This window comes from Macaca thibetana, chromosome 3, assembly GCF_024542745.1.
Source record: "Macaca thibetana thibetana isolate TM-01 chromosome 3, ASM2454274v1, whole genome shotgun sequence".
In the NCBI taxonomy this organism is placed as follows: domain Eukaryota; kingdom Metazoa; phylum Chordata; class Mammalia; order Primates; family Cercopithecidae; genus Macaca; species Macaca thibetana.
Genome location: NC_065580.1, coordinates 123571635 through 123643723, shown reverse-complemented (window position 1 = coordinate 123643723; position 72089 = coordinate 123571635).

The window sequence follows — 72089 nt, the reverse complement described above, 5'->3', positions numbered from 1 at the left end:
ATAAAAAGATCATTCCACACTCTTCATCTCATGTGGATCATATTAGCCAACATGTTTTTATCAAAACTTCCATTATTATATAATTATTGACATTATTAGCCCAAAGAAACAGAATTTGAAATTGAAAATAATAGTACCAAATGTATGTATTCAAATAATATCATTTACTCAGGTATAGCAAACAGAGGATGAGATTAAAGATCCACGACAAAATAAAGTAAAGAAAACAGAATTAAGAAATCCTGATATACATAAAGTTAGTGTCTTTTCAAGTTTCTAAGAGATTTCAGTCTCAAAAGCCTGCAAATGCAAAGCAACATTGTAAAGATTGCAGCGATGTGGGATCTCTCAAAGATACCCAGCTGTATTAGGGTTCTCCTGCGAAACAGGAAGATACACACATATAAAATGCGATTTGGCTCACCTGATTATGGAGGCCCAGAAGTCCCACAGTCTGCTTTTTGCAAGCTTGGGAGAAGCAGCAAAACAGAAGTGTAATTCAGTTTTAGTCTAAAGACCTGAGAACAGAAGTAAGGTTTATTAGTGTAAGTCATGGAGTCCAAAAGCCAGAGAACAAGGAACACTGATGTCAGAGGGCAGGGGAAGATGAATGTCTCAGCTCAAAAAGAGAGAGCAAAACTTGCCCCTCCTTTATATGTTTGTTCTATTCTGGCTCTTAATAGATTAGTTAATGTTTACCATCATTGGTGAAGGCAATCTTCTTCACTCCGTCTTCAAATACAAACGCTGATATCTTCCAGAATCACCCTCACAGATACATCCAGAGGTAATGTTTTACCTACTCTCTGGATATCCCTTAGCCCAGTCAAGTGGACACATACAATTAGCCATCAGTGCCATCTATGGGACCAGAAGAGAAATCAATACAGAAAGATCAGTGTGAGGCCATCAGCTGCAATAAGGAGGGATAAAAGTCATATGCCAAATTGTCCCGGTCCCCAAACTATGACCAATGACTCCCTTCTCTCAAGCTGATAATCTACGATATTAGAGAATGTGGTCATGAATAAAAATTTATTTGTAACATTTTGAAATGAAGCTAATGTAAGAAAATGGCAAAAGGATATGATGCACTATTAACTCGGACAGAATTATAAGTTATTTTACACTCCAAACTAGTAGCTTCTTCCTCTGTTAATCACATTTTACCTACTGGACACTGACATAATCCAGGAATTCTTAATCCACATTCCAAATCTTTTAGTAATGACTTTCAAGTAGCAGGATTCCTCATGGTTTAATACTAAAATAATGACTTATTAAATTAGTAATTTATATACATCATTAAATTAAATTATATATTAAACAGATTATTTGGTCATCAATCCAAGAGAATATTAATGAACTTGGTTAACCATGAGCTCATCCATTAAAGAGGAACACTAGGGCCATTTTCAGACAATTCCAGTCATGCACAGTACATTACATTCTCATGTCCTTAACCAGGGCCATAGAAAAACCAAGAAAAAATATTATTGGATAATTTACTTCTTCTCTACTCCTTTTTTCTTTTGAGACTTTGTTTTCTGTGCTCAATGTAATGGAGTTTATTAAAGCTCTGTTCCAATTTAGACGGAATGCTTATTCTTCCATCCAAATTTTGAGACATTTTCTCCATGGGGATTCATATGTAAGCATCCATTCACCTGCAGCAGTCAAAGAAAACAAAAGAGAAGATGACATTTCTTGTCTCACCTCCACCAGTCTCTAGGGGTCTGAGAATCCTACCAGGGAGCAGGCCAGGGAGCCAAGATTGCCTGTTTATTCGGTCCCGTTCAGCGGCATTTTGTCCTGCAGCAAACAGATTTCTCCCCTCCTTATAAAATATCCTTCCACAAGGGGCAGTTTATTCAGATCTGCTGTGGGATGTATCCAGAACCTAAAGATAAGCATTGTTAATGAAGTCAGCTACATTCTAGTTGCAAAGAGTCTCTTACCTATAATCTTCATGCTGAGCACGAGAGATAGAGAGAATGCACTTTCAACTACAGGCTGTCAATGAGCAGCTGAATTCACCAACACCACAATTACTCCTCCTCCAGATTTTTGGCAACATCACTTCACAAATATTCCTATGATTTACTATAACTTTAGTTGGAGTTTTTATTAGTATTCTTATTATTTGAGGACAAAACACCCTATGTGACACAGAGCAGTTTTAATTCCATGCTCTCATAGGCTTTTCTTGTCCTGACCTTGGGAAAGACATAATCTGTCTCTTAGCCCACAGAAAGCTCCATCTCTGTGGCAGCTAGAATTTCAAATGACCCCAAGGTTACCACCCACTAGAGGAGACACCTGTGTAATACCTGCCCCTTGAGTGTGAGCAGGTCCACTGAGCAGGATTTTTCTAGGCACCCCTTTCATTAGATTATGTTACATAAGACTCTGTTGTAGTAAAGAGCAGTAAACTATCCAGTTGACTTTCAAGAAGTGAGTCTTGTCAGAGGTCCCTGTGGCTAGAATCTGTGAATAGCTTTTAAATTATGAGAGTGATCCCCAGATACAAACTAGGAAGAAAACAGAAATCTCAGTCTTACCACTGCAAGGAAATGAATTCTGCCAACAGCCCAAATAAGCTTGGAAGCAGACCCTGAGTTTCAGATAAGGTTGCAGTGCTCATCAGCATCTTAATTTTAGCCTGGTGAGAAACTGAGCAGAGGACCCAACTAACCTGTGCCTGAACTCCTGACCCTCAGAAACTATGGGAAATACATGTGTATTGCTTTTTTTTGTTGTTTGTTTGTATGTATGTATGTATGTATGTATGTATGTATGTATGTATGTATTTTGAGATGGAGTTTCACTCTTTTTGCCCAGGCTGGAGTGGAATGGCTTGATCTTGGCTCTACCACAACCTCTGCCGCCTGTTTTCAAGAGATTCTCCTGCCTTGGCCTCCCAAGTAGCTGGGATTACAGGCTTGCACCACATATGAGTATTGTTTTAAGCCACTGCATCTGTAGTGATTTGTTCTCCAGCAATAGAAAAGCAACACAATCTTCCTGCAACCTCTACTACACTACCTATTGTAAATTCTGGAGGAATATTACCAGTATCTATAAAAGTGTAATATGCACTGTGAATTAGTATTTTTGCAAAAATCAGCATAACATATATGTCTAAAGTTTGCATAAATCTCAAACACTTAAATAATTAGACTTGAGTTCTAATCAATGATAATTTGGTACAAAATACTGCAATCTAGGTAACATTTATTTTCAAACTTGATGTTTTATATGTATTTTATTTCCTTAGCAGTTGCCTATCCAGTTCCAGCTATCTTAAATGTGTTATGTGGTTTCTACTGCTTTACAATTCAACTCATAATATCCTAATTCAAGTAGAGAATAACAAAATCAGCAGTATGTATTCTTTTGAAATTCCTGAGCAAATTTAGATGACAGGTGTAGAAATTGCATGACTAATTCAGAGGATATGAGATTGAAAAGCCGTATACTAGGTGGCACGTACGATATTTCCATCTCATTCAATTCACAGAGCGTAGCCCTCAGAATCACCTTTTATTAGCAAAATGTTTGAGGACTGATATAAATTTGAACAAGTGGCAAAGCAATTTGTCATAGATCAAAATACCTTTCCTTCTTTGTTACCGCAAGCATTTAAAGCCTTCTTGCATGTTTATGTTCATTAATTTCACTCCATGGGCATACTGTAGCATGATAAAACACTGGGAAACAAAATACTGTATTGATAAGTACTTTAAAATGCTTACAAGCTTCGAAATGAATTATTTGTCTAAATAAGTTTATCTGATTACAAAAGGAAATAAATATTCATTGTGGTTAATGTGGAAAATACAGATAAACAAAATAAAACATCAGGAGTACTTCCAGAACTCAGTTTTAAACATTCTTAGTAATATGGAACGTATCTGCAGAACATTTGAAAATAAATAATTGTTAGGTTAAAAATAAAGACATTTATACTACAAACAAACAATTCAAAAATAAAATTAAGAAGTCATCTTATTCACAATGATAACGAAACAAAGAATATGCTTAAAAATAAGCTTCATCAAAGAGGTGAAAGATTTGTATAATGAAAACTACAAAACTTTAATAAAAGAAATTAATGGAAAGATAGCTTGTGTTTGTGAATTGGGAGATTTAATATCTTTAACATGTTCATACTAGGCAAAGTGATCTACAGATTCAGTGCAATCCCTATCAAAATTCAAATGGCATTCTGCTATGGTCTGAATGCTTCTGCACCTTCAAAATGCATATGTTGAAATTCTACCCGCAAAGTCTACGGTATTACGAGGTTAGGCTTTTGAGGTAATTAGTCATGAGAACAGAGCCCTCTTGATTGGGATTAGTGCTGTTATAAAGGAGACCCAAGAGAGATACTTACTCCTTTCTGCCATGGAAGGTTAGAGAGAGAAGGTGGCTGTCTATGAGGAAATGTGCTCTCAGCAGACACCAAATCTGCCAGCACCTATTTGACTTCCAGCCTCCAGAACTGTGAGAAATAATTTCTGCTTTTTATAAGACTCCCAGCCTATGCTCCTTTGTTATAATAGCCAGAATAAATAAAAACACAACCTTTACAACAATAAAATAACCTTAACATTTATATGATACCACAAAAGACCCCAAATAGGGAAAACAGTCTTGAGAAAGAAGAACAAAGGCATAACACTTCCTGATTGTAAATTATAGTGTAATGCTACAGTAACCAAAAGAGTGTGGCCATGGCAAAAAAGTATGCGTACAGACAAACAGAATAGAACAGAAAGTTCAGATGTAAATCCATGCATATACACTTCAAAAAGGTGCAAAAACACACAATGGGGAGAGGTAGTCTCTTCAGCAAATGGTACTGGGAAAGCTGGTGTTGTGTTTTCTTCAAATTTGCTCATGAGGTCTCTCACTGGAGAACTTCTAGGAACCCTAGCCCAGACAGACTCCAGGGATTTGGTTCTGGATGTTAATAGTGTACCCATCCTGGGCACTTCTTTATGCTGGTGAGTGACATAATGCCTTTTTGTTCAACCCATGACCTAGTAACTCTCTGAGAGAAAAGCTGTTTATACTATCGGACAGCATCATGGCTCTTGTCTCCTCTGTGTCCAGCTTATTCCTACCAAGATAATCACTCTCTAGGAAAGCCCTGGCCAGGAAGAGAGTTTGGTTCGGGTGTGTGGGTCAGGTGAGACACAAAAGAGACCTCGCAGGTCAAAACACAAAAATCACAGAAGCAATTTTAATATTTAGAGATTCTGGAGAAAAGAAGGCAGCACACTTTGTGGGGCCAACTGTCCCAAGGGTGACCGAAACCTGCTTCTGGAATGAGAAACTCCAACTTATATTCAAAATTGATGCTGAGTCAACACAAAATTATAGGAATTCACGACAACTGGATAAGCACATGCAACAAAACAAAACAAGAAACCCACCAAAACAATAACTATCTTACAACAATGTATAAAACCAAACTCAAAATAGATGAAAAATTTAAACATAAGACTTAAAACTGCAAAACTCTTGAAAGAAAACATACAGAGAAAGCTCCATAACATTGGATTTGTCAATTATTTCTTAGATACGACAATAAAAGCACAAATGACAAAAGAAAAATTACACAAGCAGAAAAGCTTCTCCATAGCAAAGGAAACAATCAACACAGTAAAAAGGCAGCCTATAGAATGAAGGAAATACCTGAAAAACCGTACATACCATAATGATGATCCTTATACATGGTTTGAAAAAAAATGGGCAAGAGACTTCAATAGACATTTCTCCAAAGAAGACATTTAAATGGCCAACAGGTACTTAAAAAAATGTTCAATATCGCTGATCAGGGAAATGCAAATCAAAATCATACTATTAGTATGACAATTACCAAAGAGACAGAAGTGTTGGTGAGCATGTGGAGAAATTAAAATCTATGTACACTATTTGTAGAAATGTAAAAAAGTGCAGCTACTATGAAAAACAGTACAGAGTTTTCTTAAAGAATTAAAAAGCAAATCACTATGTGACCCAGCAATCTCACTTCTGGATATATATTTTAAAAGTTGAAATCAGCATCTCAAAAGATATTTTCACAGTCATGTTCATTGCAGCATTATTCACAATAGCCAAGATATAGAAACAACCTATGTGTTTGTTGACAGATGAAGGGATTACGAAAAAAACAACTATGGTATATAAATATAAGCGAGTATTATTTAACCTAAAAAATAAGACATTCTGCCCTATGTGACAACACGGATGAACTGGAGGACATAATGTGAAGTGAAATTAACCAGTCACTGAAGAACAAATACTTCATCATTCCATTTATATGAGTTATCTTTTATTATTATTATTATTATACTTTAAGTTCTAGGGTACATATGCACAACGTGCAGGTTTGTTACATATGTATACATGTGCCATGTTGGTGTGCTGCACCCACTAACTCGTCATTTACGTTAGGTATATCCTGTAATGCTATCCCTCCCCCCAACCCCCTCCCCACAATAGGCCCTGGTGTGTGATGTACCCCTTTCTGTGTCCAAGTGATCTCATTGTTCAATTCCCACCTATGAGTGAGAACATGCGGTGTTTGGTTTTCTGTTCTTGTGATAGCTTGCTGAGAATGATGGTTTCCAGCTGCATCCATGTCCCTACAAAGGACACGAACTCATCCTTTTTTATGGCTGCATAGTATTCCATGGTGTATATGTGCCACATTTTCCTAATGCAGTCTGTCACTGATGAACCTTTGCGTTCGTTCCAAGTCTTTGCTATTGTGAATAGTGCTGCAATAAACATACGTGTGCATGTATCTTTATAGGAGCATGATTTATAATCCTTTGTGTATATACCAAGTAATGGGATGGCTGGGTCAAATGGTATTTCTAGGTCTAGTTCCTTGAGGAATCACCACGCTGTTTTCCACAATGGTTGAACTAGTTTACATCCCACCATCAGTGTAAAAGTGTTCCTATTTCTCCACATCCTCTCCAGCACCTGTTGTTTCCTGATTTTTTTAATGACTGCCATGCTAACTGGTGTGAGATGGTATCTCATTGTGGTTTTTATTTGTATTTCTCTGAGGGCGAGTGATGATGAGCATTTTTTCGTGTGTCTGTTGGCTGTATGAATGTCTTCTTCTGAGACGTGTCTGTTCATACCCTTTGCCCACTTTTTGATGGGTTTGTTTTTTTCTTGTAAATTTGTTTGAGTTCTTTGTAGGTTCTGGATATTAGCCCTTTGTCAGATGAGTAGATTGCAAAAATTTTCTCCCATTCTGTAGGTTGCCTGTTCACTCTGATGGTAGTTTCTTTTGCTGTGCAGAAGCTCTTTAATTTAATTAGATCCCATTTGTCAATTTTGGCTTTTGCTGCTGTTGCTTTTGGTGTTTTAGACATGAAGTCTTTGCCCATGCCTATGTCCTGAATGGTACTACCTAAGTTTTCCTCTAGGATTTTTATGGTATTAGGTCTAACATTTAAGTCTCTAATCCATCTTGAATTAATTTTCGTATAAGGAGTAAGGAAAGGATCCAGTTTTAGCTTTCTACTTATGGCTAGCCAATTTTCCCAGCACCATTTATTAAATAAGGAATCCTTTCCCCATTTCTTGTTTTTCTCAGGTTTGTTGAAGATCAGATGGCTGTAGATGTGTGGTATTATTTCTGAGGGCTCTGTTCTGTTCCATTGGTCTATCTCTCTGTTTTGGTACCAGTACCATGCTGTTTGGTTACTGTAGCATTGTAGTATAGTTTCAAGTCAGGTAGCATGATGCCTCCAGCTTCATTCTTTTGGGTTAGGATTGTCTTGGCAATGCAGGATCTTTTTTGGTTCCATATGAACTTTAAAGCAGTTTTTTCCAATTCTGTGAAGAAAGTCATTGGTAGCTTAATGGGGATGGCATTGAATCTATAAATTACCTTGGGCAGTATGGCCATTTTCACAATATTGATTCTTCCTATCCATGAGCATGGTATGTTCTTCCATTTGTTTGTGTCCTCTTTTATTTCACTGAGGAGTGGTTTGTAGTTCTCCTTGAAGAGGTCCTTCACATCCCTTGTAAGTTGGATTCCTAGGTATTTTATTCTCTTTGAAGCTATTGTGAATGGTAGTTCATTCATGATTTGGCTCTCTGTTTGTCTGTTACTAGAGTATAAGAATGCTTGCGATTTTTGCACATTGATTTTGTATCCTGAGACTTTGCTGAAGTTGCTTATCAGCTTAAGGAGATTTGGGGCTGAGATGATGGGGTTTTCTAATTATACAATCATGTCATCTGCAAACAGGGACAATTTGACTTCTTCTTTTCCTAACTGAATATCTTTTATTTCTTTCTCTTGCCTGATTGCCCTAGCCAGAACTTCCAACATTATGTTGAATAGGAGTGGTGAGAGAGGGCATCCCTGTCTTGTGCCAGTTTTCAAAAGGAATGCTTCCAGTTTTTGCCCATTCAGTATGATATTGGCTGTGGGTTCATCATAAATAGCTCTTATTATTTTGAGATAAGTTCCATCAATACGGTTTTTAGCATGAAGGGCTGTTGAATTTTGTCAGAGGCCTTTTCTGCATCTATTGAGGTAATCATGTGGTTTTTGTCTTTGATTCTGTTTATGTGCTGGATTACGTTTATTGTTTTGCATATGTTGAACCAGCCTTGCATCACAGGGATGAGGTCCACTTGATCATGGTGGATAAGCTTTTGGATGTGCTGCTGGATTCGGTTTGCCAGTATTTTATTGAGGATTTTTGCATCAATGTTCATCAGGGATATTGGTCTAAAATTCTCTTTTTTTGTTGTGTCTCTGCCAGACTTTGGTATCAGGATGATGTTGGCCTCATAAAATGAGTTAGGGAGGATTCCCTCTTTTTCTATTGATTGGAATAGTTTCAGAAGGAATGGTACCAGCTCCTCCTTATACTTCTGGTAGAACTCGGCTGTGAATCCATCTAGTCTTGGACTTTTTTTGGTTGGTAGGCTATTAATTATTGCCTCAATTTCAGAACCTACTATTGGTCTATTCAGGGATTCAACTTCTTCCTGGTTTAGTCTTGGGAGAGTGTAAGTATCCAGGAAATTATCCATTTCTTCTAGGTTTTCTAGTTTATTTGCATAGAGGTGTTTATAGTATTTTCTGATGGTAGTTTGTATTTCTGTGGGTCAGTGGTGATATTCCCTTTATCATTTTTTATTGCATCTATTTGATTCTTCTCTCTTTTCTTCTTTATTAGTCTTGCTAGCGGTCTATCAATTTTGTTGATCTTTTCAAAAAACCAGCTCCTGGATTCATTGATTTTTTGGAGGGTTTTTTGTGTCTCTATCTCCTTCAGTTCTGCTCTGATCTTAGTTATTTCTTGCCTTCTGCTAGCTTTTGAATGTGTTTGCTCTTGCTTCTCTAGTTCTTTTAATTGTGATGTTAGGGTGTAAATTTTAGATTTTTCCTGCTTTCTCTTATGGGCATTTAGTGCTATAAATTTCCTTCTACACACTGCTTTAAATGTGTCCCAGAGATTCTGGTATGCTGTATCTTTGTTCTCATTGGTTTCAAAGAACATCTTTATTTCTGCCTTCATTTTGTTATGTACCCAGTAATCATTCAGGAGTAGGTTGTTCAGTTTCCATGTAGTTGAGCGGTTTTGATTGAGTTTCTTAGTCTTGAGTTCCAGTTTGATTGCACTGTGGTCTGAGAGACAGTTTGTTATAATTTCTGTTCTGTTACATTTGCTGAGGAGTGCTTTACTTCCAACTATGTGGCCAATTTTGGAATAAGTGCAATGTGGTGCTGAGATGAATGTATATTCTGTTGATTTGGGGTGGAGAGTTCTGTAGATGTCTATTAGGTCTGCTTGCTGCAGAGTTGAGTTCAATTCCTGGATATCCTTGTTAACTTTCTGTCTCGTTGATCTGTCTAATGTTGACAGTTGGGTGTTGAAGTCTCCCATTATTATTGTCTGGGAGTCTAAGTATCTTTGTAAGTCTCAAAGGACTTGCTTTATAAATCTTGGTGCTCCTGTATTGGGTGCATATATATTTAGGATAGTTAGCTCTTCCTGTTGAATTGATCCCTTTAGCATTATGCAATGGCCTTCTTTGTCCCTTCTTATATTTGATGGTTTAAAGTCTGTTTTATCAGAGACTAGGATTGCAACCCCTGCTTTTTTTTTGTTTTCTATTTGCTTGAGAGATCTTCCTCCATCCCTTTATTTTGAGCCTATGTGTGTCTCTGCATGTGAGATGGGTTTCCTGAATATAGCAAACTGATGGGTCTGGACTCTTTATCCAATTTGCCAGTCTGTGTCTTTTAATTGGACCATTTAGTCCATTTACATTTAAGGTTAATATTGTTATGTGTGAACTTGATCCTGTCATTATGATATTAGCTGGTTATTTTGCTCGTTAGTTGATGCAGTTTCTCCCTGGCATCGATGGACTTTACATTTTGGCACGTTTTTGCAATGGCCGGTACCGGTTGTTCCTTTGTATGTTTAGTGCTTCCTTCAGGATCTCTTGTAGAGCAGGACTGGTGGTGACAAAATCTCTAAGCATTTGCTTATCTGTAAAGGATTTTATTTCTCTTTCACTTATGAAACTTAGTTTGGCTGGATATGAAATTCTGGGTTGAAAATTCTTTTCTTTAAGAATGTTGAATATTGCCCCCCACTCTCTTCTGGCTTGGAGAATTTCTGCCGAGAGATCTGCTGTTAGTCTGATGGACTTCCCTTTGTGGGTAACCCGACCTTTCTCTCTGGCTGCCCTTAACAATTTTTCCTTCATTTCACCTTTGTTGAATCTGACAATTATGTGTCTTGGAGTTGCTCTTCTGGAGGAGTATCTTTGTGGTGTTCTCTGCATTTCCTGAATTTGAATGTTGGCCTGCCTTCCTAGATTGGGGAAGTTCTCCTGGATGATATCCTGCAGAGTGTTTTCCAACTTGGTTCCATTTTCCCTGTCACTTTCTGGCACACCAATAAGACGTAGATTTGGTCTTTTCACATAATCCCATATTTCTTGGAGGCTTTGTTCATTTCTTTTTACTCTTTTTTCTCTACACTTCTCTTCACACTTCATTTCATTCATTTGATCTGCAATCACTGATAATCTTTCTTCTAGTTGATTGAGTCAGTTACTGAAGCTCGTGCATTTGTCACGTAGTTCTCGTGTCATAGTTTTCATCTCTATCAGTTTTTTTTAAGGTCTTCTCTGCATTGATTATTTCATGTATCCATTCATCCCTTCTTTTTTCAAGGTTTTTAGTTTCTTTGCGCTGGTTACATAGTTCCTCCTTTAGCTCTGAGAAGTTTGATCGACTGAAGCCTCTTCTCTCAACTCGTCAAAGTCATTCTCCGTCCAGCTTTGTTCTGTTGCTGGCGATGAGCTGTGTTCCTTTGGAGGGGGAGATGCACTCTGATTTTTTGAATTTCCAGCTTTTCTGCACTGCTTTTTCCCCATCTTTGTGGCTTTATCTGCCTTTGGTCTTTGATGATGGTGATATACAGATGGGTTTTGGTGTGGGTGTCCTTTCTGTTTGTTAGTTTTCCTTCTAACAGTCAGGACTCTCAGCTGCAGGTCTGTTGGAGTTTGCTTGTGGTCCACTCCAGACCCTGTTTGCCTGGGTTTCAGCAGTGGAGGCTGCAGAAGATAGAATATTGCTGAACAGTGAGTGTTGCTGTCTGATTCTTGCTCTGGAAGTTTAGTCTCAGGGGTGTACTCAGCCATGCGAGGTGTGAGGTGTTGGTCTGCACCTATTGAGGGATGTCTCCCAGTTAGGCTACTCAGGGATCAGGAACCCACTTGAGCAGGCAGTCTGTCTGTTCTCAGCCTCAATGCTGGGAGAACCACTGCTGTCTTCAAAGCTGTCAGCAGGGACTTTTACATCTGCAGAGGTTTCTGCTGCTTTTTGTTTAGCTATGCCCTGTCCCCAGAGATGGAGTCTACAGGGGCAGTCTACAAGGCAGGCCTCCTTGAGCTGTGGTGGATCCACCCAATTCGAGCTTCTTGGCGGCTTTGTTTACCTACTTAAGCCTCAGCAATGGTGGGTGCCCCTCCCCCAGCCTTGCTGCCACCTTGCAGTTAGATCTCAGACTGCTGTGCTAGCAATGAGGGAGGCTCTGTGCACGTGGGACCCTCCGGGCCAGGTGTGGGATATAATCGATATAATCTCCTGGCATGCTGTTTGCTAAGACCCTTGGTAAAGTGCAGTATTAGGGTGGGGGTTACCCGATTTTCCAGGTGTTGTGTGTCTCAATTTCCCTTGGCTAGGAAAAGGAATTCCCTTTCCCCTTGCACTTCCCAGGTGAGGCGATGCCTCACCCTGCTTCAGCTCTCGCTGGTCAGGCCACACCCATGGACCAGCATTGACTGTCCAACATCCCCCAGTGAGATGAACCTGGTACCTCAGTTGAAAATGCAGAAATCTCCCGTCTTTTGTGTTGCTCATGTTGGGAGCTGGAGGCTGGAGCTGTTCCTATTCAGCCATCTTGAGTGCCCCCACATGAGTTATCTTTAAAAACAAAAAAACCAAAAAGAACAATTGTTTACATTTATGTATCTTTGATAATGATAAAATTGAACTTTTTAATATAGAATGACCAGCATTATTGTCCCTTAATGTATTTAATGGCAAATATGTTAAAATGTTTTACTTCTTTCCAGGAGGTACTGATTATTAAATGTGTTAGAATATTTACTTTTTTTTCTTTTTACCTTTGTAGTTGTTTTAAGTGTTTGCATTTGTGTCAGTGTATGATTTGACATTTAGAAGTTTTAAATATGGTCTTGTACTTAGAAAAACTTTCTCCATCACTAAGAATATTTTTAAAATCCTTGCATTCCTAGAAAAGTAATCAACACATAGAAACACTTAAAAGTTCTTCACTTTTCTTTAACCAGTAAATTCCATTAATAAACATTTGCAGGAGATTTTGATGAGGGTTCAACTTGCCTTGGTGTTCCTAAGAAAGGGGAAATAAATACTATTCCACTTTTAATTCTTTTCTTCACCACAATAAAGTTCAATGTTTTTAACCTTTAAATCTTTGATTAATTTGTATTTGAACTCATACATTTTTGAAGTAATAAAGTGAGTATTTTTTTCTTGAAAATATATATTTTTATGTTTTGTTTGTTTAAGAGAAGTTTGGATTATGAATACCCTTCATTTTCAGATTCACTAAGTATTTTGGAAGGTCTAATAAACTTATTTTCTATTTATGTTTAATGTATGCTTTCTTAATATTTCACTTGGATTCTCAATAAATATTTAGGCAAGGGGTATCAAAACAATGCCAAATGACTATGTTTCAAATCAAAGAACTGTTAAGAAGACATGTATCCCCACGTTTCCCCATTTTCTACAGAGTAGGGGTCCAGTAGGTTACTTAGAATCATGTTTGTAAGAAACTTTAAAAAGAATGGTGCGTGGGTTCTCTGATTCATTGTTGCATTTAAAATGTTGTTTATTTTATTGTTCATAGTATAATACCTTTCCAAATTTATTTACTCGATATCACCTATCTAGTCCTTAACACAGTTTCTAAGGTATAAAAGGCATTCTATAAATATTTTTAGAAACACTGATTTTTTTTTTAGAAATTTGTGAAGCTTACTAATTTTACAAAATGTCCATTTGCTAAGAAACATATTTGGGAATAAAAGGCTATTGGATTGCTACTCAGCTCTTATGTAAGCCTGGAAACCTGAAGCAACCAGCATTTGAAAATATTATAGTATAACTTATTATGTTTCAGTGGGAGTCAAATATCTGTTAAACCAAACCTGCGAAAAGGTTTAATCCCATGGTATTATAAAAAAATAACAGAAGCTCCAATGATCTTAAATTTATATCTGTATTATAGAACACACTGGCTATTTTCATAAATCACTTGAAATTTGTTTATGGATTAGAGAAGGCAGGAGTTTTCAGTTCTCTAAGCAATAAACTACTCCTTGTTTTTAATTAGATGTTGCTTGCAATTAAATCAAATGCCAGGTATTCAATGAAAAGTCCAAATAATACTAGGTGTAAAACTAATCCCTAATTTGAAGCAAAAATTTATGCTGTAAGTTTGAAAATTCTTCCTCACCCAATTAAGATTTGGCATTAAGGAGAATACTTAGCCATGTATATAATTATGTGAAGTCTTTTGTCACTGGTTCCATGATGTTTCCAAAACTAACTAGGCTCAGATTCAAAAAAACCTGCTTTAAATGACAGATATATGATTAAATGTTGAAAAATTCAAGTTTAAAATTAATTCATGACTGGGCATGGTGGCTCACGCCTGTAATCCCAGCACTTTGGGAGGCCGAGGCAGGTGGTTCACCTGAGGTCAGGAGTTTGTGACCAGCCTGACTAACATGGTGAAATGCTGTCTCTACTAAATACAAAAAAATCAGCCAAGTGTAGTGGCGCATGCCTGTAATCTGAACTAGTTAGGAGGCCAAGACAGGAGAATCACTTGTACCTGGGAGGCGGAGGTTGTAGTGAGCTGAGATCATGCCCTTGCACTCAAGCCTGAGCAACAAGTGCAAAATTCTGTCTCGGAAAAAAAAAAAAAAAATTCTTTCTGAACAAATCAAATCTGATTATTCAGTTGAGGTTCTCAATTACCTTTTTTGTTCTGTAGAGACTAGCCTTTAGCAAATAAGAAAGACTAATTCAATTGATATTTTTGAAAAATTACAAGGTCTGGGCCAGGCACGGTGGCTCACACCTGTAATCCTAGCACTTTTGGAGGCCAAAGCGGGCAGATCACATGAGGTCGGGAATTCGAGACCTGCCAGACCAACATGGTGAAACCCTGTCTCTACTAAAAATACAAAATTAGGCTGGTGTGGAGGCGCATGCTTATAATCCCAGCTACTCGGGAGGCTGAGGCAGGAGAATTGCTTGAACCTGAGAGGCAGAGGTTGCAGTGAGCCGAGATCATACCATTGCACTCCAGCCTGGGCAACAAGAGCAAAAAAAAAAAAAAAAAAAAAAGGAAAAGAAAGAAAGAAAAATTTCGAGGCCTGGGCACACAGAATGCTATGAAGAGTACCTAGGAAGAAGCCATGTTTCAGACATCCTGGTCAGGAGACCAGACATGGAAATCACATCAATCATATATGCAAGTCAGTCTTTATTTCCAGTCACTTCTTTTTTCCTGCCAAAGGTTTCATGTACTCTATGTCAGGCCTCTGAGCCCAAGCCAAGCCATCGCATCCCCTATGACTTGCACGTATATGCCCAGATGACCTGAAGTAACTGAAGAATCACAAAAGAAGTGCAAATGCTCTGCCTCACCTTAACTGATAACATTCCACCACAAAAGAAGTGAAAATGGCCGGTCCTTGCCTGAAGCAATGATATTATCTTGTGAAATTCCTTTTCCTGGTTCATCCTGGCTCAAATAGCTCCCCCACTGAGAACCTTGTGACCCTCACTCTTGCCCGCTAGAGAACAACTCCCCTTTGACTGTAATTTTCCTTTACCTAGCCAAATCCTGTAAAATGGCCCCACCCTTATCTCCCTTCGCTGACTCTCTTTTTGGACTTAGCCCACCTGCACCCAGGTGACATAAACAGCCATGTTGCTCACACAGACCACACAAAGCCTGTTTGGTGGTCTCTTCACATGGACGCGCATGACACTCTAAGTCTTTGAACAAAGGCTGTTGCTTCACTGACCTGAATTCTTTTTCTTTTATTTATTTATTTATTTATTTATTTATTTTATTTATTTTATTTTTTTTGAAACAGAGTCTTGCTCTGTTGCCCAGGCTGGAGTGTAGTAGTGAGATGTGGTTTCACCATGTTAGCCAGGATGGTCTCGATCTCCTCGACTGCAGGATCCACCCACCCCGGCCTCCCAAAGTGCTGGGATTGCAGGCATGAGCCACCGCCCCCAGCCTTCACTGACCTAATTTTTAGTGCAAACGAAATTGGTTATCAGCACCAATGCTACATCTCATCACTCATGAAGAGAAGAGTTCAAAATGGAAAGAGCATTTACTAGGTGTGTGAGTTTGTCAAGAGTCTTAACTACCCTTCATCTCACTCAGCCATTAATTTATACATTGAACAAGTGTGTGTGTGTGTGTGTGTGTGTGTGCACGCACACGTGTGCCTCTGTATCAAGGGAGAAGGAGAACCAGCTGTGTCAGGTACCACTGCAAGCTCTGGAGAGGTAAGAGTAAGCTGAGTGCATAAAAATATAGAAACCTCAACCTTCATTGAAGGTGACAGGTGATGACAACTCCCATGAATGAAGAAAAAAGAAAAAGATAGAAATGACTATGGCAGGATGAGTGATCTTTAGAAGGGTTGTCAGAGGAGGGTCTACTGAGAAGGTAACAAGCAGAGACCTGAGGAGGATAAGAAGCGACAAGCAAACTGGCATGAGAACAGTCCAGGCAGACGAAGCACATGTGCTGGAAGCTGGGCTACAAATGCCTATGTTTAGAAGAAGCAGCCGGGGCACTGGGGCTGAGCTTATCAGATAAGGGAAGTGTGGCCGGAGTGGGAGGAGAGGATGTTGGTTAAACGGGAAATGTTCCCTTGTCCCCCTTCCAGGGCATGCAAGGGGGTGGGGCTCACTTCCTCAGGGCCCCACTGCTCAAACCTCTAGGGGAGCACACAGACGGCTAGGTTGTGAGGTTCTGACCCCAAGACAGTATCTAGAGGTGAATGTTTACAGCTGAAGCCCCAGTGGGCATGTTATAGGGTGCTCTTTTAGTCTGCCATCTTTTAGTCTGCCTGATTTGCATTAACCAGGTCAATTAGACCTTCTACCTTGTCGCAAGGACAGAGGACTTTCTGTATCTTGGGTTCTTTCACTGGTGTATCGGAAGAATCGGATCACATATGGCCCTGGGGAATGAGTGCAAAGTTTTATTGAGTGAAAGTAGCTCTGAGCCGATGTGGGAGCCAGAAGGGAAATGGTTTTCTCCTAGAGTTCTGCCACTTGGTGGTCCCTGCTCTTCTCTGACTGCCCCAACCAAACTCTGCCTAGTCCTGCCGGTCAATGGCCTGCCATCAGGTGCACCAGAATCTCTAGGTGATCTCTTTTAACTGCATGCTCCCTCGACGTCCTCTTGCCATCCAGCTGTTTGTGTCTTCTTCTGCTGATCTGCTTCGCTCAATGTCCAGCCACCTGTGTATCTGATCACTAGGGTCTGGGGTTATGATAGGCCCAGGATGGGGCCATGGTGGGCCAGGATGGTCTTGGAAAATGCAAAATTTGTGCATAAAAGCAGGAGTGCCAGTCCTCACTTAGGTCTGTGGGGGTGGAGCCCTAGCCAGGGACCCACCTCTCTCTACTTCCCTGTTCTCCCTTTTCATATCGTTTAAAGGGACTATGCTCTTCCCTTCCCAGTACTCCCATATCACTGGAGAGTAACAGGTACTGGATATCCTTGGGCCCATGGATTATAGAAATGTGACTAAGCCTATTTTCCCCCTCTGAAAGGGTTTTTCCACCTTAAGAATGTCACTCTTTTATGACATTAAAATGTCAAAAAATAACAGATGCTGGCAAGGTTGTGGAGAAATGAAAATGGTTATACCCTGTTGGTGAGAGCATACACTAGTTCAACTATTGTGGAAAACAGTGTGGCAATTCCTTAAAGACCAAAAGAACAGAACTACCACTCAGCCAGCAATCCCATTACTGGCTATATGCCCAAAGGAATAGAAATCATTCTATTATAAAGACACATGCATGTGTATGTTCATTCCAGCACTATTCACAAGAGCAAACACATGGAATCAACCGAAATCCCATCAAAGATAGACTGGATAAAGAAAATGTGGTACAGCTATACCATGCACTACTATGCAGCCATAAAAAAGAATGACACAATGTCCTTTGCAGGAACATGGATGGAGCTGGAGGCCATTATCCTTAGCAAACTGACGCAGGAACAGAAAAGCAAATACCATATGTTCACATGTTCTCACTTACAAGTGTGAGCTCAATGATGAGAACATGTAGACACACAGAGAAAAACAACACATACTTGGGTCTATGGAAGGGTGGAGGATGGGAGGAGGGAAAGGATCAAGAAAAAAAAAACAAAAAAAACTAATGAGTACTAGGCTTAATTGTTGAGTGATGAAATAATCTGTACAATAAACCCCCATGACACAAGTTTACCTATATAACAAACCCAGACGTGTACCCTTGAACTGAAAATAAAATTTTTAAAAGTCACTCTTTTTAAGGGGGACATGTAAACAATCAATGGATATTTTGTAACTTGTGGTATTTACCAGCTATCTACCTTAAATCAAATGACTATATAGATACTTAATACCCATGTGATTTTTCATATGTTAATCCAAAGAGTAACAACTGAGGTAGTAGCATGTGCAATTGGGATAAATCTGACCACATAAGAGAAGTGACTTCAAATTTCTCTACCAGTGAATATCACTACCAACATATTCTACCCCTTGAAATTTATATAGTAGTGATGTCAGTGTTTAATCATTCTAGCTAGGGAGAATAAAAAAGAACTCAAAGATGTTTGTTAGATATTAAGTATGGGGGTCTGGAGTGGGGGCTCACACCTGTAATCTCAGCACTTTGGGAGGCCAAGGTGGCGAGATCACCTGAGGTAAGGAGTTTGAGACAAGCCGGGCCAACATGGTGAAGCCCCATCTCTACTAAAAACACAAAAATTAGCTGGGCTTGGTGGCGAGTGCCTTTACTCCCAGCTACTCAGAAGGCTGAAGCAGAAGAATCACTTGAACCAGGGAGTCGGAGGTTGTGGTGAGCCGAGATCATGCCACTTCACTCCAGCCCGGCGACGGAGCAAAAATCTGTCTTAAAAAAAAAAAAAAAAAAAAAATTAGCCAGGCATGGTGTCATGTGCCTGTAATCCCAGCTACTCAGGCAGCTGAGGCAGGAGAATCGCTTGAACCCGGGAGGCGGGGGTGGCAGTGAGTCAAGATTGTGTCACTGCATTCCAGCCTGGGCAACAGAGCAGTGCTCTGTGTCAAAAAACAAACAAACAAACAAACATTAAGTATGGGGAGTATTTTGCTCTGGACTTACTGAATCCAGGAAAGTATTGCCTTTGCCCTTACTGAGTTTGTAATCTAATTCATGCAGGGAAGAGGCGTAGAAAACTAACCACACTTCAAGGCTGACTACAATCAGTGTGATGCCGTAGAGCCAACATCCCACCAAAGGCAGAAGGGTAAGTACTGCCTTGAACGCAAGGGAAGACATTGTGGAGGAGGATGTGTCAAGAGAATACTGAAGAACAACTGGGATTCACAGAGAAGCTGACCAGGTAGGAAAGATAATCCAGTTTAAAGAAAAATATAAACAAAGACAATTCTGGCTTTTCTTCATTGAACTCTTTCCTGTTGTCAAATTGCTGCCTCTTCTTTAGGCTGAAGGCCCTGGTTTTATAAATGTGATATCTACAGATAATGTTATGCTGATGGGTTAGCATTAGCTTATTTTACTTGATAACCTATTTAAAGAAGTATAAGCCAGAGGAGTAGTTCTTCTGGCAGGATTCAAGGAGGATCCTTTCCTCTGAGCTGCAAGATACACACCATAAGGATTCTCATGTGGTCTAATACAGAGGGAATTTCCTCCACAGGGCATTTCAACATGCTTTTTATATTGACTATAGAAGGAAGCATCTCCTTGCCTGCTTTCTTCCTGTTCTTCCAAGACCTAGAAGAGTCCTTACATGCATTCTGTATCTTACTTTCCTCTGACTCTCTCCTAGTGGCCACCACATCCTGGAGGAATCTTGCCTGCTCACTTTCTGCTCACAGCAACTTTTCTTTCAGGAATCAACCTCATTATGTTGGTCTGGTTTAGCTGCTGCTTGCTCCAAAATGTAACCTTTCCCCTATTAATTAAAAAGATTTTGTCGGAGCTTTATCCAGTTACCTCCCAATTTTTTTCACAGAAGAAAATAAAAAGTGCATGTCACCCTATTATGCCCCATTGTATCTATTTCATTCAGCATATTTACAGAAATTTCTCTCTTTGAAAGGTATCTTTTGTACTTTTCAGCACTTCACACAACTTTTCTCCTTATAATGTCTTAACCTTTTCCAAGGGATTTTGAGAAATATATAGTTATATCTGAAGTATATTGTTTTTTAACATAAATCCTAATCTGATTTTAAATAGGAGAACACGTACGTATGAAAATGTTGAGATAAAAAGTCTTTCAATAGCGCTAGTGATTCATCAAGCATAAAGAAAGGAAATGCACATTATCCAAACACTTCACAAATATTTATTGAAAATTACCTCAGGATGAATTATCTCTTAGGTATTGAGAATGCAATAAAGAACAACATAGAGTTCTTGTCCTCTCTGTCATATAGTCTAGAAGGGAAGAAGAAATAGCAGATGTTTTCTAGGTATGAAAGAGTAGGTGGTAGAAATTAATGTAGATTTCTAAATGGGCATAGAAGAAGTCTTACATTAAGTCTCCAGAATTAGGAAATATATTAGTAGAATCCTTACATTGGTTCCTTAATCCATCTTAATGGGGAAGGCCAAATGGAAGCCTCAGATACCACCATTGCCCTGCCAGCCTTGATTACATTGGCTTGAGGGCATGGTAGAGTATAGTGCCAATCTGGAAGACCTAAAGAACAAGAGTGGTGAATACTGTCATCTATCCACTCAATTCATAATCTACACTCCAAATCCATGTGGATCCTGGATGATAGCTGAAGGTTACCATAAACCCAGGCAAAAAGTAGCTCAACTGCGGATTGCATGCCAGATACGGCAACTTCGCTAAATTAAATTAACAAAACCTCAGATATGTGATATGTGGTCACCGATCTTTAAAGCTTTCTTTTATACTGCTAATAGAAATAAAGAAAAAGCCCATTTTTATATGCAACAGGTAAGATACACATTTAGAGTCTTGGTGAATGAGATGGTTTGGTTCTGTGTACCCATATAAATTTCATGTTGGATCATAATCCCCAAACCCCTTACCCAAGAGAACTGGTAGGAGGTGATTGGACCATGGTGACAGATTTCCCCCTTGCTGTTCTCATGACAATGAATGGGTTCTCACCATATCTGGTTGTTTGAAAGTGTATAGCACTTCCTGCTTCTTGGTCTCTTCCTCCTGCTCTGGCCATGTGAAGACCAGACGCACTTCACTTTTGCTTTCTGCCATGATTGTAAGTCTCAGGAGGCCTCCCCAGAGGCAGAAGCCTATATGTCCTTCAGAACCATGAGCCGATTAATCTTCTTTTCTTTTTAAATTACCCATTTTTAGGCATTTCTTATAGCTCTGCAATAATGGACTAATAAAGAAAATTCGTACCAGAGAAGCGGGGCATTGCTATGAAGTTACCTGAAAATGTGGAAGCAACTTAGGAACTGAGTAATGGGCCGAGGTTGAAAGAGTTTGGAGGGCTCAAGAGAAGACAGGAAGACGTGGGAAAGTTTGGAACTTTACAGAGACTTGTTGAATGGTTGTGACCAAAATTCTGATAGAGATATGGACAATGAATTCCAGGCTGAGGTGGTTTCAGATGGAGATGAAGAATTTCTTGAGAGCTGGAGTAAAGGTCACCCTTGCTATGCTTTAGCAAAGAAGCTGGGGCATTGTGCCCCTGTTCTATATATCTGTGGAACTTTGCATTTGAGAGAGATGATTTAACATATCAGGCAAAATAAATTTCTAAGCAGCAAAGCATTCAAGATGTAGCCTGGCTGTTTCTAAAAGCCAATGCTCATCTGCATAAACAAAGAAATGACCCGAAATCAGAACTTACATTTTAAAATAAAAATAGCATAAAATATTGGAAAATTTGCAGCCTGACCATGTGCTAGAAAAGAAAAACAAATTTTCTAGGTAGAAATTCAAGCAACCTACAGAAATGTGTATAAATAAAGAGGAGCTAAATGTTAATAGCCAAGACAATGGGGAACATGCCTCCAAGCATTTCAGAGACCTCCATGGCAGCCCCTTCCATCACAGGCCCAGAGGCCTAGGAAGAAGGAATGGTTTTGAGGGCCAGGTCCAGTGCGCTGCTGCTCTGTGCAGCCTCAGGACAGGGCACCCTGCGTCTCAACTGCTCCAGCTCCAGCCATGGCTAAAGGACATGAGATATATCTCAGACTGCTGCTCCAGAGAGTGCATGCTGGAAGCTGCCAAGGCTTCCAGATGGTGTTAAGCCTGCAGGTGTGCAAGGAAAAGAGTTGAGGCTTGGAAGCCTCCATCTAGATTTCAAAAGTTGTTTGAAAATGCCTGGATGTGCAGCCAGAAGTCTGCTGCAGGGGCAGAGCCCCATAGAGAACCTCTAATAGAGGAGTGCCAAAGGGAAATGTGAGGTTGGAGCCCCCACACAGAGTCCCCAGTGGGTCACTGCCTAATGGAGCAGAGAGAAGAAGGTCACCATTCTGTAGACCCAAGCATGGTAGATCCACTGACAGCTTGCACTGTGCATCTGGAAAAGCCACTCAATGCCTCGGCCCATTACTCAGTTTCTAAATTGCTTCCACATTTTCAGGTATCTTTATAGCAATGCTCTGCTTCTCTCATACCAATTTTCTTTATTAGTCCATTAATAAAGCAGTGGAGCTGCCCAAGGCCTTGGGAGCCCACCTGTTGTGTCAGTATGGCCTGGATTTTAGACCGGGAGTCAAAGGAGATTATTTTGGAACTTTATGATTTAGTGGCTTCCCTGCTGGGATTCAGACTTGCATGAAGCCTGCAGCCCATTTGTTCTGGCCTATTTCTCCCTTTTGGAACAAAAGCATTTACCCAATGCCTGTACCTCCCTTGTATCTTGGAAGTAACTAACTTGTTTTTTATTTTACAGGCTCGTAGGTGGAAGGAATTTGCATTGTCTCAGATGAGATTTTGGACTCCGACTTTTGAATTAAGCTGGGAGGAGTTAAGAGTCTGGAGGACTCTTGAGAAGGCATGATTTTGTTTTGAAATGTGAGAAGGACATGAAATTTGGGAGGGGCCAGGAGTGAGATAATATGGTTTGGCTCTGTGTCTCCACCAAAATCTCATGTTGAATTGTAATTCCTAATATTGGGAGAGGGACCTGGTAGGAGGTGATTGGATCATAGGGGCATATTTCCACTTTGCTGTTCTCACGGGAGTGAGTGAATTCTCATGAGATTTGGTTGTTTAAAAGTGTGTAGCACTTCCTCCTTTGCTCTCTCTTCCTCCTGCTCTGGCCATGTGAGGACCAGGCCTGCTTCCCCTTCACCTTCCCAATGATTGTACGTTTCCTGAGGCCTCCCCAGAAGCAGAAATCTGTATAACCTGGAGAACCATGAGCTAGTTAAACCTCTTTTCTTTATAAATTACTAATTTTCAGGTAGTTCTTTATAGCAGTTCGAGGATGAACTAATACAGCCAACTACTATGCTAACATACTTCCTCCCTATCTTAATATAATTAATGAGAGAGAGATTGTCTGAAAAAAAAATAGAGAACATCACAGTGGTGATAAAAGAAAAACTACAGCTGAATTAAATTTAAAGGAGTTTGACTGAGCAATGAACAATTTGCAAGTTGGGCAGCCTCCGGAATCACAGCAGATTCACAGACACTCCAAAGGGGTCTCCTGGTCAGAACAAATTTATAGACAAAGGCAAAGTGACATATAGGAATCAGAAGTGAGGTACAGAAACAATGAGATTGGTTACAGCTCTGTGTTTGCCTTATTTGAATGCAGTTTGAACATTCAGCAGTCTATGGGTGGTTGAAGTATGGCCGCTGGAATTGGCCTACACCCAGCGATTGTTACAGGTGCATATACTACTAAGTTAGGTTTTTAACTTTGTCTGACTATTAAGCTAGGTTACAGTTTATCCATAAGGACTCACATTATAGTACAGAGTCCTTCTCAAGCCATATTTAGTTTAACATTGGTAAATTGTAAATTTTAACTGATTATACAAAACTATTTATGTTGTTCATACTGTTCCAGCTTTGGTCCTTGGGAGTGACAGAGCAGGAGCATTGCTATCTTGGACAAGCACCACCATTTTAAAGTTCACCTTGATCAAAAACCACCTAAATCCAAAGGGCATCAGCCTAATGGCTAAGGTCAGCATGACCATAAACCACAAATGACATTTCTGACCAGAAACATTCCAACCATAATATAAACCCCTTCCCTACTAGAGAGATGTTAGCCCCAAGAAAACCTCCAGTCTGACCAGAGACATTCGAACCCTCAATAAACTTTTCCCCAACACAGAAACATTCCAAGCCTGTGATAAGTTCTCTTGTCCTGAACCCCTAAATACTCTTAGTCTGTAAGAAAGAATGCCCCTGACCAAAATCAGCCTGAAGCCTCTCTCAGGTTGATTCTCCAAAATAAACCTGTCTTTGACTTTTGAGCCACTTTTTGTGTTTCTTTCCTCTTTTTTAACTCTTACAGGAAGAGCTGTCAGTTAGCTCTTCTCTCTTTTTCACATACCCTAATAATTGTGTTGTTTTTGAGAACTGTCTTACTTTCTGGCAGGACAAGATACACCAGGATCAACATTTATATTGCTGCCTTTGTCCTAGAATCAACTATTTTTCCAAGGAAGCTGGTTATACTTACTGGAGATGGGTTTTAGGAAAACAAGACCCTGCAGTGAGCTTTCTCTTTGTTGCTGGGGTGATGCTGTTCCTTAGGCCATCACATCAGACAGAGCAAGGATATATCTATGTGTATACACAGCCAGGTATGTACACATAGCTATAAATACCCATCTGTATCTGTATTAAGCTAATGTCAGGACCCAGAGGAAACTTTCCATCTGCCCTCTGAAGGTTCTCTGAAAGTTAACTGGCAAAATGGATTAATAGGAGAAAGGGCATATACTTTTATTAACATTGGAGGGAAGGGGGAAATCACTCCCCCCCGCATAAAGCTTTACATACTCCTTACATAGGACAGGGAGGAGATGGGAAATGTAGACTATTTTTTTTGAGGGGCAGTAGCAGTAAATGATTATCAGGAAGAAGAAATGGACCAGGGAAACACAAATGAACTTGTAAATTATCCTTTTTTGAATGAGCCTCAGAAGCAGGCATTATCTTGTAGAAAAGTCCATCTAGGTGTGGTTGAATTCTTTGGTCTTCTTTTCTGAAATAGGTAATGAGATTTAAGGAAGGGATAGAAAGCAATTTTCTTTCTTTTGGTAAAAAGTTTTCATGGTCAGATAAGGAAATTCCAGAGTGAGGCCCTTTGGGAGAAGCATGGTGATTAAAGAAACTTAGATTCTGAGGCTTATTCCTGAGGCCTTTCTATTTCCAAAAGCACTCAGCCTGCCAAGCATCATATTTTGGGAAATAATTTTCTGCACCCCAACACTAAACATGAGGTGATATTAATGTCTGCAGCATTAATGCATTGTAACCACCCAATGGGTAAACCTTGCCTGCTGCCTAGACAGAGCTGATTTATGAAGACAGGGGAACTGCAATAGAGAAAGACTAATTCATGCAGATCCAGCTTTGTTGGAGACCAGAGTTTTATTATTACTCACATCAGTGTCCCCTAGCATTCGGGGATCAGTTTTTAAGGACAACTTGATGGATCAGGGGAAGCCAGTGAGGCAGGAGTGCTGATTGATTAGGTGGAAGACGAAATCATAGGGAATTGAAGCTGTCATCTTGTGCTGAGTCGTTTCCTGGGTGGGGGGCCACAAGATCAGAAAAGCCAGTTAATCCACCTGGGTGTTACTAGCTGATCTATCAATGCAGGGTCTGCAAAATATTTCAAGTGCTGATCTTAGGAGCAATTTAGGGAGGGTCAGAATCTTGTATCCTCCAGCTGCATGACCCCTAAACCATAATTTCTAATCTTGTGGCTAACGTTAGTCCTATAAAGGCAGCCTAGTCCTCAGGCAAGAAGGAAGTTTGTTTTGGGAAAGGGCTGTTATCGCCTTTATTTTAAAATATAAACTATAAACTAAGTTCCTCCCAAAGTTAGTTCTGTCTGTGCCCAGGGATGAGCAAGGACAGCTTGAAAGTTAGAAGCAAGCTGGATTCAGTTAAGTTAGATCTCTTTCACTGTCTCAGTTATAATTTTGCAAAGATGGTTTCAGCATCACCACATAACCATCCTGTCCTTCTCTCCTTGCTTTTCTGAAAACTGCCACTCTATCAGTGGGAAACCAGGCTCCTATCATCCAGCATTAACTTTAATTGCTCAATCCCAGTAGATATGTTTCATTATTTCAGAATTGTTAGCATGTAACCCTTTGAGAAGCAATGTTATCAACTAGATGAGAGTGACTTGTCTTTAGTTTTCCAGACTCCATTCATTTTCCAACTCCCTGAGAGCCTTACCTTTGATCTCACTCAGTTCTGTGAGGTTATTTCATCTTTTTTTTTTTTTTTTTTTTTTTTTTGGTGTATTTTGTCACAGTGAACATTTTATGCTGAGATTCCCTGACCTATATGATTGATTTTTTTCTTACATTAAATTAAGTCTTTGTTTTGTAACAAGTTTTCAACAAGATATGTCACAGAAACATATTTATATTTTGGAGTAAACTATTTCTATTTCTTTCAGGGCATGCTATCTGTCATTTGATGTAATCTAGAGTTGGGTTTGTATTTATTTTATTGCTACAAACTGTTCTCTCAGCATTAAGACCTTTGTTTAATGTTAATGCAGGTAAGTTGTGCCTGAATTCCAAAGGGAGAAGAGTATAATGAGGCTTGTATCACCTCTTCCTTCCCATCATGGCCTGAAATAGTTTGTTAGGTTAACTTTAAAATGCCCTTGGCTGACAGGAAGATACATTCAGTTGACCGAGGGGCACAGGATTGTATTTTTGGTTTACAGAATGATACTATATGTAAGCTTTTGACCTGGCTATTTCATTTGGAAATATGCCTTTAAGATTCCCCCATGTCTTTATGATTAATGATTCTTTTCCTATCAATGAATAGTTTTCAATTATGTGAATGTACCATAATCTATCCATTTATCTATTGAAAGATAACTTGTTTTATTTCCACTGTTCAATAACGTGAATACAGCAGCTACAATATTATATTCAGGTTTTGTGTAAATGTAAGTGTTTTTAATTAATTAATTTATTTATTTATTTATTATTATTATACTTTCAGTTGTAGGGTACATGTGCATAACGTGCAGGTTTGTTACATATGTATACTTGTGCCATGTTGGTGTGCTGCACCCATCAACTCATCATTTACATCAGGTATAACTCCCAATGCAATCCCTCCACCCTCCCCCCTCCCCCCTCCCCATGATAGGCCCCGGTGTGTGGTGTTCCCCTTCCTGAGTCCAAGTGATCTCATTGTTCAGTTCCCACCTATGAGTGAGAACATGCGGTGTTTGGTTTTCTGTTCTTGTGATAGTTTGCTAAGAATGATGGTTTCCAGCTGCATCCATGTCCCTACAAAGGACACAAACTCATCCTTTTTGATGGCTGCATAGTATTCCATGGTGTATATGTGCCACATTGTCTTAATCCAGTCTGTCACTGATGGACATTTGGGTTGATTCCAAGTCTTTGCTATTGTGAATAGTGCTGCAATAAACATACGTGTGCATGTGTCTTTATAGCAGCATAATGTATAATCCTTTGGGTATATACCCAGTAATGGGATGGCTGGGTCATATGGTACATCTAGTTCTAGATCCTTGAGGAATCGCCATACTGTTTTCCATAATGGTTGAACTAGTTTACAATCCCACCAACAGTGTAAAAGTGTTCCTATTTCTCCACATCCTCTCCAGCACCTGTTGTTTCCTGACTTTTTAATGATTGCCATTCTAACTGGTGTGAGATGGTATCTCATTGTGGTTTTGATTTGCATTTCTCTGATGGCCAGTGATGATGAGCATTTTTTCATGTGTCTGTTGGCTGTATGAATGTCTTCTTTTGAGAAATGTCTGTTCATATCCTTTGCCCACTTTTTGATGGGGTTGTTTGTTTTTTTCTTGTAAATTTGTTTGAGTTCTTTGTAGGTTCTGGATATTAGCCCTTTGTCAGATGAGTAGATTGCAAACATTTTCTCCCATTCTGTAGGTTGCCTGTTCACTCTGATGGTAGTTTCTTTTGCTGTGCAGAAGCTCTTTAATTTAATTAGATCCCATTTGTCAATTTTGGCTTTTGCTGCTGTTGCTTTTGGTGTTTTAGACATGAAGTCTTTGCCCATGCCTATGTCCTGAATGGTACTACCTAGGTTTTCCTCTAGGATTTTTATGGTATTAGGTCTAACATTTAAGTCTCTAATCCATCTTGAATTAATTTTCGTATAAGGAGTAAGGAAAGGATCCAGTTTCAGCTTTCTACTTATGGCTAGCCAATTTTCCCAGCACCATTTATTAAATAGGGTATCTTTTCCCCATTTCTTGTTTTCCTGAGGTTTGTCAAAGATCAGATGGCTGTAGATGTGTGGTATTATTTCTGAGGACTCTGTTCTGTTCCATTGGTCTATATCTCTGTTTTGGTACCAGTACCATGCTGTTTTGGTTACTGTAGCCTTGTAGTATAGTTTGAAGTCAGGTAGCGTGATGCCTCCAGCTTTGTTCTTTTGACTTAGGATTGTCTTGGAGATGCGGGCTCTTTTTTGGTTCCATATGAACTTTAAAGCAGTTTTTTCCAATTCTGTGAAGAAACTCATTGGTAGCTTGATGGGGATGGCATTGAATCTATAAATTACCTTGGGCAGTATGGCCATTTTCACGATATTGATTCTTCCTATCCATGAGCATGGTATGTTCTTCCATTTGTTTGTGTCCTCTTTGATTTCACTGAGCAGTGGTTTGTAGTTCTCCTTGAAGAGGTCCTTTACATCCCTTGTAAGTTGGATTCCTAGGTATTTTATTCTCTTTGAAGCAATTGTGAATGGAAGTTCATTCCTGATTTGGCTCTCTGTTTGTCTGTTACTGGTGTATAAGAATGCTTGTGATTTTTGCACATTAATTTTGTATCCTGATACTTTGCTGAAGTTGCTTATCAGCTTAAGATTTTGGGCTGCGACAATGGGGTTCTCTAAATATACAATCATGTCATCTGCAAAGAGGGACAATTTGATTTCTTCTTTTCCTAACTGAATACCCTTGATTTCTTTCTCTTGCCTGATTGCCCTAGCCAAAACTTCCAACACTATGTTGAATAGGAGTGGTGAGAGAGGGCATCCCTGTCTTGTGCCAGTTTTCAAAGGGAATTTTTCCAGTTTTTGCCCATTCAGTATGATATTGGCTGTGGGTTTGTCATAAATAGCTGTTATTATTTTGAGGTACGTTCCATCAATACCGAATTTATTGAGCGTTTTTAGCATGAAGGGCTGTTGAATTTTGTCAAAAGCCTTTTCTGCATCTATTGAGATAATCATGTGGTTCTTGTCTTTGGTTCTGTTTGTATGCTGGATTATGTTTATTGATTTGCGAATGTTGAACCAGCCTTGCATCCCAGGGATGAAGCCCACTTGATCATGGTGGATAAGCTTTTTGATGTGTTGCTGAATCCGGTTTGCCAGTATTTTATTGAGGATTTTTGCATCGATGTTCATCAGGGATATGGGTCTAAAATTATCTTTTTTTGTTGTGTCTCTGCCAGGCTTTGGTATCAGGATGATGTTGGCCTCATAAAATGAGTTAGGGAGGATTCCCTCTTTTTCTATTGATTGGAATAGTTTCAGAAGGAATGGTACCAGCTCCTCCTTGTACCTCTGGTAGAATTCAGCTGTGAATCCATCTGGTCCTGGACTTTTTTTGGTTGGTAGGTTATTAATTATTGCCTCAATTTCAGAGCCTGCTATTGGTCTATTCAGGGATTCAACTTCTTCCTGGTTTAGTCTTGGAAGAGTGTAAGCGTCCAGGAAATTATCCATTTCTTCTAGATTTTCCAGTTTATTTGCATAGAGGTGTTTCTAGTATTCTCTGATGGTAATTTGTATTTCTGTGGGGTCGGTGGTGATATCCCCTTTATCATTTTTTATTGCGTCAATTTGATTCTTCTCTCTTTTCTTCTTTATTAGTCTTGCTAGTGGTCTGTCAATTTTGTTGATCTTTTCAAAAAACCAACTCCTGGATTCATTTGTTTTTTGGAGGGTTTTTTGTGTCTCTATCTCTTTCAGTTCTGCTCTGATCTTAGTTATTTCTTGCCTTCTGCTAGCTTTTGAATGTGTTTGCTCTTGCTTCTCTAGTTCTTTTAATTGCGATGTTAGAGTGTCAATTTTAGATCTTTCCTGCTTTCTCTTGTGGGCATTTAGTGCTATAAATTTCCCTCTACACACTGCTTTAAATGTGTCCCAGAGATTCTGGTATGTTGTATCTTTGTTCTCATTGGTTTCAAAGAACATCTTTATTTCTGCCTTCATTTCGTTATGTACCCAGTAGTCATTCAGGAGCAGGTTGTTCAGTTTCCATGTAGTTGAGTGGTTTTGATTGAATTTCTTAGTTCTGAATTCTAGTTTGATTGCACTGTGGTCTGAGAGACAGTTTGTTATAATTTCTGTTCTTGTACATTTGCTGAGGAGTGCTTTACTTCCAATTACGTGGTCAATTTTGGAGTAAGAACGATGTGGTGCTGAGAAGAATGTATATTCTGTTGATTTGGGGTGGAGAGTTTTATAGATGTCTATTAGGTCTGCTTGCTGCAGAGATGTGTTCAATTTCTGGATATCCTTGTTAACTTTCTGTCTCGTTGATCTGTCTAATGTTGACAGTGGAGTGTTGAAGCCTCCCATTATTATTGTATGGGAGTCTAAGTCTCTTTGTAAGTCTCTAAGGACTTGCTTTATGAATCTGGGTGCTCCTGTATTGGGTGCATATATATTTAGGATAGTTAGCTCTTCCTGTTGAAATGATCCCTTTACCATTATGTAATGGCCTTCTTTGTCTCTTTTGATCTTTGATGGTTTAAAGTCTGTTTTATCAGAGACTTGTATTGCAACCCCCGCTTTTTTTTGTTCTCCATTTGCTTGGTAAATCTTCCTCCATCCCTTTATTTTGAGCCTATATATGTCTCTGCGTGTGAGATGGGTCTCCTGAATACAGCAGACTGATGGGTCTTGACTCTTTATCCAGTTTGCCAGTCTGTGTCTTTTAATTGGAGCATTTAGTCCATTTACATTTAAGGTAAAGATTGTTATGTGTGAACTTGATCCTGCCATTATGATATTAACTGGTTATTTTGCTCGTTAGTTGATGCAGTTTCTTCCTAGCCTCGATGGTCTTTACATTTTGGCATGTTTTTGCAATGGCTGGTACCGGTTGTTCCTTTCCATGTTTAGTGCTTCCTTCAGGGTCTCTTGTAAGGCAGGCCTAGTGGTGACAAAATCTCTAAGCATTTGCTTATCTGTAAAGGATTTTATTTCTCCTTCACTTATGAAACTTAGTTTGGCTGGATATGAAATTCTGGGTTGAAAATTCTTTTCTTTAAGAATGTTGAATATTGGCCCCCACTCTCTTCTGGCTTGGAGAATTTCTGCTGAGAGATCTGCTGTTAGTCTGATGGGCTTCCCTTTGTGGGTAACCCGACCTTTCTCTCTGGCTGCCCTTAAGATTTTTTCCTTCATTTCAACTTTGGCGAATCTGGCAATTATGTGCCTTGGAGTTGCTCTTCTCGAGGAGTATCTTTGTGGCGTTCTCTGTATTTCCTGGATTTGAATGTTGGCCTGCCCTACTAGGTTGGGGAAGTTCTCCTGGATGATATCCTGAAGAGTGTTTTCCAACTTGGTTCCATTTTCCCCCTCACTTTCAGGCACCCCAATCAGACGTAGATTTGGTCTTTTTACATAATCCCATACTTCTTGCAGGCTTTGTTCATTTCTTTTTCTTCTTTTTTTCTTTTGGTTTCTCTTCTCGCTTCATTTCATTCATTTGATCCTCAATCGCTGATACTCTTTCTTCCAGTTGATCGAGTCGGTTACTGAAGCTTGTGCATTTGTCACGTATTTCTCGTGTCATGGTTTTCATCTCTTTCATTTCGTTTATGACCTTCTCTGCATTAATTTCTCTAGCCATCAATTCTTCCACTTTTTTTTCAAGATTTTTAGTTTCTTTGTGCTGGGTACGTAATTCCTCCTTTAGCTCTGAGAAATTTTATGGACTGAAGCCTTCTTCTCTCATCTCATCAAAGTCATTCTCCGCCCAGCTTTGATCCGTTGCTGGCGATGAGCTGCGCTCCTTTGCCGAGGGAGATGCGCTCTTATTTTTTGAATTTCCAGCTTTTCTGCCCTGCTTTTTCCCCATCTTTGTGGTTTTATCTGCCTCTGGTCTTTGATGATGGTGATGTACTGATGGGGTTTTGGTGTAGGTGTCCTTCCTGTTTGATAGTTTTCCTTCTAACAGTCAGGACCCTCAGCTGTAGGTCTGTTGGAGATTGCTTGAGGTCCACTCCAGACCCTGTTTGCCTGGGTATCAGCAGCAGAGGCTGCAGAAGATAGAATATTTCTGAACAGCGAGTGTACCTGTCTGATTCTTGCTTTGGAAGCTTCCTCCCAGGGGTGTACTCCACCCTGTGAGGTGTGGGGTGTCAGACTGCCCCTTGTGGGGATGTCTCCCAGTTAGGCTACTCAGGGGTCAGGGACCCACTTGAGCAGGGAGTCTGTCCCTTCTCAGATCTCAACCTCCGTGTTGGGAGATCCACTGCTCTCTTCAAAGCTGTCAGACAGAGTCGTTTGCGTCTGCAGAGGATTCTGCTGCGTTTGTTATTGTTTACTGTGCCCTGTCCCTAGAGGTGGAGTCTACAGAGACAGGCAGGTTTCCTTGAGCTGCTGTGAGCTCCACCCAGTTCGATCTTCCCAGCAGTTTTGTTTACCTACTTAAGCCTCAGCAATGGCGGGCGCCCCTCCCCCAGCCTCGCTGCTGCCTTGCCGGTAGATCACAGACTGCTGTGCCAGCAATGAGGGAGGCTCCGTGGGCGTGGGACCCTCCCGGCCAGGTGTGGGATATGATCTCCTGGTGTGCCTGTTTGCTTAAAGCGCAGTATTGGGGTGGGAGTTACCCGATTTCCCAGGTGTTGTGTGTCTCAGTTCCCCTGGCTAGGAAAAGGGATTCCCTTCCCCCTTGCGCTTCCCAGGTGAGGCAATGCCTCTCCCTGCTTCAGCTCTCACTGGTCAGGCTGCAGCAGCTGACCAGCACCGATCGTCCGGCACTCCCCAGTGAGATGAACCCAGTACCTCAGTTGAAAATGCAGAAATCACTGGTCTTCTGTGTCGCTCGCGCTGGGAGTTGGAGAGTGGAGCTGTTCCTATTCGGCCATCTTGCTTCGCCCCCCTGGATCAAATGTAACTGTTTTAATCACTTAAGTAAATACTTCAAGTAGTTACTAGGTCACTTGATAAAATTATGTTTAACGTTGCCATATACTGTCAAACTGTCTTCCTAAGTGGCTGTATCATTTTGCCTTTCCACCAGCAATAAACGAGAGTTCCTGTTACTCCACATCCTTGCCAGAATTTGACTATGTCTATATTTTAGACATTAGCCATTGTAATAGTTATGCACTGGTATTTTGTTTTAATCTGCACTTCCCAAATAGCATAAAATGTTAAAAAGCTTTCCATATGTTTATTTTATATCTGTATTGCTTTTTTGGCAAGGCATCTTTTGCACATTTTTTATTGGGTTGTTATTTTCCTTATACTTGATTTTTATGATTTTTTTTTGTGTGTATTTTGGATACAAGTCACTTATCAGATGTATGTTTTGCAAATATTTTCCCTCATTCTGTGACTTGTCTTTTAATTCTCTTACCTGTGTCTTTCACACAGCAGAATATTTTAATTTTAATAAAATCCAATTTATAAATATTTTTTCCTTAGTGATGCTGAAGCACATTACCTCACCCAAAGTCATATAAATTTTTTTCTAATGATTTCTTCTGGAAGTGTTATAATTTTCAGTTTTCCACTTATGTCTCTGGTCCATTTTAAAACAATTTTGAAGTCATGTATAATCTCTAGGTCTAAGTGATGTTCTTCTCTCCTCTTCCTCCCTTCTTCCTCTTTCTCCTCCTCTTTCTCCTCTTTCTCCTCCTCCTCCTCCTCCTCCTCCTTCTGCTTCTGCTGCCGCTGCTGCTGCTGCTGCTGCTGCTGCTTCTGCTGCTGCTGCTGCTGCTTCTTCTGCTTCTTCTTCTTCTTCTTCTTCTTCTTCTTCTTCTTCTTCTTCTTCTTCTTCTTCTTCTTCTTCTTCTTCTTCTTCTCCTCCTCCTCCTCCTCCTCCTCTATGAATTTGACTATTCTAGGTATCTCATATGTTTTAGTCTATTTAGCATTGCTATAAGGGAATACCTAGGACTAGGTACTTTATTTTTTTAAAGTTTATTTAGCTTATGATTCTGCCAGCTGTACAAGAAGCAAGGCACCACTCTTTGCTTCTTGTGAGGTCTTTAGGCTGCTTCCACTAATGGTGAAAGAAGAGAGGCTAGTGTGTAGAGACCACATCATGAGAGAAGAAAGCAAAAGAGAGAAATGGGAGGTGCAAGATTCTTTTTAACAACCAGCTCTTACGGGAACTAATAGAGTAAGAACTCATTAATTAACATGAGGGTGGTACCACGCTATCCATGAAAGACCACCGTCGTAACCCAAATATGTCCCATTAGGCCCAACCTCTAACATCAGGGCTCAAATTGCAACATGAAATCTGGAAGAGTCAAACAAACCAAACTATAATATCATATGAATGGAATTGTATAGTATGTGTCTCTTTGTTACTTATTTCATTTAGTATACTGTCCTCAAGTTTCATGCAAGCTACAGAATGCATCATAATTTTCTTTTTTTAGGGGTACTATTCCTATAGATATAGATATTCTGTTTAGCTATCCATCCAATAATGGACATTTGCATAGATTCTATGATTTGGCTATTGTGAATAATGTTGTTATGAACATGGGCGTATGTACAAATATTTTTTCAAGACTTCAGTTTTTTTGGGTATACACTCATAGTTAAAACTTGTTCATCATGGGGTAATTCTATTTTTAATTTGTTGAAGAGTTGTCATACTATTTTCCAAAGCAGCCTCATCATTTTACATTCTTACGCACAGTAGACAAGGGTCTCTAGGTAAAGATGCTTGTATTATTAAAAACATACTTTGTTAGCAGATAAATGCCTAAAATACATGTTTGGCCTGTTGAAATGTGTTTCTTGCTCATGTCATGGCTGAATTAAAATAAGCAGGGTTGGCTGGATTTCAGCTTCCAACATTATTCTGCTTTCCACTTCATTATTTTCAGGTTTTTTTTTTTTTTTTTTTTTTGTAGTAGTCATCCTGATGGGTGTGAGGTTATATCTCAATGTGCTTTAGATTGCATTGTACTTATTATGAATTATTTTGAACATCTTTTCAGATATTTAGTGGCTATTTGCATGTCTTCTGAAATGTCTATTTAAGTAATTGGCCCAATTTCAATTGGGTTCTTTTATTTTTGTTGCAGTGTAAATGTTTTAAAAATATTCCGCATATTAACACTCATCAGATATATGACTTGAAAATATTTTCTCTTATTCAGTTGGTTGCATTTTCACTTGCTCGATTGTGTCTTTTAATGCACAGAAGTTTTAAATTTTAGTGTAGTGTACTTTAGCTATTTACATTTTTGTTGCTTGTGCTTTTGGTGTCATGTCAAAGAAATTTCGCCAATTCAAGTCATAAAACTTTTCTTCTTTGTTTTCCTTGAGTGTTTCATAGTTTTAGGTCTTATGCTTGTCTTTGATCCATTTTAAATTTATTTGTGGATATTGTGTAAGTTAAGCATCTAACTTCATTTTTGTGTGTGTAGATTTCTAATTTTGCCTACACCATTTGTTAAAGGCTGTCCTTTCCTATTTCAATTTTGTGTGTGTGTGTGTGTGTGTGTGTGTGTGTGTGACAGGGTCTCACTCTGTCACTCAGGGTGGAGTACAGTGGTGTAATATTCATGGCTCACTGCAGCCTTGACCTCCCAGTCTCAGGCAATCCTACTATCTTAGCCTCCTGAGTAGCTGGGACCACAGGTATGCACCACCACACCCAGCTTTTTTGTTGTTTTTAATTTTTGTGCAGAGATGGGGGAATCTCCATATGTTGCCCAGACTGGTGTCCTTACCCACGCAATGAGCTTTGCAATTTTGTTTAAAATCACTCTTCACCATTGATTGTTATGTTGTTGTCAGTTTGACATATATGGCCTTTATTATGTTGAGGTATTTTCTTTCTATTCCTAGTATGTTGTGTCTTTTTATCAAGAAAAGTGTGTTGATTTTTTGTCATATGCTTTTTCTGATCAATTGAGCTAATCATATTTTTTTTAACGGAATGTTGTTCATTCTGCCAATATATAGTATTAAATTGATTGTCTTTTATATGTTGAAGTATCTTTGCATTTCAGAAATAAATTCCACTTGGTCATAGTGTAGAATTCTTGTAATGAGATGTCGAATTCTGTTTGTTAGCATCTTGTTGAATATTTTTACATCAGTATTCATCAGAGATATATCTTTGTTTATATTATAAAGCTTTAATTATCCAGAGTGTAAAAAATGGAAAACATCTATTAATTTTAATAGTGTTTCTCCTACTTTAAAAAGACAAAAATTAGAAAATAAGACGGTCACAATTCTACCCAAAATCCAATCCTGAATTGCTTACACTTAACTCAGAAAGTATTTAAGTATCTATGGCTTACTACTTGAGGGAATCCAATATTGCTACCACTCTCCTTCACAAGTTAACTCCAAAACCCACAATGTACGAAACCTACCCCATGTTTGCTTCATGTCTCCTGGGAATGCTTTGCCTGTTTCCATTTCCCTGTTTTTATTTGTGCGCTTTTCATACTCATCTTTTCCCACCGTATCTAATATTCCACATCATTTCAGATCCAGCTGATACATAAGCTAACAAAGGACTCTCCTCTGATCCTTGGGTGCATCAGTGCTTTCAGTGTAGGAATGCTTTGTATTCTCTCCAAATCCCAGTTTTTGCCAGGGATATAGAACTTACATAGCCATGAGGTCAATTTCAATATAATTTTTCTTCAATGGATAAAAATGTTTCTTTTCCATAACTTTTCTTCCTTTTTGTCTTCTGCAATTAAAAAAGATTTAGCTTTTTTTTTTTTTTTTTTTTTTTTTTTTTTTTTTTTTTTTTTTTTACCCACTGATTCATTCAAAAACTTTGAAGGTTATTATAGATGTCTTAAGTTACTATTTTCTAAACTAAATACATTCATTTTACTTTATGACATGATTTATAGACTCTTCCAAACCCGGTCACCAGCTTTTTGATGTACTATAATTATGTTCATCTGGTGTAATAAAATAGTATAGACCTTTTGTGATGAAGTGATTAAATGGAGAAATACATCAAGTTCATGAATGGGAAAACTTGATTCTATAAAAACGTCAAATTCATTCACGTTCATATAAAATCTTAATAAAATTATAATCTCACTGTAAGATTTTAAAATTAATAGAAATGAATAAATGCCCTAGGAAAACACAATGATATTTTTAAAGGATGGATGAACGTATAGAGCCAAATATTATTACAATATCATACTTAAAATAACATATTTCTTGTAGCTCAGAAATAGACATTGTGTAATCATACATGTGTTTTGGTATAATGCTATATACATATTTTTATACATTAATATGAGTAAAAGGTATACAAAATTAATAACCAAAGGAAATATTCCTCCATATATGGTGATAGAATATTTATTACTTATTTGAAAAATATAATTTGATTCATAACTCATCCCATTTAGATAAATAAATTTCAGAGTACATAGAGACCTAAGTATAAAAAAGAAACTATCCTAGGAAAGCCTAAATATAGAAGGCCAGTCCTTGGGCTTGTGTCCTTGAATCTATGCCTTCTGAAGGTTCCATGGACACTGTTACTGCAATTAAGCTCTCCTCTCCCACTGGATTATTGCTGTGATTATCAAAATGCATCTCAGATTGTACATATTTAATCCCCTCCCTTGAGTCTTCAATTCTACCACTGCCTCATTCTTTTCTGCCACTTGAAGCGTAGCATCTTCAAAAGTTTTCTATGCCCTTGCCTTCAATTGTGCAGCATCCTTCAACTCATTTTAATTATATTTCATTTCATTTTTTACTTTGAATCTATTTTTTAAATATAGGTCATTTTTACCCTATATCTGCCACAGACTTTGACCAGACTCTGACCTAATTGCAATCAGTTTTGCAGCAACACTGGACATTTGCTTTATCTCTTCTGTACTTTTTCATAACCCCATATTCTCCTAGTTTTCCTCTGAATATCCTTCTATCAGGACCTCCTTCCTGAGAACTTTAAATTTGATATACCCCTGAACTTCTTGCTTTCACTTTTATTCTTTCCTCTCTCAGACAAAAATGACAAATTGAATGGTTAATGCTGTACTGAAGAAGCTGAGGTATATACCCAGCATGCCGAGGGTGAAATCCAACCATTCAAGAACATGTTCAATGCTGAATGCTATCTATGTCCAGGTGTGTACCTGAACTGAAATAGGGCATATATATATATATATGTGTGTGTATATATATATATTTTTTTTTTTCATTATGCTTTAAGTTCTGGGATACATGTGCAGAATGTGCAGGTTTCTTACATTGCTATACACGTGCCATGGTGATGTGCTGCACCCGTCAACCCATCATCTACATTAGGTATTTCTCCTAATGCTATCACCCAATGATAGGCCCTGGTGTGTGATGTTCCCTTCCCTGTGTTCATGTGTTATCATTGTTCAACTCCCACTGATAAGTGAGAACATGTGGTGTTTGGTTTTCTGTTCCTGTGTTAGTTTGCTGAGTATGATAGTTTCCAGTTTCATCCATGTCCCTGCAAAGGACACGAACTCATCCTCTTTTACGGCTGCATAGTATTCCATCGTGTATATGTGCCACATTTTCTTTATCCAGTCTATCATTGATGGGCATTTGGAAGTCTTTGCTATTGTAAACAGTCCCACAATCAACATGTAGTAGAATGATTTATAATCCTTTGGGTATACACCCAGTAATGGGATAGCTAGGTCAAATGATATTTCTGGTTCTAGATCCTTAAGGAATCTCCACACTGTCCTCCACAATGGTTGAACTAATTTACACTCCCACTAACAGTGTAAAAGCGTTCCTATTTCTCCACATCCTCTCCAGCATCTGTGGTTTCCTGACTTTTTAATGATCATCAATCTAACTGGCGTGAGATGGTATCTCATTGTAGTTTTGATTTGCATTTCTCTAACGATCAGTGATGATGAGTTTTTTTATATGTTTATTGACCACATAAAGGTTTTCTTTTGAGAAATATCTGTTCATATCCTTTGCCCACTTTTTGATGGTTTTTTTTCCTTGTAAATTTGTTTAAGTTCCTTGTAGATTCTGCATATTAGCCCTTTGTCAGATGGATAGTTTGCAAAATGTTTCTCCCATTCTGAGGGGTGTCTGTTTACTTTGATGATAGTTTCTTTTGCTGTGCAGAAGTTCTTTAGTTTAATTAGATCCATTTGTCAATTTGGCTTTTGTTGCCATTGCTTTTGGTGTTTTAGACATGAAGTCTTTGCCCATGCCTGTGTCCTGAATGGTATTGCCGAGGTTTTCTGCTAAGGTTTTTATGGTTTTATGTCCTGCGTTTGATTGAATGTGTCTCAGTATAATAAGAGCTATTTATGGCAAACTCACAGTCAATATCATACTGAATGGGCAAAAGCTGGAAGCATTCCCTTTGAAAACCGGCACAAGACAAGGATGCCCTCTCTCAGCACTCCAATTCCACATATTATTGGAAGTTCTGGCCAGCTCAATCTGTCAAAAGAAAGAAACAAAGGGTATTCAAATAGGAGAGAGGAAGTCAAATTTTCTCTGTTTGGAGATGACATAACTGTATGTTTAGAAAACCCCTCCGTCTCAACCCCAAATCTCCTTAACCTGATAAGCAACTTTAGCAAACTCTCAGAATAAAAAATCAATGTGCAAAAATCACAAGCATTCCTATACACCAATAATAGAAAAACAGACAGCCAAATCATGAGTGAACTCGCATTCACAATTACTACACAAAGAATAAAATACCTAGGAAAACAACTTACAAGGGAAGTGAAGGACCTCTTCAAGGAGAACTACAAACCAGTGCTCAAGGAAATAAGAAAGGACACAAACAAATGGAAAAACATTCCATGCTCATGGCTAGGAAGAATCAATATCGTGAAAATGGCCATACTGCCCAAAGTAATTTATAGATTCAAAGCTATCCCCATCAACCTGCCATTGACTTTCTTCACAGAATTGGAAAAAAATCTACTTTAAATTTCATATGGAACCAAAAAAGAGCCTGTATAGCCAAAACAATCCTAAGCAAAAAGAACAAAGGTGGAGGCATCATGCTGCCTGACTTCCAACTACACTACAAGGTTACAGTAACAAAAACAGTATGGTACTCATAGCAAAATGGGTCTATAGATCAATGGAACAGAACAGAGGCCTCAGAAATAACCCCATACATCTAAAACCATCTGATCTTTGACAAATCTGAGAAAAACAAGCAATGGGGAAAGGATTCCCTATGGTGTTGGAAAACTGGCTAGCCATATGCAGAAAACTGAAACTAGACCCCTTCCTTACACCTTATACAAACATTAACTCAAGATGCATTAAACACTTAGAAATAGGCCATATTTTTAATGCCATTGTTAAAGTGCTTCTCAACTGTCAGGCATTGTACTACAGTAATTTTATCTTTAGGAATGTGGTATAAAATTATCACTTTTTAATATTTGTTCTATTATTGAGGTGTTCTTTGAGTAAGACATCAGATTTTCCTAAATAATCCAGAATTCTAAGAAGATTCCATAAGCCTACGACTTCTCTTCTGCAGCTTACTGTTGGTAGCTTAGTTTTTTAACCATAAATTTAAATGCATAATTGACTCATTTTAAAACTGTGGTGAAATAGTTTAACAATGGCATAGCCAGGCATTTTCCATACAAAACAATCAGGATCCACAAGACTAGCCTGTATTTTCCACCTTCTTCCTTCTGTATGTTTATATTACTCCAATGATGGTAAGTATTTTCAACCACTCTGTTTTATACATGTTCCCTTTCATAATCTCTTATATACAGGTCTTCTAGAATAGTAGGCTATAGCACAAGTTTATCAGACATTGTAATTATGCCACAATTGTTACTTGATCTTTCGTATCTCTCTTAGAATTCCAGAAGAGGGAGAGAAGTTTAAATAGTACAAACCATCCTCTTTTCATATAAATTAAGTCACATGCTCCCATAATTTCATTCTAACTTATTTTATGTATGTACACGTTCTTCCAAGATGGTCTCATTCTGTCCCATTGTTTTAAGTATTACATGTATACCTCAGGCTTCCTACTTGAAACCTGAAGTTTAGTTGTCTCTTAGACATCTTCCAAGTAACATAATCCTCCCTTCCATTCTATATGTTTGCCTCCCTAGTGCTTCCTACTTTGACAACTGAGTGTGCCATCCACTTATTATCTCAGACCCCAAATTTCATAGTCACTCAGGATTCTTACTTTTTCTCTCATCTTCTATCTCAATCTGATAATAAATTCTATTTATCAAGCCAGATTAAAATAAAGAAAACTTTAACCTAGCTCTTCTTTATATATATATATATATATATTTTTTTTTTTTTTCTTTAACATGGAGTTTCACTCTTTTTGCCCAGGCTGGAGTGCAATGGTGCAATCTTGGCTCACTGCAACCTCTGCCTCCTGTATTCAAGCGATTCTCCTGCCTCAGCCTCCCAGTAGCTAGGATTACAGGCACCCACCACCACGCCTGGCTAATTTTTTATTTTTAGTAAAGATGGGGTTTCACCATGTTGGTCAGGTTGGTCTCGAACTCCATACCTCAGGTCATCGCCTGCCTCGGACTCCCAAAGTGCTGGGATTACAGGCATGAGCCACTGTCCCTGGCCTCTTCTTACAACTTCTACATCTAAAATCTATTCTCAACCACCAATTCTTTCCTGGAAAACCTTAAGAAGAAAAATAAAATCTCCTCTCAAACGAGAATCAGCAAAGCATAGTCTCTAAAAGCACTTGGTCTGCAGCCAGGTGCCTAGATTCAAATACAGACATTCCCACTCACCATGTGTTAGGTATCTCGCATTCACATTCTGCTTAACGTCTTTGTGCCTGTGTCTCTGTGACTTTGTTTCTTCAGTTACAATATGGGAATACTAATAGTGCATACCTGATTGGGATTTTTGGGGTATTAAATATGCATATAGATATATGTACATAGTACAGTATAATATGCAATACATGATTTTGAGTTAAAGTAACATTCTTTAAATGCTGCCACTTCAAAAATGACATTCTTATTTCACAAAAGATTTATAAAGCAAATTACATGATGAATTAATCAGAATAAAAATATAGAATATCAATACTTAATATAAAAATATAATGTCCAAGAGAGTGTGCACTAGAACAAAGATAAATTCATATATAGTCTAGAAATAGACTTTGGCATATTTAGAGAAATGCCTGATTCAATGACAGACTGGATTAAGAAAATATGGCACATATACACCATGGAATACTATGCAGCCATAAGAAAGGATGAGTTCATGTCCTTTGTAGGGACATGGATGAAGCTGGAAACCACCATTCTCAGCAAACTATCGCAAGAACAGAAAACCAAACACCGTATGTTCTCACTCATAGGTGGGAATTGAACAATGAGATCACTTGGACACAGGAAAGGGAACATCACACACTGGGACCTGTCATGGGGTGGAGGGAGGGAGGGAGGGATAGCATTAGGAGATATACCTAATGTAAATGACGAGTTAATGGGTGCAGCACACCAACATGGCACATGTATACATATGTAACAAACTTGCACGTTGTGCACATGTACTCTAGAACTTAAAGTATAATAACAAAAAATAAAAAAAAATTCAAAAAATTCTAGAATTTTCTAGACTTTAGGGAGACTGAGCAATACAGGAGGAAAGCCATGACAAGAGACCTTTGTTTCTTTCCTACAACAGCAATGGATATAAGTGGTCTTTTAAATAAATAACGCTGAATCAGTTAGATATTTATATCAAAAGAGAATCTTCATTACTAGCTGCAACATATACAAAAATCAATTTCAGATGTATTGTATACCTAAATAAAAGAGGTACAACAGACCTCTTTTGGAATATAACATTGGGAAATATATTAGTGCCTGTAAAGGAGATAAGCATTTGTTAACCTCGTTGCAAATATACTAACCATAAAGAAAAATAATGATATTTATTAAAATAAAGAAATTATGTTCATTATTAACAGCATAAAAATAAAAAGCAAGCTGCAGAGTGAAGTAGGAGTGAATATATGCATACATATAAAATTGACAAAGAGCTCATATCAGTAATATATAAAGAATTCAATTAAACCAGTAAAAAATGACCAATAAAAATGGATGAAATACTTGAACATGTATTTAGAAAAAGAAGATAGCCAAACTGACTATAAAAATATGAAAAAAGTGCTCCCCATCATTAGACATTACAGAAATTAAATTATAATATAATGTGAAATCTCTATACATCCCCCAGAGTGAATGAAATGAAACGGGAAATACTAAATGTTTGGTGGATGTACTAATATCTATTATAGCTGCGTATACTGCTTCCTATGATTCAGTAATTCCTCTCTCAGCATACATTTGTACATTGAAAAACATGTAAAAGAATGCTCACAACAGCCTTATTTGCATTAATCAAACACTGGAAACAGGAATATTTATTAAGGGAATAGATAAATAAAAGGCATGCTTCTCACAATGAACTAACAATGAAAATGACATAAATAGTTAAACTGAGGTTAATGTCTCAATCATAATATTGAAGGAAAGTAAATGAAAAAATACATGTGTATATGATTTTGTTTATGTATCATACCAATACAAAAAAAAGACTCTTGAAAAAAATAATGCTTTTTAACATCAAAGGAAATTTGGGAGTGTTGGTAACATACTATTTCTTCATGAGGGAGTTAGACACATATCTTTTTGGTGAAAAATTATTAAGCACTACACTTAGCTATTTCCACACCTAGAACAAAACGGAAATGAAAAATAAAATAAAAGCTATAAAATGGCAAATATGCAATTGAAGACAATAAGAGTAAAAAATTTCTGAATGTCTGGCAGGGAAATTAAGCAAATAAATGAAATTGTATCAGCTAGGGAGGAATGTGTAATTAGAGAAATGTTTAATTTTTAAAACTGTTTTATAAGGAATATATTAGAAAATATTTGTATGTAAAATAAATCACTCAATAAACTGGAAATCTAATAATAGAATAACCGATGCAAATCTTAGAAATTCAAGAGGATATAGTATCCAGATATTGGCTATTGAAAGAAGAATGAGCATTTTATCTGTTGACATTTTATGTTGTTATAATACATATTAAAAATATAAAACTTGGCATTCTATTGGGAATTTTTAGCAAAGTGAAATTTGACATATGAGAAGACTTTTTAACTCATTTAAGTAGAATTATGCCCTGAGTTTTATAATTGTGCTTTTTGACATGATTTCACACATGGTAAATGGTTTAAGGACTATGGCTTTCAAAAATAGTACAAACTAACTAATTCATGAATGAATTATTCATCAATATATGGCAACTCTCTGTGGCAGCACATTTCTACTTGTTTATTTATTTTTCTTTTTATTCAGAAGATTATTTATAGGCCAATGGAATTTTCTTCAAAAAAACTTCACCCTTCACTGATTTCTAGGGTTCTGGCCTTCTTTTTCTAAACTTCAACTTGAAACAACTGTAAGTTTCTGTGATGTACATAGGCTACCTATCAGTTACCTAATCTGATGGGTAGATTATTTTGTCATCCTTTCTTCAATAAAATGCACTGATATGTTATCTTCTTTCTATTTGAGAAGTTTCTTTATTATTCCAAATCATTATCTCATCCATATTCATCACTTTTCTGCCAAATTTTATTTTTTAAGAACTAAAATTCACCCTTAAATGCCCAGTTTGTCAGCCAGTTGGACTTTCAGGCTAGAAGGTATATTTAAGTTTTGCCAAGCTTGATTTTATATACTGCACTGACACTTTTGTCACAATTTCCTAATGCAATTAATCTAGTACTTTCTTGGTAAAGCTGAAATTTATTCTTCCTAAGTAATCTCCACTACACAACAGATCTACTACTATCCATACCTAGAAAATAACATTTCATATTTTTTTTATTTGTGAACATTATCTGGATCAAGGTATTTTGTTTGACACAGCTGTGCAATAACTTGGAAAACATCATTTCAGAGATTTGGACCTTAGTCTTCTGTACCCTCTGCTAAGGACCTTCTAGAAATGTCCCTATGTCTCAATGCCTTCTTATTTCATAACATCACAACATTCTCACACCATAAAATAGCTCATGAGCAGTCAGTGTGTGTCATTATCTGTTGAAATGTGCCCCATTAACCTGTTCGAATTCCAAAATTGCAGCGTAAACAAAGGATATGAAGTGTGTGGACTGCCAGGAATGCCGAGCCCGTGGCTCAGCTGAGGACTCACCTCCACAGAACCTGACATTCAGAAAACTAAAGCCAGTGCTTGAGGAAAAATAGCACAGTTAGGGAACTCTCAATCCCTATTTTCACAGATGATGAATGAGCACTTGCCTCCTCTCAACTCCAAGTCGTGAGGTTCCAGGTTCAATTGGTGGCAGAAGTGGGAGCCACAACGTTTCTTGATGTCCACACATGGGATCCACCTTTCATATCCCACGTCTCCTTTGTTTTACTTTTCTTTACCCTCTCTTTTCTCTGTTGTCACACCTTCAGTTTCAATCTCTGGGTGGTGTGTAGTACTTTCTGTGGTACTTGCATGTCTCTTTTCTTTGTCCTGCAAATCAACAAGGGTTATAGTCAAAAATAGAATATGTGTGAACATTCACACCAAAAGTGATGCTGTGATTAAAAACCCTTTTTGATTTGAGAAATTCTCTTTGAAATGAATTAGGATGTTTTGGAACGTGGTGGTCGTGGGGAAGAAAACAAACCAAAACACAGAACGCTGCCTAAAGTATTGATCTCAGGTTGATACTGATTTGAAAAAAGAAGTTCTGTAATTTGGGGTTGAGGCAGAGTTAGGTCAAAAAGCATGAATTGGCTTGTTGAGTAAGTGCAGCCAGGAAACATGTACACTTTAAGGATTACTCATAAATTAAGCAATAAAGAATGAAATTAAACCCCCTTGCACAGGGTTTTGTGTCACTTTGAGTGACAGTTGATATAAAATCATTTTTTGTTACCATTCTAAATTGAGAAATATACAAGTAATGTGACAGACTTATTTTAGATGTATGGATTCCTGAAGAGCGGACGTTGTAGAATATACGAGCTGCAATCAGTTATTTTATAATTGCACTAAATTATCAGGAACTATCTAATTCCATGATGCTCAGGGCTGTGTGGCAAGGAAGACAAGGCTCAGCTTCCTTGTGGATTTATTTTACTTCATCTTGATTCTAATAAAAGCAATTTTTGACGTATGAGAGAGGAAGAAGTGCATATTATTTTACTTTTTATTTAAAATATTAATTATCATTATAAAAATATTCTTCTAGCTCCATCATTTCATATTTCAATTACTTATTAATTCATATTTAAAATGTGTAAGCTCTTCTGTGTAAGTTCTAGGAAAACATAAACAGTTTGTACTTGAAAAGCTTTTATATAATTTTTAAATAACTATTTGAAAAGTATACAATGCATTTTTACTTTAGGGATTAAAAATATATTACTCAACTGGAAGTGGGGTAAGTCAAATATGCTACTTAATGTTGATTATTAAGCAAATTAAAATATATCCAGACTTCAAAAGTGTTTAGACATAAAAATATTTTCTAGGCTTTAAAATTATAATTTGAAGTTTCAACTATTCTCATTAAAAATTTATAATTTTGTATGCAATTCTTGGGGGAAAGAGTTTAAATAGTTTTCTTTTTAAACTATAATCTATATATATAGACATGTAAGTATATAACATAAGTATATATGTATATATTATATACACATATTAGTTATATATTTATATGTTAATATATGTGTTGTATATACATATTACTACATATACAACACATATAAAGTATTATTTTCCATCTGATGGTTACATATAGTTATATTTGTAAGGACTCTAAGATGTAGAAGTGGGCAAATTATTAACACGTTGAAAATATATAGCAATAATTTAAATTTCAGAATAAATATGTATTTTTTCAAAAGAAAAGTAGTGGGTGAGCCAGATGAAAAGTGAAAAATAACTATAGAATACAAATTTAAATTTGAAGAAGCATGAAGGATTTCTGATGGTTAACTTTTAAAATAATTTCTGGGAATTTTAAAATTTATTTAATAAAATCTCAATATTTTTACTTAATTTTGGTTGGATTTTTACAAGTATTTAGTTGATTTTTCTCACATATGTGTATTTTCTCCTTTACTTCTCATTTGACTTATTTTCCTTAACTCAGTAGGCTAACAATGCCAGTAGTGAGTCAATGCTTACTTAGCTTATTCAGCACATTTCATTCAGAGAAAGAAACACAGGGTAGGATACAAAGAAAATGTTATTACTCAAATGTTTCTTATTGGATAATTTTGTTTTGGAGGATTAATCAAATACCATCATTTTGAAGCAAATGTGAGGAGTAATTTTTTGCTCTGCTTCTGTTAATCTGCTTTGGAAAGCTGGTGAGGATAGAAGGTGAACTTGTTGTTTCAGTGAGCAACCTCTATGACCCTTTCCTTCTTGTGTGCAGCTTCAGACACAGAAACCATTGATCATCTGGCCATTCCTTAGAGAGACTGAACAATATAGAAGAAAAGCCTTGGCAAGAGACCTCAATTCCTTCCTCAGAAACCCATTATTGTCTGTCCTTAGGCAAAACCCTCAACATCCCTGCACTAGTCTCTGCCTGTATGTGCAGAGGTTAGATGAATCCTACAGGTAAATTTTTACAGAACAGCGTTTTGTCCAGAAGAAGAGACACAGAGCAAGTTGTTTGTAAGCTTGTCAACATACGACCATCACAGCTTCAGAGACAGGAAGATCCCCACCTGAGAGGTTAAATCCATTTTACGGACAGAGGAAAATTCTTCTCATCTTCAGTCTTCATGTAATCACTTCTCTGGATTTAGTTAATCCTGTCTTGCCCAATTTTATAGTGCATTGTAGCCTTCCTCAGACACCATCAATGTCCCTCAACACCATCAATATCTATTGTTGTTGTTGTTAGTGGTGGTGGTGGCGGTTTGGTTTTAATCACGTTTGCACCCATATCACGCCCTGCTGTTAGATCAAAGCGCTGATGTGATAAGTCTGCTTATGAAATTGAGTATAGACTAAAACTGATGCATTGATTATATGTGGAAGTAAAGAATGGGGCCTTAAAAATAAGGCTTTTCATTATTGTCTCCTGAGATGTTTAAAATTAGGTGGGTATCTCATAGCACAAATCAAGTTATTGCAAAGATATCCTTCAGGGTCTACATAAGAAATTCCTAGGGTTCTATTCACATAAAAGACTCAGTTTCTTAGAAATTATTTATTTGTTACATTTTGTATGCTAAGTGCTTTGAACCTCTTTTCAGTTCCCTCACATCACAGAGCATGCTACATTAACTTGCTAATGAAAGGAAACTCCCCAATTTATATTCCTGTTAGTCCCCAGGAAGAAGAGGAAAAAGCAGGCAGAAAGGGAGAAGTTTAAGTTTACTTGACTATATCATCCTAATTGTTTTAAGATAGCAACAAAAAGCAGTCTCTGAATCTCATTCAACTTAAACCCATTTCTTGCATGAACATTTGAGATACTTTTTAGGGTTCTTCTTGGCATGTATTATATACTTGCAGGGGGTTTAAATAATATTCAACAATCTATAATGGTCCTCTTTAAAAGTAGAATCTGAGAGTCTAGGAGGGCAAGTAAAGTTTACACATTAAAGGTAGTGAAGTCAAGACTGAAACCTGAGTCTTCTGATCTCACATGCGTGCTGTCTTGTAATGCACCACATCTGGATCAAAAAATGACAAAGGGAACATAGTCCACGCCTAGTGTCAGCAGTGAAAAAATTTGCTTATCCTCAAATCTATAAGAACTTGATGTTTTGGGAAAGACAGTCAACTGAAATAAAAGAGCTAAGAATTCAGGGTGTGTGTGCGCGTGAACGTGCTGATGAGATACTTGCTCATTGCAGCCCTCCAAAACAAATCATTAATTATTCATCTCATTTGGAAATTGAGATGAAAATAAGTTCCATATTTCTGTTTCCTTTTCTTTTGGTCATTACTAGTTATTGGGCAAGGTAACCACATAACTGCACTATGGAATTCGGGGAATTGATTTGGGAAGCAAGCCTACATGAATGCAATAGGTAAATTAAGCTGAGAGACAGCAACCTACATTAGAGTTTTCCAGAACTGATGATAAAAATTACTAACACATATTCGTGAGCGTATCTTACATGCAGCAGTTAACTTCAGGAAAGTAGGTGCTCCTATCATACCCTGAAGAGTGGGAACCATGATTCTTAGTTTATACTACCTGTGCGTTACTCCAAACACAAGGGCTTGTTTAAGAAAGGTAAGTATGACATATCAACCCTCTGTCTTGTACAAGGATACATCACTAGGAGAGGGGTCATTTAAAAACCATTACCTCATCCTCAGTGTGTTAGCCTCATTCAGACACAGGCAACCCTTGGCTGTGCATGATTTGAGAAAATGCTTTCCATTTTAGAGTGGCTCTTCTTCTCAGATGTTATTCTGCCATAAATGCCCCTCATAGCTACTTCCTAAATTAACAGACTTGTCTTCTGAGAAAGTTTGAGTTTCAGAAAATTTGAATAGAAAATTAAGTCCCCCTTTACTCCCACACTGCCCCTTCATTCCCTTTATTGTTATCATCTTGTTTTGGTGTGGTGCATTTGTTAAAACTGATGATACAATATTGATGCACCATTATTAACTAAAACTATAGTTAACATCAAAGTTCCCTCTGTGTTACACAGTCCTGTGGGTTTTGAAAATTTGTAATGACATGCATCTAACACTGTAGCATCATAGAGAATAGTTTCACTACCCTATTTCATCCATCTTTTGTGCTCCACCTTTCATCCCTTTCATCTCTCTCCTGGAAGTCCAGGGCAGCCACTGATCTTCTTACTATCTCCACAGTTTGGACTTTTCCAGAAAGTCATACAGTTGGAGTCATACAGCAGCCTTCTCAGATTGGACTCTTTCACTTTGCAATATATATTTAAATTTCCTGTATTATTCTTGTGGTTTCCTGGCTCACATTTTTCTCTTTTTTCTTTTAAACAAAAAAGGATTTTATTACTTCTCATAAAAGGAAGTCTGGCTCCATGATGTCACCAAGGAATTGAGTTCTTTCCATCTGTCTGTGTCATCCTCTCTGAGATGGCATTGTCCTGGGCTGGCTCCACTCACCGCTGAGCAATGATTGCAGCAGTTCCAAGGATCATGTTTCCATATGATCCTATATAGGAAAATAAGTGGGACCACGTCTTTCTTGTGTTATCAAAAAATATTTTTTTCTTTTTGTTGTTGTAAATATGCATAATATAAAATTTACCATTTTTACCAGTACATAAAATTTTAATCATTGTAAGTGTACAATTTAATGGCCATTAGTTTATTCGTGTTGCTGTGCAACTATCACCACTACTCATTTCTAGAATATTTTTTATTATCCCAACCTGAAATTCTCTAGCAATTAAACAATAAATCCTCCCTCACTCTAACCCCACAGTAACCTTTATTCTACTTTTGTCTTTATGAATTTGTCTACTCTGGGAAGATCATAGAAGTGGAATAATGCAATATTTGTCATTTTGTATCTAGTTTATTCCATGTAACATAATGTTTTCAGAGTACATCCATGTTGTAGTATATATGTGAATTTCATGGTTTTTAAAAAATTTCAATAGTTTTTGGAGAACAAGTGGTTTTCATTACATGGATATGTTTTCATTACATGGTGATTGAAATTTTGGTGCACCTGTCACCTGAGCAGTGTACACAGAACCCCGTGTATAGTCTTTTATCCCTCACCTTCCTCTTACCCTTTCCCCTTAGTCCCCAAAGTCCATTACATCATTCTAATGCCTTTGCATCCTCATGGCTTAGCTCCCACTTATATGTGAGAACATATGATAGTTGGTATTCCATTCCTGAGTTACTTCACTTAGAATATTGGTCTCCAACTCCATCCAAGTTGCTGCAAATGCCATTATTTTATTATTTTTACGGCTGAATATATACACTGCATTTTCTTTATCTTCTCATTGATTGATGGACATTTAGGTTGGTTCCATATTTTTGTAGTTGAGAATTGTGCTGATAGAAAAATGTGTGTGCAAGTGTCTTTCTCATATAATGACTTATCTTCCTCACGTAGATATCCAGTAGTGGAATTGCTGGATCAAATGGGAGATCTACTTTTAATGCTTTAAAGAATCTCCATACTGTTTTCTATAGTGGTTGTACAAGTTAGCATATTTACCAGCAGTGTAAAAGTGTTTCCTTTTCCTCACATCCAGGCCAACATCTATTATTTTTTGATTTTTTAAATTATGGCTATTCTTGCAGAAATAAGGTAGTATCTCACTGCAGTTTTAATTTGCATTTCCCTGATGATTAGTAATGTGGGGCATTTTGAATATGTTTTTTGGCCATTTGTGTATCTTCTTTTGAGAATTGTCTATTCAATCCCTGCTTTGCCCACTTTTTGATGGGATTATTTGGAGTATTTTCTTGCTTATTTGTTTCAGCTCCTTGTAGGTTCTGGATATCAGTCTTTTGTCAGATGCATAGTTTTCAAATGTATTCTCCCACACTGTCTGTGGGTTGTCTGTTTACTTCTCTGATCATTTATTTTGCTGTGCAGAAGCTTTTTGGTTTAATTAGGTCCCATTTATTTATTTATTTATTTATTTATTTATTTATTTTTGCATTTGCATTTGCTTCTGGCTTCTTGGTCATGAACCCTTTGCCTGAGCCAATATCTATAAGAGTTTTTCAGATATTATCTTCTAGAATTTTTATGGTTTCAGGTCTTAGATTTAAGTCTTTTATCCATCTTGAGTTGATTTTTGTATAAGGTGAGAGATGAGGATCAGTTTCATTCTACTACATGTAGCTTGCCAATTATCCCAGCACCAATTGTTGAATAGGGTGTCCTTCCCCACTTTATGTTTTTGTTTATTTTGTCAAAGATCAGTTGGTTGTAAGTATTTGACTTTATTTCTGGGTTCTCTATTTTATTTGGTCTACCTGCCTATTTTTATACCAGTACTATGCTATCTTGTTAACTATAGCCTTGTAGTATAGTTTGAAGTCATGTAATGTGATGATTCCAGATTTGTTCTTTCAGCTTAGCATTGCTTTGGCTATACGGGCTCTTTTTTTGGCTGCATGTGATTCTTAAGATTTTTTTTCTAGTTCTGTTAAAAATCATAATGTTATTTTGATGAGAATTGCTGTGAATCTGTAGATAGATTTGGGCAGTATTGTTATTTTAACATTATTGATTATACCCATCCATAAGCATGTGGTGTGTTTCCATTTGTTTATGTCATTGATGATTTATTTCAGCAGTGCTTTGCAGTTTTCCTTGTAGGGATCTTTCACTTCATTGGTTAGATAAATTTCAAAGTTTTGTTTTGTTTTGTTTTGTTTTTGCAGCTGTTGTAAAAGGGATTGAGTTCTTGATTTGATTTTCAGCTTGGTCACTGTTGTTGTATAGTAGTGCTATTGATTTCTTTACATTGATTTTGTATCCCAAAACCTTACTGAATTCATTTATCACATCTAGGAGCTTTTTGAATGAGTCTTTAGGGTCTTCTAGGTATACAGTCATATAATCATTGAACAGTCGCAGCTTGACTTCCTCATTAATGATTTGGATGCCCTTGGATGCCTTGATTTCTTGCTCTTATCTGATGTTCTGACTAGGACTTCCAGTAGTATGTTCAATAGAAGTGGGGAAAATGCACATCTTTGTTTTGGTTCCAGTTCTAAGGGGGAATGCTTTCAACTTTTCCCCATTCATTAAAATGTTGGCTGTGGGTTTGTCATAGATGGCTTTTATTACCTTAAGATATGTCCCTTCTATGCCAATTTTGCTGAGAGTTTTAATCATAAACGGATGCCAAATTTTGTCAAATGCTTTTTCTGTATCTATTGAAATGATCATATAATTTTTGTTTTTAATTCTCTTTATGTGATGTATCACATCTATTGACTTGTGTATGTTAAACCATCCCTGCATTCCTGCTATGAAATCCAGTTGATCATGGTGTGTTATCTTTTTGATCCAGCTTTTGGATTTAGTTAGCCAGTATTTTGTTGAGGAGTTTTGCATCTATATTCATCAGGTATATTAGTATGTAGTTTTCTTTTTTTGTTGTGTCCTTTTCTGCTTTTGGTATTAAGGAGATATTGCCTTCATAGAATGATTTAGGGAGGATTTCTTCTTTATCTTTTGGAGTAGTTTAAGTAAGATTGGTAACAATTCTTCTTTGAATGTCTTATAGAATTCAGCTGTGAATCCTTCTGGCCCTGGACATTATTTTTTGGCAGTTTTTTAATAATTATAGTTTCAGTCTCATTACTTGTTTTTTGTTTGTTCAGAGTTTCTGTTTCTTCCTGATTTAATCTAGGAGGGTTGTATATTTCCAGGAATTTACTCATCTCCTGTAGATTTTCTAGTTTGTGGATGTAAAGCTGTTCCTAGTAGCCTTGAATGATTTTTTTCTTGATTTCTGTGTTATCAGTTGTAATATTGTAATATATCTTGTTTCATTTCTAATTGAGCTTATTTGCTTCTTCTCTCTTCTTTTCTTGGTAAATCTTGCTAAAGGTCTATCAATTTTGTTTATCTTTTCAAAGAATCAGCTTTTTTGTTTCATTTATCTTTGTTGCTGTTTTTGCTATTTGTTTGTTTGCTTCCATTGCATTTAGTTTTGCTTTGATATTTGTTATTTCTTTCCCTCTGCTGGGTTTGGTTTTGATTTGTTCTTGTTTCTCTAGTTCCTTCAGGTGTGATCTTAGAATGTCAATTTGTGATTTCGCAGATGTTTTGATGTTAGGCATTTATTGCTATCAGTTTTCCTCTTAGCACTTCTTTCATTGTATCCAAGAGGTTTTGTTAAGTTATGTCACTATTATTGTTCAGTTCAAAGAATTTTTAAATGCCCATCTTGATTTTGTTGTTGATCCAATGATCTTTCAGGAACAGGTTATTGAATCTCTATGTATTTGCCTGCTGTTGAAGGTTCCTTTTGGAGTTGATTTCCAATTTCATTTCACTGTGGTCTGAGAGTGGTTGATATAATTTTAAATTTCTTAAATTTGTTGAGACTTGTTTGTGAGCTGTCATATGATCTATCTTGAAGAATGTTCCATGTGCTGATGAAAATAATGTATATTCTGCAGTTGTTGGGTAGAATGCTCTGTAAATATCTATTAAGCCCCTTTGTTGTAGGATGTAGTTTAATTCCATTGTTTCTTTGTTGTTTTTCTGTCTTGATGACTTGTCTAGTGCTGCCACTGGAGTATTGAAGTCCCCCACTATTACTGTGTTGCTGTGTATTTCAATTTGTAGGTCTAGTAGTACTTGTTTCATAAGTTTTGGAGCTACTGTATTAGGTTCAAATATATTTAGGTTTGTGATAATATCCTGTGGAACTAATCCTTTTATCATTATATAATAATCCTCTTTGTCTTTTTAAAAAAACTTATTGCTTTAAAATATATTTTGTCTGATATAAGAATAGCTACTCCTGCTCAGTTTTGGTTTACATTTGTGTGGAATTTTTTTTCCACCCCTTTACCTTAAGTTTATGTGAGCCTTTAAGTGTTAGGTGAGTTTTGTGAAGATGGTAGTTACTTGGTTGGTGAATTAAAATGCCTTTCTGTCATTTTGTATCTTTTAAGTGGAGCATTTAGGCCATTTACATTTAATGCTAGTATTGAGATGTGAAGTACTGTTATATTCATCATGTTAGTTGTTGCTGAAATACCTTGAATTTTTTTGTAGTACATTGTTGTTTAATAAACCTTTTGAGATTTATGCTTTAAGGAGGCTCTATTTTGGTGTATTTTGAAGTTTTGCCTCATGATTTAGAAGTCTTTTTAACATTCTTGTAGTGCTGGCTGGCATGGTAGTGGCAAATTCTCTTAGTCCATGTTTGTGTGAAAAAGACTGCATCTTTCCTTCATTTAAGAAGCTTAGTTTCACTGCATACAAAATTCTTGGCTGACAGGTGTTTTGATTTAGGGCTAAAGATAGGACTCTAATCCATTCTGGTTGGTAAGGTTTCTGCTGAAGAATCTGCTGTTAATTTGATAGGTTTTCTTTTATAGGTTAGTGGATGCTTTTGTCTCACTGCTCCTAAGATTCTTTTTTTCATCTTGACTTTAGCTAACCTGATTACTACGTGCCTAAGTGAAGATATTTTTGCAATGAATTTTCCGATTGTTCATTGAGCTTCTTGTTATTTGGATGTCTAGATCTCTACCAAGGCCAGGGAATTTTTTCTCAAGTAGTTCCTCAGATAGGTTTTCCAAACTTTTATGTTTCTCTTCTTATTCAGGAACATCATATTCCTAGGTTTGGCTGCTTAACATAACCCCAAATTTCTTGAAGACTTTGTTCAATTTTTTGGTTCTTTTTCTTTGTCTTTGTCTAATTGGGTTAATTCAAAAGCCTTGTCTTCAAGATCCGAAATTCTTTCTAATTGTTCTAGTCTATTATTGAAACTTTCCACTGCATTTTTTTTATTTCTCTAAGTGTGTCTTTCATTTCTAGAAGTTGTGATTGTTCTTTTCTCTAAGATAGCTGTCTCTCTGGAGAATTTTTCATCCATAGCATGTATTGTTTTTTAATTTCTTTCAGTTGGTTTTCACTTTTCTCTGGTATCTCCTTGAGCATCTTAATAATCTACCTTCTGAATTATTTATCTCACAATTCAGAGATTTCTTCTTATTTTTTCTTGGTTGGGATCCGTTGCTGGGGAGGTAGGGTGATCTTTGGGGGTGTTATCAAGTCTTGTTTATTTCATATTACCAGATTTACTTTTCTGGGTTTTTTTGTTTGTTTTTTGTTTTTTGTTTTTTGTTTTTTTTTCATTTGGGTAGACTAGAACAAGTAGAAGAAAGAACTTCAGATCTCAAAGACAAGGCTTCAGCTATTTTTCTTATATATTTAGAAGTGAAATTGCTGGATTACATGGTAATATCATGTTTGACTTTTTGAGGAACCACCACGATGTTTGCAACAGCTGCTGCACCATTTTGCATTTCTAACAGTAATGTACAAGGATTGCAATTTCTCCACAACCTTGCCTTGTAATTTCTTTATGTGTGCATGTTTTGTGCACAAGTGTGTTTATAATAGCTTTCCAAATGGGTGTGAAGTGACATATCATTTTGAATTTGATTTCATTTCCTTAATGATTAGTGCCTCTCAGTTACCTTTACACGTGCTGATTAGACATTTGCATATCATCTTTGGATAAATGTCCATTCAAGTCTTTAGCCCATTTTTTAATTGTTTATTTCACAATATTGCTAAAATGAAGGAATTATTTATATATTTTGCATATTAAGACCTTATCAGATATATGATTTGCAAGTAACTTCTTCCATTTTGTGGGTTGCCTTTCCAGTTTTTTGATAGTATCTTTTAGTGTACATGAAATAGAATTTATTATATGCCTCCTTTTTGTTTTCTATACTCCCAGTGTTGTATTTAAATTATTGCTAAATACTAATTCATGAGCTTTACCTTGCAATTTTTTAAGAGTTTTTGTTTTGTTTAAAATTTTTTATTTTTAATTTTTGTGGCTACATAGTCAGTATATATATTTCTGGGTAAGAGTTTTTTAAAATAGTTTTTGTAGTTTTAGCTCTTTTGTTTAGTTATTTTATCCATTTTGATCCTTTCTGTATATGATATAGGATAAATTTCCAGCTTCATTCTTGTACATGTGAATATTTAGTTTTCTCAGTATCACTTGTTGAAAAGACTATCTTATCTCCAATGAGTGGTTTTGGTACATTTGTCAAAGTCATTTGACCATATACATGAGTTTTATTTCCAGGCTCTCTTGTATTCCATTGCTCTATGTGTCTGTCTTTATGGCAGCATTACACTTTTTTGTTAATAAATATTTTAGTAAGTTATGATATCAGGTTGTGTAAATTCTCTGACATTGCACTGCTTTTCAAAACTGACTATTTCTTGAAATTCCACATGAATTTTTAGGGTAGAATATTGTTATTTCTGCAAAAAAATTCTAGTTGGGTTTTTGAGAGATTATTTCATCAAATTTGTAGATTGTTTTGTGTAGCTTTGACATCTGAATAATATTAAAACTTCTGAACAAGAGGAATCTTTCCATTTATTAATGTTCTCTTTCATTTCATTCAGCAATGTCTTATAGTTTTTAGTATAAAAATACAATGTCTTCTAGGTTAAGTTTATCCCTTAATATTCTCTTTTTTCTTTTTTTTAGATGGAAATTTGCTGTTGTCACCCAGGCTGGAGTGCAATGGCAAGATCTCGACTTACTGCAATCTCTGCTTCCCTGGTTGAAGTTATTCTCCTGCCTCACCCCCTGAGTAGCTGGGATTACAGGTGCCTACCACCATGCCTGGCTAATTTTTGTTTTCTTAGTAGAGATGGAATTTCATCATGTTGTCTAAGCTGTTCTCAAACTCCTGATCTCAGGTGATTTACCCACCTTGGCCTCCCAAAGTGCTGGGATTACAGGCGTGAGTCACCACACCCAGCCAATATTTTATTTCTTCATTCTATTTTAAATAAAATAGTTTTCTTAATTCCATTTTAAGACTGTTCATTGTTAGCATATAGAAACACAACTAAATTGAATGTATTTATTTTGTATCTTGAAACTTTATGGAGTATGTTTACTGGTTCTACCAGTATTTTTTTCCCCAGGAAGGTTGAATCTTGAGGGTTTTCTACACATAAGATCATGTCCTTTGTAAACAGAAATAACTTTAATTCTTTGTTTACAATATGTATTTTATTACTTTTTTTGTCTAATGTTCTAGCTAGAACTTCCAATACTGTGTTGAATAAAATAAGTGAAAGTGGCATCCTTGCCACACTTCTCAACTGAGAGGAAATATTTTCAGTCTTTCACCTTTAGTTTGGTGGTAACTGCAAACTTTTCATGTGTGGCCCCTATTATTTTGAGGTAATTCCTATCTGCTTCTTCTTGGTTGTATGTTTTTATCATAAAAGTATGTTGTATTTTTTCAAATGCTTATTCTTCAACAATTGAGAATTATTTGTACTCCTTTTACTTCATTCTGTTACTGAGGTATGTTATAGTCACTGATTTTTATATGCTAAGCCATCCTTGCATTCCAGGAATAAATGTTACACCACTTTCAAATGGTGTGTGATCCATTAATATCCTGCTAAATTTGGGTTGCTAGTATTTTATTGAGGTAAGTTTTGCATCAATGTTCATAAGAAATACTGGTTTGTAGTCGTATAAATTTATATTTATATTTACATGTATGGAAATATTTATATATACATATATATAGAGTGATAGAGAAATCATTAGTCTGAGTATCAGGATAATTAATGCTGAACTAACAGGATGAATTAGGAAACATTATCTTCTTTGCATTTTTAAGTAGGTTTGATTATTGGTTTAATTTCTTTTTAAATATTTAATAGAATTCATTAATGAAGCCATCTGGCTAGGGCTCTTCTTTGTTGGAAAGTTGTAGATGGCTAATTAAATCTCTTACTAGTTGTAAGTCTATTCAGACTTTTCTATTTCTTTGTGGTTCACTCTTGAAGGATGGTATGTTTCTAGAAATGTGTCCATTCATCTAGCTAATTCGATCAGTTTGTGTGCAGTTTTTCATTGGTCTCTCTTACACTCCTTTTCATCTAAGTTAAATAGTATTGTCCCTACTCTATGATTTTAGACATTTGAATATTCTTTCTCTCTCTGTCTTTTTCTAGTCAGACTAAATAATATTTTTCAATTTTGATCTTTTTTGAGAAACCCTCTTTTTGGTTTGTCGATTTTCTCTACTTTTTAATTTTTTATTTAATTATCTTCACTCTATTTTAGACTTGGGTTAATTTATTGTTTATCTAGTTCCTTAAGGTGAAAATTTAAGTTATTTATTTGAGGTATTTCTTTTTAAAGTAAACATTTATAGCTGTAAATTTCCTTTTTTGCACTGCTTTCTCTACATCCCACAATTTTTGGTATGTTTTGTTTTTGTTTTCATTTTCCACAATATATTTTCCAATTTTTTAATGATTTTTTTCTTTGACCCATTGGTTTCTTGAGTGTGTGATTAATTTCTACACATTCGTGGATTTTTTCATTTTCCTTCTATTGATTTTTGTTCTTACTACATTATCATTGCAAAATGTACTTTGTATGGTTTTAATCTTTTATTTTTTATGAACTAATATATGAACTATCTTCTAGAATATTCCATTAACTTGAGAAAAATGTGTATTTTGCTATTGTTAGGTGGAGCGTTCTACTTACGTCTCTTGGTTCTAATTGGTCTACACTGTTTCTCATGTCATTTATTTGCTTGTTGATTTTCTATCTCTCTTTTCTATCCGTTATTTAAAGTGAGATATTGAAATCTAGAAGTATTATTGGAGAGTTGTTAATTTGTCCCTTTCATTCTGGCAACATTTGAATCATGTATTTTGGAGCTCTGGTATTTGCCATATTTGTGTTTATAATTGCATCTACTTAGAGAATTGGCTGGTGGGCCAGAGCTTCTGTTTGTTTTATAATAAAACTAAGCAACTTCAGTCTCTGAAGTAATCAACCCAGTAACCAGAAATGAATCAGAGCATTTCTTCTTAATTCATATTTTGTAGCCCCAGCTCTTCACTAATATGCTGTCAGTCTGTTTTCTGTTGCTATAACAGAATACAATATATGGATAATTTATAGAGGAGATAATTACTTCTTACTGCTATGGGGGTTGAGATGTCTAAGGCTGAGGAGCTGCATTTGGTGAGAGACTTCTTGCTTAGGGAGACTATCTGCAGAGACCTGGGGCAGTGCAGGGCAACACATGGTGAGTGGACAGAAGGTACTGACATACCAGCTCAGGATTCTCTTCCTCTTCTCATAGGGCTATCAGTCCCACTCCCATGACAACCTATTAATCCACTAGCCCATTAACCTGTTAATCCATTAATGCATGAATGAACTAACCCACTCATGAAGGCAAAGCCCTCATTACCCGGTCACCTCAAATACCTCATCTCTCCACACTCCCACATTGGGTATTGTTTCAACATGAGTTTTGGAGGAGACAAATATTAAAACCACAGAAATGAGAATTCTTTCTTATCACAGTTTCATTACCAACCTATCATGTCCTCCGAAATCTCTGCTTCTCTTCAAATTATACCTCTGAATCTCACACAGATGTGTTTTTTGTTTGTTTGCTTGCTTTTTATTTGTTTGTTTGTTTGTGACAGAGTATCGCTCTGTCGCCCAGGCTGGAGTGCAGTGGCACAATCTTGGCTCACTGCAACCTCAGCCTCCCAGGTTCAAGCAATTTTCCTGCCTCAGTATCCCGAGTAGCTGGAACTATAGGTGCACGCCTCCATGCCCGGCTAATTTTTTATATTTTTTTTTTTTTTTTTTTTTTTTTTTTTGAGGCGGAGTCTCGCTGTGTCGCCCAGGCTGGAGTGCAGTGGCCGGATCTCAGCTCACTGCAAGCTCCGCCTCCTGGGTTCACGCCATTCTCCTGCCTCAGCCTCCCAAGTAGCTGGGACTACAGGCGCCCACCACCTCGCCCGGCTATTTTTTTGTATTTTTTTAGTAGAGACGGGGTTTCACCGTGTTACCCAGGATGGTCTCGATCTCCTGACCTCGTGATCCACCCGTCTCGGCCTCCCAAAGTGCTGGGATTACAGGCTTGAGCCACCGCGCCCGGCCAATTTTTTATATTTTTGTAGAGACGGGGTTTCACTGTGTTGCCCAGGCTGGTCTCGAACTACTGAGCTCAAACAATTCCCCTGCCTCGGCATCACAAAGTGCTGGGATTATAGGCATGAGCCACCGTGACCAGCTCACACAGATGTTTTCACAATATATTTGAAGGTATTTTTGATTCTTTTGCTGAAAGTGCATCAGTCCACTTCTACTTCAATGTAATATTTTTGTTAAGAATTTATTATTAAACAAATGATTTTGAAATGCATTAAAAATACCTGTGAGAAAAGGGGACACAGATATTTGAACTATGGGGAAGAAATAGCAAATACTAAGTGAATTAGTTTTATTATATTAGGACACTATATTCCACATCATCTTTTTTTCAGCAATAGTCACTTTTCAAGTAGCAATGCCTTTGGACAGCTGGGTAGATTTCACAGTAAGTAGCTTAACATTTAAAAACAGGTAGTGTCTTGTTTGTAACACTTAGAGCTTGGATTAAATTCAGATTCCCTTTTACTAGAGAGATGTATGCAGCTATTCACTTAAACAGATGCATGTGTCTGAACAGCTGCTGATTTCAAAGTTATTTCCTGCACTTATTTATAAACATTCTGAACACATTCTCCAGTGCTACCACAGCATTGCTATAAAACTAAAAATAAAAAGGGAGAAAATCTTCCAGATGCTGCTGACTCTTTAAGTAGATCTGCTGTAGAAAATGAGCACATAATTTCAATACTGTGCACATAGTTTTTATTGGATCTTGTGAAGCATAGTTTCCATCAGAGGATTAATTGGAATTAAACGGTTAAAAAAAAATCTGCCATGAGCATTGCCACACATCAAAATGTAAGTTCTTACTGTTTGTTTCTTTTAAGAAACAGAAAACCAGTTAGTAATTTAAGGATACAAATAAGTCAATTTCCCCAGGTTACATTTTGTCTTTGTGCAGTATTTCTATTTCAAATGCAAGTGTTCATGAAACTCACATTTTCAAAGTTAAACTGTTATGCTATGTGTTAGTTCCCAGAAATATCCTAATTGATCAGCCATAAAGAACCAATTTAACACAATCTAAACCTTTGTACTCTGCTTAAATAACTATATAATAAACACATTTTTATATTTAAGTAGATTACCAAGAAATTGAAACAAAAATACAACTAGCAAATGTTTAATTTTTGCTCTTATAAGCACAGCCATATAAAGCATATGACAAAGAACATTTTTCTTTCACATATTATAGAATGATGTATGACTACATATCTTCATTCCAAAAGGCAAACCAACCTATAAAACATTCAAAAATTTAAACTCAGAAATGATCTAAAAATAAGTTTTTACACACACACACAGACAAGTTTTAAAACCTACAAAATGTATGCACTGCATTTTGGCAGAAAATTATGCCGTGTATTTTCTTCAATCAAAATAAAAGGGGAAGTTGATTATTCAAGTCTTTGAAAAAAAAGTGGGACTTCTCACAAAAGGCAAACCTTGTCTTTGTGTTAAATTACAAAAAATCTACAACTTAGTAAATGACTTTTAATGTTGTCTAAATGAAAAACACATTTTATTTACACAAACATTTCTAGTAGTGATTCTAAATAAGCTAAAAGTAATATATAAAATTCAATCAATTGTTAAGATAAAAAGAATTATGACAAAATATTATGTTGTAAGTAGTGATTATCTCTGGGAGTTTTTCCTTTTATGAGATATTATTAATTATATCATTAACACGTTTACTAAAAAAGCAAGAATACTTTGCATGAAGTCTAATAAAATCCATGTAGCTCACAAGGAACCAGTTATATTTTTCTGTAAATAACACTCATAAAATGATTTACTGTATTATTTTTCCTTCTTAAATTTTGTTAAAATTCCATTGAGATATTTAATATGTAACTCACCTTTGAGATTCTGTATCTAATAAATTCGTAAATTTTTCATTTTATGGGCTTCACTCACCTCTTTTATTTCTCTAAAATCTTTTTTTAGTTTTTAAAGTTATAGTTTTTTAAAATCCCCGAGTTTTACACATAGTGAACCTCAATTTGTATCGAGCACTGTTTCTGCCAGAAACTGTGCTAAAAGCTTTATGTACTTACATCATTTAATTCACAAAAGAATTCTATTAATCTTACGAAAAATGAAGCATATAAGGATTTAGTGACTTTTCTCAGTTACGTCGCTCAATTATATTAGAGAACTAGAACATAAAACCAAATCTATTTGTTTCAGAAGCTTACATTCTTAACCACTACAATAAATTGCGATAAAATATTTAACAGTTTGCCCTACAGTGAATACTAAGTATATGAGCAAATTTTTCTGCCATAATAAAACGTGGAAAAATTGAGAAAAGCTTGAAAAGCGAATAAATTATGCACTTTCTTTTTCTTTTCTTTTCTTTTCTTTTTTTTTTTTTTTTTGAGACGGAGTCTTGCTCTGTTGCCCAGGCTGGAGTGCAGTGGCGTGATCTCTGCTCACTGCAAATTCTGCCTCCTGGGTTCAGGCCATTCTCCAGCCTCAGCCTCCCCAGTTGCTGGGACTGCAGGCGCCCGCCACCACGCCCGGCTAATTTTTTGTATTTTTAGTAGAGACAGGGGTTTCACCATGTTAGCCAGGGTGGTCTCGATCTAATGACCTCATGATCCACCCACCTCGGCCTTCCAAAGTGCTGGGATTACAGGAGTGAGCCACCATGCCCGGCTGCACTTTCTTAATAAAGACACTTTTTAGAGTGTTTTTAGTAAAAATTTTCAATTAATAAAGCAAGACTGTTCAGTGGCCTAATTTATGTCTTTTACTAGATTAATGATTCATGTTATTGATGATTTCTGGACTTTTCTTTACAGTAAGCAAATTCCTTCATAAGGACAAAATATCTAAGGCAAATTTTAAAGCAAAACAGTCTTCCTTCTCTGGATTCCAGAAAAATACAAGAAGCAGACACGATTGCTCTTGGAAGAAACTACTACATTATTTCTATCTGTAAGGTACTAAACAGCAAGGATGTGACTAAGTTGTCTATGCATTCCCAGGACATTCTCAATGTCGTATACAAAGTGGCTGATCAGTGTGTGCTTGTTGCATTCATCTATGAATTCAGTAGTCTGAACAGATGTTTCACTATGATAAAATTAGTCATTTTATTATAGCAGAGATTTCTAGATATTTACCAAATCCCAATTCCTTTCCTTCTATTGGCACAGCTAGAGTGCATATTACCAGAATTATAGCATGGCTGCAGCCATGTTTCCACTAAGAGAAACATACAACAGTTCTATAAAATTTTTATATGACTCTCCTAAACAATAGTTTTATATGTCTCTCAATCTCACTTTCTCAGTGTATTTCTGTTTCTAATAATAAAAACTGATATTAATATACTATCAATAATTTCTCTTCACACATACAGAATTTTTAAATATTAATTTGCTGTGTCTTACTTTGTCCAAATGAGTTCTAGATAAACCAATTTAAGTCATATGAACAAACATTCAAGGTTCCTTGGGTTTCTGTATTTCACAGTTTTATCTATACGGGAAATGCAAAATATATGCAAATGATTAGAGAAACAATCCTGCCATGCAGGTTGTGAATAAACACAATGAACTACTGGCTCACAAACAGTATATAAAATGGGACAAAATGATGGCTTTTGGATTAGTCTTTTTGAATAAATTTAATTGTGCAGATGTAAGATACACAACATGAAGTTATGTGAAACATTAGTAAAACGGTTACTATAGTGAAGTCAATAGTGAGACAATTTGAAATATGTCTCAATATGAATTATGAGACATATTCATAATCTCACACATTTACTCTTCCTTGTTTTTCTGGCAAGAGCCACTAAAATCTACTCATACTACAGTAATGCAGTAGAGTACAGTTTTATACATCCAAATACAGTTTTATACCAAATACAGTACAATTTTATCATCCATAGTTTTCATGTACTTTTTTAGAATTGTTCATCCTGCATATCTGCCACATTGAATCTATCCTCTGACCTACATCTCCCAATTTCCCCCCCACCCCTGCCACTTGTAATTACTTTTATTCTCTTTCTCTATATATTTGACCTTTTGAGATTCCACCTATATGTAAGATTGCAATATTTTTCTTTCTGTGTCAGGCTTATATTTCACTTAGTATAATGTCCTCCAGGTTCATCCGTATTGTGGAAAATGGCAGGATCTTCTTCTTTTAAGGCTGAATAATATTCTATTCCATATACATTTGATGGAATAAGTATTCATGTTACTGTTTCTTTATTCATTCATCCTTCAGTGACCACTTAGGTTGTTTTCATATCTCAGCTATTGTGGATAGTCGAGATATGGAAACAACCTTAGTGGTCACTGATGGATGAATGAATACAGATGATGGTAGTGGGAATGACGTAGATGCCTTTTATTATTTTGAATTATATTCCTTCAATGCCTAATTATTTGAAGGTTTTAACATAAAGTGATGTTGAATTTTACCAAAAGCCTTTGCTGCATCTATTGAGATACTCATGTGGTTTTGTTTGTAGTTCTGTTTACGTGATGAACCACATTTATTGATTTGCTTATGTTGAACCAACCTTGCATCCCAGAGTTAAAGCTTACTTGCTTGTGGTGGATTTCACTGCAACTTCTGCCCCCAAGGTTCTAGCAATTCTCCTCCCTCAGCCTCCCAAGTAGCTGGGATTACAGGTGCCCACCACCACGCTTGGCTAATTCTTTTGTATTTGTAGTAGAGACAGGGTTTCGCCATGTTGGCCAAGATGGTCTCGAACTCATGACCTCAGGTGATCCCCCTGCCTCAGACTCACAGAGTGCTGGGATTACAGGTGTGAGCCACCATGCCCGACCAATGGATTAGCTTTTTGATGTGCTGTCATGAACATGAGAGTGCATCTATCTTCATGAGGTGGTGATTTCATTTCCTTTGGGTATACATCCAGAGGAGGGATTGCTGGTCATATGGCAGTTCTATTTTTAATTTATTTAGAAATTTTCATACTGTTTTCCATAATGGTTTCACTAATCTACATTTCCATGAAGTGTACAAAGGTTCACTTTTCTCGACACCCTTACCAGCATTTCTCATCTTTAAATTTTTTTTTAAATGGATGTTCCTTTTATATTTATTAAACTGTACAATTATAATTAATCAATTGTTTACATGTATCTAACTTTTCAGAATGACATGTAAATTTAGTAAGAACATAAAATATGGACAATGGAAAAATGCAAAAATATCTTGAGAAACTAAAATGTAATGATTTCATGACATTGCACATTTGCCTATTTTTCCCTTATAATTTAGTTTTCAGATAGCTGTATATATTTGGTCATCATCAAATACGTAGTTTGCAAAGATTTTTCTCCCAGTTTGTGGAGTGGCTTTTCAGTCTATCAACACTGTGTTTGATTAACAGGCTATTTTATTATAATGATACTATATATATTATTTTTTTAACTTTTAGGTTTAGGGGAACATGTACAGGTTTGTTATACAGGTAAATTGCATGTCATGAGGGTTTGGTGTACAGATTATTTCATCATCCAAGTAAAAATCATAGTATGTGATAGGTAATTTTTTGATCCTCACCCTCCTCCCGCCCTCCAGCCTCAAGAAGGCCCCAGTGTCTGTTGTTCTCTTCTTTGTGTCCATGTGTACTCAATAATTAGCTCCTAATTAAGTGGGAAGATGTGGTATTTGGTTTGCTGCTCTTGTGTTATTTTACTTAGGATAATGATCTCCAGCTTCATGTTGCTGGAAAGGACTTGATCTCATTCTTTGTTTCTGGCTGTATAGTATTGCATGGCATATATATACCATATTTTCTTTATCCAGACTACCATGAGTGGGCATTTAGGGTAAATTCATGTCTTTGTTATTATGAACAGTGTTGCTTGCAATAAACGTATATGTGCATGTGTCATTATGGTAGAAGATTTATATTCCTTTGGGTATATACACAATGATGGGATTGCTGCATTGTATGCTAATTCTGTTTTAGGTTCTTTGAGAAATCGCCAAACTGTGTTCCACAATGGCTGAACTAATTTACATTCTGATAATCAGTGTATAAGTGTTCCCTTTTCTCCACAACCTTGCCAGTATCTGTTATTTTTTGACATTTTAATAATAGCCATTCTGACTGGTATCTCATTGTGGTTTTGACTGGCATTTTTTTTTAAATGATCAGTGGTGATAAGCATTTTTTCATATGTCTGTTGGCCACGTGTATGTCTTCTTTTTAAATGTGTCTGTTCATGTCCTAAGCTAGTCTTTAATGGTTTTTTTTTTTTTTTTGAGACCGAGTCTCGCTCTGTCGCCCAGGCTGGAGTGCAGTGGCCAGATCTCAGCTCACTGCAAGCTCCGCCTCCCGGGTTCACGCCATTCTCCTGCCTCAGCCTCCGGAGTAGCTGGGACTACAGGCGCCCGCCACTTCGCCCGGCTAGTTTTTTTTTGTATTTTTTAGTAGAGACGGGGTTTCACCGTGTTAGCCAGGATGGTCTCGATTTCCTGACCTCGTGATCCGCCCGTCTCGGCCTCCCAAAGTGCTGGGATTACAGGCTTGAGCCACCACGCCCGGCCAGGGTTGTTTGTTTTTTTGCTTGTTGATTTGTTTATGTCTTACGGTTTCTAGATATTAGACCTTTATTGGATACACAGTTTTCAAATATTTTCTTCCTTTTAGAGGTGGCCTGTTTACACTGTTGATTGTTTCTTTTGCTGTGAAGAAGCTCTTTCGTTTAAGTATGTCCCATTTGTAAATTTTTGTTTCTGTTGCAATTGCTTTTGATGTATTCATCATGGAATCTTTGCCGGGGCCTATATCCACAATGGCAATTCCTAGGTATCATTAAAAGTTTCTATCATGTTAGGTTTTGAAGTCTTCAGTTCATCTTGAGTTGATTTTGTATATGGTGTAAGGAGAGAGTCTGGTTTCAATTTTCTGCGTATGGATACCCAGTTATTTCTGCTTCATTTATTGAACAGGGAGTCCCTTCTCCATTGCTTGTTTTTGTTTACTTTGTCAAAGATCAGATGGTTGTACTTGTGCAGCATTGTTTCTGGGCTTTCTGTTCTGTTTCTTTGGTTTATGTGTCTATTTTTTAATCAGTACTATGCTGTTTTGGTTATTGTAGTCTTATAGTTTAAAGTTGGGTAACATGATACCTCTAGCTTTGTTCTTTTTGCTTAGGATTGCCTTGGCTATTTGGGCTCTTCTTTTGATTCCTTATGAATTTTAATAGAGGTTTTCCTAATTCTGTGAAGACTATCATTGGTAGTTTGATAGGAATAGCATTAAATCTGTAAATTGTTTTGGGCAGTATGGCCATTTTAACAATATTGATTCTTCCTATCCATGAGCATGAAACATTTTTCTATTTGTCTGTATCACATTTGATTTCTTTGAGCAGTATTTTGTAATTCTTATCATAGAAATCTTTCACCTCCCTTGTTAGCTGCATTTCTAGGTATTTTATTCTATTTGTGGCTATTGTTAATAGAATTATCTTCATTTGGCTCTCTGTTTGGATGTCGTTGATGTACAGAAATGCTACTGATATCTGTACATTGATTTTGTATACTGAAACTTTGCTGAAGTTATTTTATCAGATATATCAGCTTTTGGGCAGAGACCATGGGGTTTTCTAGGGATAGAATCACATTGAAACAGAGGTAGTTTGAATCCCTCTCTATTTGGATGCCTTTTATTTCTTTGTCTTGTCTGATTGTTCTCACTAGGACTTCTGGTACCATGTTGAATATGAGTGGTGAGAGGGGGCATTCATATCTTCTTCTAGTTCTCATAGGAAATGCTTCCAGCTTCTACCCATTCAGTATGATGTTGGTAGTGGGAATGATATAGATGCCTCTTATTATTTTGAAGTATGTTCCTTCAGTGCCTAATTATTTGATGGTTTTAACATAAAGGGATGTTGAATTTTACCAAAAGTCTTTGTTGCATCTATTGAGATAATCATGTGGTTTTGTTTGTAGTTCTATTTATGTGAAGAGCCACATTTATTGATTTGCATATGTTGAACCAACCTTGCATCCCAGAATTAAAGCCTACTTGATCGTGGTGGATTAGCTTTTTGACCTGCTGCTAGGTTCGGTTCGCTAGTATTTTGTTGAGATTTTTGCTGTGTTCATCAGGATATTGGCCTGAAGTTGCCTTTTTTTATTGTTGTGTCTCTGCCAAATTTTGGTAGATATCAGAATGATACCAGCCTCATAGAATGAGTTAGGGAGAAGTCCCTCTTCTTCAAATTTTTGGAATAGTTTCAGTAGGAATAGCCCTGCTCTTCTTTGTATATCTAGGAGAATTTGGCTGTGAATCTGCCTGGTTCTAGGCTTTTTTCTGGTTGGTAGGCTTTTTGTTACAGATTCAATTTTGGAATTCATAATTCATCTGTTATTGGATTCAATTTCCTCCTGGTTTAATCTTTTGAGTTTGCATATTTCCAGAAACTAGTCCATTTCTTCTAGGTTTAAAAAAAAAACGTAGAAGAAATAGAGGCGTTTGTAGTAGTCTAAGAGAGGTTTTAATACTTCTGTGGGGTTGGTAGTAATGTCCCCATTGTCATTTCCAGTTGTGTTTATTAGAATCTTCCTCCTTTTTTTTCTTTATTAGTGTAGCTGGCAGTCTGTTGATCTTATTTGTTTTTTCAAATAACAAATAGCTAGATTCATATCTCAATTTCCTTTGGTTGAGCTCTGTTTCTGGTTATTTCTTATCTTCTGTTACCTTTGGGGTTGATTTGCTCTTGTTTTTCCAGTTTCCCTGGGTGTGATATTAGGTTGCTAATTTGAGATCTTTCTGACTTTTTGATGTGGGCGTTTATCTACAATCTTCTCTCTTGACTTCTCGTTAGCTGTGTCTCCAAGATTCTGGTATGTTGTCTTTTTGTTCTCATTAGTTCCAACAAATTTCTGGATTTCTGTCTTAATTTCATTATTGACCCAAGTCATTCAGGAACAGGTTGTTTGATTTCCATGTAATTCTTTGATTTTGAATGAATGTATTAAGTATTGATTTCTATTTTTATTGCAATCTGGTCTGAGAGTGTGGTTGGTATGATTTTTTATGTTGAATTTGGTGAGGGTTGTTTTATGGCTGATTGTGTGGTAAATTTTAGAGTATGTTCCATGTACACATGAGTAGAATGTTTATTCTATTTTTTTGGAATGGAGGGTTCTGTAGATGTCCATTATGTCCATTTGGTATGTTATTAATCTGCCTTAATGATCTAATTGTTTCCGTGAGGTGTTGTGATATCTCCTACTATTATTGTGTGGTTATCTAAGTCTTTGTAGGTCTTGAATAACTTGCTTTATGAATCTGGGTTCTTTCGTGTTGGGCGCATATGTATTTCAGAAAGTTAGATCTTGTTGTTTTAAACCTTTACCATTATTCAATGCCCTTCTTTGTCTTCTATGATCATTGTTGGCTTAAAGTCTGTTTTGTCTGAAATCAGAATAGCAGCCCCTCTTTTCTTCTGTTTCATTGGTAGGTTTTTCTCCATCCCTTCACTTTTAGCCTATTGATGTCACTGCATTTGAGATGGGTCTCTCAATGACAGCATACAGTTGGGTCTCACTTGGGTGTCACTTCTTTATCCAACTTGCCACTCTGTGCCTCTTAATTGGAGCATTTATCCCTTTTACACTCATAGTAATATTGATATGTGTGGATTTAAATCTATCATTGTGTCGTGAGCCAGTTATTATGCAACCTTGCTTGATTGTTTAGCTGCTTTATAGTGTCAATATTTATGTCCTTACATACATAATTGTATTAATTAATAAATACTGATTGATTAATTGTATTAATAAAATGAAATCAATATTTAATGCTTTTGTGGTGGCTGGTAACAGGCTTTTATTTCTGTATTTAGTGCTTTCTACAGTACCTCCTGGAAGGCAGATCTTATGGTAATGCATTCCCTTAACATTTGCTTGTGTGAAAAGAACTTTATTTCCTCTTCACTTATAATACTTAGTTTAGCTGGATATGAAATTATTGATTGGAATTTCTTTTCTTCAAGAATGCAGAATATAAGCCCTCAATGCCTTTGGGCTTGTGGGGTTTCTGCTGACAGGTTAAAGGCAGCTAGAGAGAAGGGGCAAGACACCTAAAAAGGAAACCAAAAAGGGATTTGTTTCCTTTTTAGGTGACTTGTCCCTTCTCTCTAGCTGCCTTTAACATTTTTTTCTTTCATTTTGATCACCATGTGTCTTGAAGATGGTCATCTTGTATAGTATCCATGACATGGATTCTTTACATTCCCTGAATTTGAATGTTGGCCTTTCTTCTGAGGTTGGAGAAATTTTCATGAGTGATATCCCAAAATATGTTTTCTAAGTTGCTTGCTTTCTCGTCCTTTCTTCCAGGGATTAAAATGTGTCACAGATTTGGTCTCTTTACATAATCCTGTATTTCACAGAGGGTTTTTTTTTTTAATTCTTTTGCATTCTTTTTTGTTTGTTTGTTTTTCTCTGACTATTTCACAGAATAGGTCTTCAAGCTTGAGATTCTTTGATCAGCTTGGATGATTCTGCTGTCAATAATTGCAATTGTATTATGAAATTCTTGAGGTAAAATTTTCAGCTCTATCAGATCATGTTGATTCTTTCTTAAAATGGCCATTTCATCTTTCAGCTCTTGTATAATTTTACTGTATTCCTTAGATGCCTTGGTTTGGGCTTCAGCTTTCTCCTGAATCTCAATGATCTTCATTCTTATCAATTTTCTACTTTATATTTCTGTCATTACAGCCATTTCAGAATGGTTACAAACCATTGATAGGAAATTAATGTGGTTGTTTAGAGATAAGAAGAAGCTCTGGTTTTTAGAGTTGCTAGAGTTCTTTCTCCAGTTCTGTCTCATCTGTGTGGGCTGATGGTCCCTTAGTCTTTGAAGTTGCTGTACTTTGGATGAGGTTATTTTGCCTTTTTTTTTTTTTTTTTTTTGATGTCTTTTGGGGGTGTGATTGTGGCTTAAGGTGGGTTCAGTTGACTGGTTTCCTTTAA